Raw genomic sequence first — 72089 nt, 5'->3', positions numbered from 1 at the left:
ACCTAGAAAAGATTTTGTGGAGATTTTTGGAGGTTGGTGTATGATGCAAAAAAGAGAAGTGTACTTTCCAAGTGACCGAAGTCACTTATTTGGGTCAACTAGTGGATGCCAAAGGGTTACATCCAGTAGGGGAGAAAGTCAGGGCAATCAAGGAAGTGTCCTGTCCTATCAGTGTCACTGAACTCAAGTCTTTTTTGGGCATGATAAATTATTACAGTCGCTTCTTGCCTAATTTGTCTGCAGTGTTAGCCCCTTTACACTTATTATTGAAGAAGAACCATAGATGGCCTTGGAAGGCACAAGAAGAAGAAGCCTTCATAAAAATCAAGAAGCTATTACACTCATCATGTCTGCTGGTACATTATGACCCATCAAAGGAATTAATATTAACCTGTGATGCAACTCCCTACAGCGTGGAAGCTGTGTTGTCACACAAGATAGAAGATGGTTCCAAAAGGCCAATAGGCTATGTCAGCAGGACCGTCTCTGTAGCCGAGAAGGGTTAGTCACAACTTGAAAAAGAAGGCTTATCGGTAATATTTGGAGTAAAGAAATTCCATCAATATTTGCACGGTCGACATTTCACCATAGTATCAGGTCACAAGCCACTAATGGATGTTTTAGTGAAGATAAAGCAATTCTGCCGATAGCCTCTGCTAGAATTTAAAGATGGTTTTGATTTTGTCAGCATATGAGTATGCTTTAATGTAGATTTAGCAAATGCAGGCACCCTCAGTCATCTTCCTTTGCCAGGTAGCATTACACATGCTCCAGTGCCTCAAGAAGTTGTACTTGTGCTGAATTTCCTGGACTCCTCACTGGTCTGTGCGAATCAGATAAAGAATTGGACAAATCGGGATCCAATTTCATCAAGAGTCCGAGAACAGGTATTGCAAGGATGGTCAAATGCACAAGTCTCTGAAGAGTTAAAACCATTCTATGCCCATAAATTAAATTGTCAAGATGGTATCTTGTTGAGGGGAGCAAGAGTCGTCGTCCCTTTGCAAAGAAGAGAACCCCTCTTGACAGCTTCACATGCGCATCCAGGCATTTTGAAAATGAAGATGCTTGTGCAAAGCTATGTCTGGTGGCCAGGTATAGACAGTGATATAGGAAAATTGGTTTAACACTGCCTCCAGTGTCAGCAACAGTAGAAGTTGCCTGTTTCAACTCCACTGCATCCGTGGGAGTGGCCCAGTTGACCCTGGGTTAGACTACACATAAACTATGTAGGTCCATTTTTAGTGATCACTGACAAGCATTCTAGGTGGGTGGATGTGTATGAAGTTAGATCACCTACATCGTGTGCAACTATTGAAAAGCTGTGCCAATGTTTTAGTTACATGGCCTACCAGAATCATTGTTTCGGATAGTCGCACTGCTTTCACTAGTACAGAATTCCAGAGATTCATGAACCTAAATGGGATTAAACATGTCAAAACAGCACCATGTCATCCCTCATCCAATGGGTTAGCAGAAACAGAAGTACAAACTTTTAAAACAGGAATGAAGAAGTTAACCGAATTTCTGATTTGTCACAAATTTAGAAACACAAATTTCAAGATTTCTTCTTAAATATTGCATGACTCCTCATGTAACTATGGGTTCAACACTGTCAGAATTACTAACGAAACGCTGCCTTTGTACAAGATTGAGTCAGGTACTCCCTAACTTAGAGGGGAAAGTAGAGAAGAACCAGATAGCCAGAAAGTGAATCATGATATTGACAGTAAAGATCAAAAATTTACTACGGAAGAGACAGTGTCTGTGTGAAATTTTGGAACTGGATCTAGATGGGTTCCTGGCATCATTGTCTCTGAAACATACACCAAGTGGATGTGGAAAACAGGATTGTTAGGAAACATGTGGATCATCTAAGAAGTAGAGAGACACTCCAACAGTTACTCTGCCTGAAATTGAAGTTGAACTTTTGATCCCTGAGGTGTCAGATCAACATAGAATAGACAAAACAAAAACAGAATTACCTGGAAAAACTCAGCAGGTCTGGCAGCATCGGTGGAGAAGAAAAGAGTTGACGTTTCGAGTCCTCATGATCCTTCCACAGAACTAATAGAATAGACAAACCTGATGTCTCTGTTGAAGTAAATAATTCTGAACTGCCATTGTCTAAGGATGCTGTAGTTCCTGGTCAAGTTGATCCAGTGGTAGAATCTCAAGCTGTAGAGCTATGTCACTCTACCTGAATCAGAAAACCACCTCAAAGACTTAATCTATAATTGCATGAACTGAATATATTTGCATGTTATGGATTAAGATATATTTGTAAATAAGGGATTTAAAACAAAGTTAAAGGGGGAGGAATGTTGTGATTGTAAGTAAAACCTTTCACACTGTTTTATAAGACCATAACCATAAGACCATAAGACATGGGAGCAGAAATTAGGCCATTTGGCCCATTGAATCTGCTCCACCATTCAATCACAGCTGATAAGTTTCTTAACCCCATTCTCCCGCCTTCTCCCCGTAACCTTTGGGGATCACATGACTGTACAGATGAATCAGCCCTATGCATAGGTAATCTTGGGGGTGGAACTTTCTAGTCATGGTCTTGGTTCAAGCATGTGGCTTCATCAGGAGCTCTGTAAATAAAGTTTACGGATTCTAACAAGAAACCTGTTGGGTACACCAGGGGCTGAGTTTTCCGGTTAGCGTGTGGGTGGCGGAGCCTGCAAGTCAGCGCTTAAAATGTCACGCGAGCATCCCGATGTCAGCGCGTGGCATAGCGATGTTTAGGTTGGCAGGCGTGCTATGCAGTGAGACACGCACCCGCCATTAATTAAAGGCCTTGCTAAGGCCATTAAGTCAGTAACTGACGACGATTTTGAGGGGCCCGTGCAAACTTCGGCTCAGCGCACCGGCCCAACGGACAGGCAGGTAAGTGATTTTTTAACAAACGTCATTCACTGGCGGGATGAGGTTTGAGTTCGGATTTTAAAAAGTTTAATAAAGTTTTTGTGTACTTTATTAACATGTCCCATCTCGTGTGACATTTTAAATTTTTCTATTTTTCAACTTTTACAACCTTTCAGCGATCTCCCTGAAGCAGCACTTAGCCTCAGGGAGATGTGCGCTCTTTTGTGTGCATGTGCGACAGAGCGCACTCTGACATTTGGGGAATCCCCCCCGCCTGCACAGGAAGCGCATAGCGATTCCCGCCGGCCATCATGCTGGGCAGGCCTTAATTGGCCCGCCCTCATAAAATGGCGGCAGGGCCCATTTCGGCGGCGGTGATCGGCTGCCTGCCCACTGCCAAGTCGGTTGGGCCCGCCCGCCCATCAAGGGCAAAATTCAGCCCATGTTTGTTACAGAACCTTAGCCGTGCATCAGTCTGTTCTTTCAGGTCAACAAAAACTGGGCAGAACAACTGCAACAAAATGCTACCTCAAAAAAGCATCTTCAAATAGTGATTGTGCTGTAATATACTGCAGGAAGGGAGTCACATGGCAGGATTGGGAAGGGAGAGTGTGATGTTATTGAAATGGAAAGATGCCTGGCTATCAACATGATAGTATGATATGAGCCTTGAATTTCAGGGAGGCATTTAGCTTCACTGTCCTGTACCCTCATGAAATTCCTGCCCAGTGATGTCTAGGGTGGCCTCCTAAAATGGTGTCAAGGGTATATAGTTCCTGGGACCTCCTTCTGGTTTGCTCTGTGCCACCTTATCTGCAAGCAGGTAAGTCATCTTGAGGGGTTGCTAGGTTAGGTAGCGCAGACATTTATACACAACTGTCCATTCTCTAGCTCATCTTGTCTAAATGATTGAAAAAATAGGCATAGTTGGTTGGCACACAAGGATTTCCTGTGTGAAATTTAAGATTTTTGGGTGTGCATAGTCTGATTTATACTGTATGGTAAGCCTCTGGTGGCCTGTTTCTTTGTGGCAGCACCTCGAAGATAAACCTCTATCAATGACTCTGATGATACAGCACAAAATGATTTACACTTTGTTGCATGGTGACGTGGAGCAGGTGTTCCACGTTCTAACTGTACTTGAGATTTACCCTAGCTGCTTTCTTGAGGTCAGCCATCTGTTTCCTCATATCACACAAGGTTAACTTTGTTCTGCAGACTGTGTTCACTCTGCTATTTTTTTCCAATCCTACTTGGATAAATGCTCCTGGGGATGGTGCCCTCCAGTAGACTGTCCTCCTGTTTCTTACATCTTGTTGAATCAGATTTCCTGTGTTTGTTCTTTATAATAACTTTCCAACCTTGGATGCCTGGATTTTACAGAAGTGTCATTAAGTAAACATCAGGCATCCTCATCCCTGAGCAAGCATTGAATTTAAATGCCTGTCTGCAAGTTGATCAGTCTTGTCATTACTTCTGCCATTCCATTGGTCAACCCATTGTACATGTTATTGCATGTGATAAATACCAGTGATATTGGGATTATTAAACAGACACAAACTCACCTAGAAACTTTAAGCAATTTACAGTGAACCCCTGAATAGAGTTAACATCAATTTTTAGACCCTACTCTCTGCATCTGATGCACTACAGGACTCATATAGCTAACATCTAGAATTTACAAGCCCAAGTATTGGTCATAGTCAGAGAGTCATAGAGGTCTACAGCACAGAAAAAGACCCTGTGGCCCATCGAATCTGCGCTGGTCAAACAAGTACCTAACTATTCTAATCCCATTTTCCAGTACTAATAGCACTAATAGAGCTCAGGTCATTGTCACCTGAGATAATTCTTCATATATTGTAACAGTCTTTAATTTGTATCTTGATTTAATCATATTGAATGATTTCCAATTAATTCCTGGAATGAATTATGATTAAAATGTAACGCAGTGTATATGTAATAAGACCTATAATAGATCAACATTTCAACAGATTGCCACTGGGACAAAAATTAGACAACTGTCATGACTGTCCAAGATTAAGGTACCATCCCCCACTCCACCTGTCACTCAAAACCAAAGACAAAAGGACAATGTTACAGCTACAGTCTTCCATATATGTCTTTGTACTGTAAGTTTTGAGTTTTCCAATGTTTGCTGATAATGGTTGTCCATTGTTGTCAATGATGACAGCTATGATTACCCTCCAGGTTACTAGAGGTTGAGTTCATGATTGGAACACATGTCCATCCTACATAAAAGTAACAGGAAGCTATTTGTCATCTACTGTTCTGTTCAATTCATGATATAAAATGGCATGTCTGCAGAAACAGTGAGTAATAATTAGTGTGTTGTGAAACCATGCTTTATATATAAAAAACGGTGCCTTCCAGCCTGGCCCCATCTAGAACCCCTCAACTTACCTTCCCAACCAGCTTCAGCAATGGTTTTCATTGGGACTGGATGCAGTGGCTACTGATCCCGGTGGTGCTGCTATGACCAGAGGGCTCTGGCCCTTTGATTGTTTGCCAGCTCTTGCAGGCATGATTTCTTCCCTAGTTGGGGCGGAAGCCTTGCCCTGAGCTACTTAACACTCCTCCAAGTGCTAAATGGCTGTGGGGCAGCCTACTGGAGTGGGGGTGGTGGGGTGGGGGTGGTGGGGTGGGGGGGGGGGAGGTGTTGGATTCTCCCTCAATGCTTTCAGCAGGGTGGCAGGACCCTGGTGATCCATAAAATGCTGCCCTAGGATTTAAACTACTACTGTCATAAGTTAAAAGTTCTGTAAGAGTTAAAAAAATTCAAAAGCAATTTAAAATAATGCCATCAATATTAAATGCTACCTAGTTCGAAAGTGTTTCTGTCTTTCACCAAGTAATTCACACAATTTATCTTAACATAACCACTAACTACCAACACCACAACAACAGAGGAACCTCAAATCCAGTCCAGGCATCGGGCCCATTTTCTGTCACAGCTTGTCCGATATCCTGACAGCCTAAGGGTCACACACAACTGACAATATGACAACCAAATCACAGCATACAAATCCAATTTCAATCAATTTTGCAAATCTTTAAATCTTTTTCTGAAACCATAAAATCAATTTGTGTAACCATGCTACTAGACCATTGCTGGTGCCATGCAATGATTTTCCTTCTGAAAATAGAAAAGAATTGATGAAATATTTAAACAACTTGTAGACCCAACTAATTGTAACAAATTTGTGAATCTGCTGCTCATTTTAGGTCATTGGGTCTATGTAAGGTTTGGAAAATAAATTGCACTAGTAATGGCAACCCTTTTCTCTTGATGCTTCTCTAAAAAAGGTTCCAAGCAAAAATTCTGTAGCTTCAAGTGAATCAGTTTAAGTGGAAAGTGTCTGAAATATAAAAAGCTCCCACATCTTTCAGCACTGATATTGTCAAAAAATTTAGATTGACCATTATTTTAAGCTACTGGCATGCTAGAAAATATTGTAACACACGTGTAACTGTTTTCTTCTTCTTAGGCAGTCCCTCAGGATCGAGGATGATTTGCTTCCACACTGGTTCAATGAGTCCTGGGATGGCTGGTGAGGCCAATGTGCGATCTGCAAACTCTGCCATATACAGGGCAGGTGGTGCTTTGAGGGGTTGGAGATGGGTTGTTTGGAGGTTTGTATGCCTCCTCATGCATCTTGACTTCACCACTACACATTCCCGATGAAGTCTCTCCAGGTGTTTGGTACCTTCCCAAATGAGCCTTCTCCATTTTGCTCGGTCACAAGCCAGGGTCTTCCATGAGTCAGCGGGGATGTTTGACCTCTTCAGGGATGCTTTGAGGACATCCCTAAAATTTTTCCACTGTCCTCCTGCGAGTCTCCTGCTGCAACTATGTATGTGTAACCATACAATTATGTGGTCAATTGATGTAACTTCACAATGGCTCATTTATAAATTTAATTTAAATGCAAGAACCCAGGGATATTTACCTTCCACTTTAATACTTTTACAGTCTCCACCCTCCACCAGAGTCAAGCACTCCAGTAAATTTATTTTTGACATAGAACTCATTTAAATATTTCTTTGCACTCTCAAAAATTCACACAACAATTAAGGAACTGGGATGAATTTGATGACAGGGTTTTCAACTGTACTATTTAGGGACTTGAACTTGTCTGTAATTTCTAACTTCAGCCTCTGCTTAGGGAATTTCCAATATGGCTACCAAGGAAAATACTGCTTCATTAGAATTCACACAGCAGCGAGTATGTGGAAAGGAAGTAATGGCCGAAATCCAATCTCAGAGGTAATGACCGAATGGAATATTGTCCAGATTGATATGCAGGGACCAGTTAATTGCTGAAACCACAGGAACAGAGTGGAAAATGACTGTCAGCATTAAACGTGTGAAGCATACAATGGTGCCAAATTAAAGGAAGAGGAAATTGCCATTCCTGCAGAGATTAGCTGACAAGCACTGAGAGCAACCAAAGTGCAGAAAAGCTGTATTAATCCCGACTTGTTTCAGTCAATGCCTCAAAAGGGTTAAACTGTATCCATGGACACCTGCTAAAGTTTGTCTCAGTGTTGTGGGTTACCATGGGTTTGCTGCAGGGAGTGCAATCCTGTGGAGGAAAAACAATTGGAAGGGTCATGGAGAATTCACTAGGTTTGGTAAGAGCATGGAGAGGAGATTTGCAGAGAAATATATTGTCTATATATATATATAATATAGTACGTATATATAGTACATATATCGTACGTATATATTGTACATATATAGTACATATATATTGTCCATGTATGTGGCACCATTAAAGAAGAAAAATACTGCAGGCTTCCTTCTTGCTTGTATGTGGCCAGGACACGAGAGACTGAATTTTCACCTGAGCTAAGGAAAACCTGAATTGCACACTTCCACAGCTGGCAAAATGCACACCTGACCCATTTGTGACTTCAGAAGGGATTTTAGCTTTTCAACACAGGGATCAGATTTGCAGTGTATTTAGTGAGCCGCAATGGAGTGTGTGAGTATTGTAGATATGGACAATTAGATGTCTTGCCTCAGTTCACCAACATAGCAGCCCAGCTCCCAACATCGTTTAAAGGCCGCCTAAACATCACACCTCACCCATCTCACCTCTCACCCACCCTAAACCACCCCATGCCACCTCACATTCCCACATGTCACCCGATATCCCCTCATATTTCCCATCCCACCGTGCATGCTCACATTCCCCATGTTATTCTATGCTACCTCCATGCCCCCCATGTATCCTCCATAGTCACGCACCCACTATGCCCAATATACAGTTATCAGGAGCCATGTAAAAGCAATGGGGGATATTTTGACATTATTGGAAAGCCATTAATCCTCTAAAAATCTAAATAAAAACCCTAAATTCAAACTCATCGTTATGTACACTGGACCAAAAAACCCAAGGAAGAAAGTTGTAACACTTTAAGTGCCTATTAGGTTTTTTAAATAAACAAATAACCATATCAAAGAAATAATCTGTTATTAAAAGCTTATAAAAATTTCAATAGTCCTTGGATCATTAAGACCACCTGGTGAGCTGAAGCTTTTGAAACCCAGCCAAGCATTCTTAATGAAAGCTTCTAGCTCCACTGCCAGAACACATACCATTTCCATTTCAATGCAGAGTGCCTGGGGACACAGTTGCAGAGCATTTTTTTCTAAAGTCAGAAGCAGAGTTTTTTTTTAAACAACCAGATTTGCCAGTCCAATTAAATCAGAGCACAAGAACATGACAGTGGAGGACATTTTTGTTTTGCATTTTTTATACATTATGGTGCTTTCTCCATTGGAAAAGTACTGTTATGCATGTGAACAAATACACAATGTTGATCAATGTGAGGGTCAACTTTTGCAGGACAGATCCCTATGATGAATCACTGTATTATAAACACATCTACATAATGATATAGCACCTAATAGTGAGATTTGAAGGTATCAAAGCATTTTACATTTACTTTTCAGTAGGCTTTCCATTTTCTTCACATATCTCAAACCTGGTGTGCTTTGAATGGGCTTCCAAAATCTTGCATCCCCAGATGAAAATGATGTGCAGAGGAAATCCAATTTTTGTCCCTCATTTAAAATGAGGAATCCAACCTCAGCGGGGTGGGGTTGGCATTTTGCACTCTAGGCATTCCTGACCTGAAAAAAAGGCCAGAGGAAAATGGCTCAGCATTGGGAATGTGGAGGAAAATCAGATTTCCTCCAGAAAAAATTGAAGTATTGTCATTCATGTACCGAAACAGACCAGACCACTGACTAGATGTGGTTAGCCAGTTGAGCCAACTAAAAGGTTTATCCAGGGCCACCTTTCTGGGCTGTTGATATTTTGCTGGTGGTCAGGTGGGGGCCCCTCACAATATGGGGAGGCTGCCAGTTGCATGGACACAGCCTCATAGCAGCTTCCAGCAGATGGCCCATTGCATCCAGAGGCTCTATGGTCCAAGGAGGGGGCAGCAAATCGCAAAGGCTGTCCCTGTGGCCCCAAAGCCACCACTGGAGAGGTTCCCCTCTGATCTCCAGGCCTGCTTGCTTATCCCCAGCGCAGGAACAAATGTTTTACTTCCCGTGCAGGGGTGTCTCAAAATGGAGGTGGCCTCTCATCCTTCTTATAGACTCATCAGCGACTATCCTTCCTGTGGCACTGCTGAAGCTGCAGAGCTGCCAGTCCTCTGTTTGGGCCTGCAGCATAGTGAGCTAACCTGCCAGCTTTAATTGGACAGTGCGCCCCACACTGTCCTCTTAATTAGCTGCTGCTGGGAAGATTGCCGCTGCTGTCCTGCTGGTGCAGGCACAGGACACACATTCAATCGTTGTGTTGTGGCTTATTTTGTGCTGGGAAAACCCTGGCCAATATCCTCTCCATTACAAAAACTGCCTACTTCCACCTTCATATCAGCACCCATCTATATCCTAGTTCAACCCATTGACCACTGAGATGATCATTCATACCTTTACCATTAGCAGATTTGATTGCTGCAATACTCTGCTTGCTGGTCAAGTCTTTCCATCTCTGTATTTTCCTGTATTATTATAAAATTATAAACCCATGCACCCCCCCCACACGCCGACACCCCCCCCCACCCGCCCCCTGCCCCCCCCCCCCTCGCCCCACCCCATCAAGACTCTGGCCTCCTGCATTCTCCTGTCATTCCTCCCCCTCCTCCCACATCCCGTTGCTCACCTGTGGTGCCTTCAGCCACCTAGGTCCAACCCTGTGGAATTCCTGCTCTAAACCTCACTGCCTCTTCATCCTTTTAAGACTCTTCTTCAAGCCCATGCCTTTGACAAAGCTTTTAATCATGTCCCCTAATCTCTCTTTCTTTGGATCAACAGCTGTGAAGCTGGATGTTTTTCTACAATGAAGGTGTGATATAAATGCAAGTTGTTGTTACTATGGACATGCTATCCATTGCAATTGAATTTGCAACCAATGCTGATTTATCAGCAGCACATGAGAGAATTTCTGTGCTGATTCTCCTGATTGCCGAAAATTTGGTGAAGAACTGCAGAAACACTGGAAGGACAGTGCAAATGTTACCATTTCCCCACAGATTGTATGGATTATTTGCTGATTGTAGATGAGCTGGAGAAGACCTTACAAAAACCCATCCTTGAGGTTTACTTGAGGAGTCGTTCCTAACAGGATGTTCTTCGCATGATTAGAAAAAAGTTTCCTGTTAAAAAATACATTTTATATTAATAGTCGTTTGGTAGTACAGAATTTGAGTATTGCTCAAAAAAGAGACATGCTGTCAAAGCTTTTCATCTTGCACTCATCAGGACAGATTCACAATAATAAAAAATGTAAAGGGAACAACAATTTTTACTGCATGAGTGCTGATTGATTGGCAAGTGGACTCTGATTGGCTGAGGCATTGCCATGGGGAATGAACCAGGGAATTGTTGTCCCCCAAGCCTCTGTTTAGTTGAAAAAGATGCAACGCATGGACATGTTCCTTTTGCCTGCAAAGGTCAGGGCCCTGTGCATGAATATAAATATCTTCAAGCACACGCAAGTGAGCCACATTGCCAGCCTGTCTAATAAGATTCAATTGGTTGTCAATGTAATTCTTAGCACAATCAGAATTGTTTAGCAAGTGCTGTCCAATCACAGAATCACACCTAATGTTGGACACTATGTTTTAAGTTTTGCAAGCATGTGCTGGTTGGGTACTGTTAGTAATTTGCCTGTTGCAAACAGCCAAAGGGATGTGCTGTTTGATACAATCTGCCAGTTGTTCAGACATACAGCCCACATACCTGGAATCACACCGGCAGTGAAATTCATATACCATATTACTCAATTGTGTAATAGGCAGAACGTCTTTTTGGCTTGATGGCAGCATCCAGTTTGTGGACAATACCACTTGTGTTGCAGCATGAAATGGCTACCTTCACCTGTTGCTCAAGTTTTTAAGACACTTTAACCTTCCAGGGTAATCTGAGGTAGAGTGGGCACTTTTCAGGACAGAAAGTGGCGGCCTGAGGCCCATTCCCGAGTTTGTGCGATATACAGTAAGCAATGAGCTGATCAGGGTAGCCATCCTATAGGATGGCTTTGATGAACTTTATTTCAGCATCAAGATTGCACCGTGAGCAACTGGCTCGGGCTCTATTTATGATGTTGCCTATAAGGACAATCTTATAGTGCGTGGAATTGTAGGAATCTCAATGCGTATATTGACGAGGGAGGGTAGGCTTGCGATAGACAGTAGTAGAGAACCCATTGGCAGATTTCTCAAACTAGCAAATCAAGGAAAGGTGCCATCTTCTCCATGGCACACAACTTGTGCATTTTGCCTGGGACCGGGACAGCCAGGATGCAAGGGCCATTGGATTCGCCCTGATCTCGGGGTTCCCACAGGTGCAGGGTGTGATTGACTGCACTCATGTGGCACTCAGGTCTCCTTGGCTACACTTGGTGGACTTCATCAATCGCAAGGGCTTCCACTCACTGAATGCGCAGCTGGTATGCGACCACCAGAAATGCATCCTGCAGGTACGCGCAAGGTTTCCAGGGAGTGTGCACAACAGCTACATCCTGAATCGTTCGCAGATCCCTGCCATCTTCCAGGGTCCGCAGAGATGGCTCCTTGGGAACGAGAACTACCCGCAGAGGCTGTGGCTGATGATGCTTGTGTGGCGGCCTCAGACTGCAGCAGAGCGATGCTATAATGAGGCTCATGCAGCAGCTCACAATTTGGTGGAGCAGACAAAAACAGAAATACCTGGAAAAACTCAGCAGGTCTGGCAGCATCGGCGGAGAAGAACAAAGTTGACGTTTCGAGTCCTCATGACCCTTCAACAGAACTGAGTAAAAATAGGAGAGGGGTGAAATATAAGCTGGTTTAAGGTGGGGGTGGGGGTGGGGGCAGGGGGGGCGGGGTGGGGGGACAGAAGTGGTGGGGTGCTGGTTGTAGGGACAAGCAAGCAGTGATAGGAGCAGATAATCAAAAGATGTCACGGACAAAAGAACAAAGAGGTGTTGAAGGTGGTGATATTATCTAAAAGAATGTGCTAATTAAGAATGGATGGCAGGACTTATATTTCACCCCGCTCCTATTTTTGCTTAGTTCTGTTGAAGGGTCATGAGAACTCGAAACGTCAACTTTGTTCTTCTCCGCCGATGCTGCCAGACCTGCTGAGTTTTTCCAGGTATTTCTGTTTTTGTTTTGGTGGGACCAGACCATCAGGCTGCTGAAGATGCAGTTTCAGTGCCTGGACCAGTCTGGTGGAGCCCTGCAATGCAGTCTGCATCGTCGTCGCCTACTGCACCCTTTATAACCTGGGTAAACAGGGTGCAACGGGGTGAGGAGCTGGCTGAGGAGGAGATGGACAAGCTGCACGTCTCCTCCAACGAGGAGAACGCTGAGGGGGATGAGGGTGAGGGGGTCCTTGGTGGTGACAATGACAGGATGAGGCTCTTGCACTAGCTAAATGAGGCAGGCCCTTGGGAGCCCCTCATGGCTGCCAGATTTGTAGAGGATGATGACGACATGCAGTGAGGTGTCCCCATATATCCTCACATCGCAGTTGTGAACGTTTGACTCACTCTGGATTATGGCAGCGCCATTACCCTCTGTGAGAATGCCCCTGTCATAGATATGCAGTGGAGGCCCTAATAGTCGCTCGGTCACAGGAGGATGATGACAACATGCAGTGAGGACATTCTTTAGATCTTCACATAGCCTCTGAGAATGTCTGACTCCTGTCTGGCCGAGGGCAGCTCACTTGCGCTCCATGATCAGGGCCATCTCAGAGACGAAGCCATGAAACTTTAGAGGCATCTGATGCTGTGCCCGCCTTCAGCACCTCAGCACTTCAGGAGCTGGTGCACAGCATCAGTGGTCACAGGTGTTGGTGTGATGGGGCCCAGCCCCACCTTAAAGGTGCTGAGAGCACACAGAGAGAATGAGAGAATTCTGTGGCACCTGCCCACTACATTCTGGGAAGGTGCCGTGGGCACCCTGGTCCGCTCCTCCATCATCCCCTACGCCTCAAACCCCTCCCACGGCACCTTCCCATGCAACTGTAGAAGGTGTAACACCTGCCCCTTTACTTCCCCTCTCCTCACCGTCCAAGGGCCCAAACACTCCTTTCAAATGAAGCAGCATTTCACTTGCACTTCCCTCAATTTAGTCTACTGCATTGGCTGCTCCCAATGCGATTTCCACTACATTGGAGAGACCAAACGCAGACTGGGTGACTGCTTTGCAGAACACCTTCGGTCTGTCCGCAAGCATGACCCAGACCTCCCTGTCGCTTGCCATTTCAACATTCCACCCTGCTCTCATGCCCACATGTCCGTCCTTGACCTGCTGCATTGTTCCAGTGAAGCTCAACACAAACTGGAGGAACAGCACCTCATCTTCCGACTAGGCACTTTACAGCCTTCCAGACTGAATATTGAGTTCAACAATTTTAGATAATGAACTCTCTCCTCCATCCCCACCCCATTTCCGATCCCCCTTTTTTCCAATAATTTATATAGATTTTTCTTTCCCCACCTATTTCTATTATCTTTAAATGTATTTCCATCCATTGTTTTATCTCTACCTTTTAGCCTATTTCGATCCCTTCCCCCCACCCCACCTCCACTATGGCTATCTGTACCTTGCTCATCCTGCTTTCTACCCTTAATGTCACCTATTATCACATTCCTTAGTTAACATCACCACCTTCAACACCTCTTTGTCCTTTTGTCTATAACATCTTTTGGTTATCTCCACCTATCACTGGCCCTCTATCCAGCTCTACCTGTCCCACCCCCCCTTAAACCAGCTTATATTGCACCTCTTCTATTTTTCCTTAGTTCTGTTGAAAAGTCATACGGACTCGAAACATTAACTGTGTTCCTCTCTGCAGATGCTGTCAGACCTGCTGAGTTTTTCCAGGTATTTTTATTTTTGTTTTGGATTTCCAGCATCCGCATTTTTTTGCTTTTATATTGGAGCTGATTAAGGTGTGTAAGGAAATTCTTACATGCAGCTGCAGATTCAAATATTGCAAACGTATGCAAAAGCTTTAACATCATGTCTCGTTTTTCATTAATACACTTTATATTGATAAAACATTGTAAGATCACAGGGTGTAGTTTACTGCAATGGTGAAAAAAATAAAATTATATTTCCTATTCATTGCAGCTGGAAGAAATTCCAACTGCAGCTCTCAGTCTCTGATGTTTCATGTGCAAAATGGGTGTTTTGTTTACAAAAGCTCCCTGATTGTAATTGTGTTAAGACTACATTTTGTGCATGTGCATATGTGCCCGAAAATCCCTGGTTCAGAATACATTAAGTTGACTGTATCCAAGCAAGGGTGCGTGTGGAATAGCAGAGAGCGACTGACTTCACCGTTGAGTTGAACTGATAGTTATTCAACCAAAGCAATTTGTTTTTATTTAAGCTTTCAAATCAGGGTGTACTGCTCTCTTTGTGAATGTCCTGTGCTAAACCATTAACATTTTCACATGTTCTTTCATATGTATTATAGTGACATCATATTGCTAAGGCAGAATACAGTAATGTAGAATTAAGGAAATAAAATTTTGGAAAGCTGAAACAAAAGCAGAATTCAGAGTGCGCCAAGCAGTACCTGCAACAAAAAGGGATGTTTGAACCGAGAGTCCCACTGACAATTTCAAACTGTCAGGATGCTACATCTCCTTGACTTTCCGGCCTCCTTTTAATTGGGCTGCATCTATGGCTGCGTGCAAGTTCTGCCTGCCGCAGATGTGCACCCCTGGCACTGCTGAAGTTTCAGCCTTGGAAACATTTAAACACAGAAGCTGGCTCCCTCGCCTCTGTTGGGTATCTTGCCAAAATGGGAATGGAATGTTTCAGTGGCGGGCATTAAATATATTTTAGCAGCCTCAGCAGGGTGAAAGAACATTTTTAAAATCAGTGTGGCTCCTTGTCCCAGCAGCTTGTGCAAAGCATTGCCTTGACAGTGATTGCATGTGTCTCGTGATGAAGAAGGTTTTTGGGTTTTCCCCTTCACTAACCTTTAGGACAGATACATCATGAAACCATAAGGCGTAGGAGCAGAAGTAAGTCATTCGGCCCATCAAGTCTGCTACACCATTCAATGAGACCATGGCCAATCTGATAATCCTCAATTCCACTTTCCTGCCTTTTCCACATAACCTTTGAATCCCTTACTGATTAAAAATCTGTCTATCTCATCCTTGAATATACTTAACAACACAGCCTCTACAGCCCCCTGCGGTAAAGAATTCCACAGATTCACTAACCTCTGAGAGAAGAAATTCCTCCTCATCTCTGTCTTAAATGGGCAACCCCTTACTCTGAGATTATGCCCTCTGGTCCTAGACTCTCCCACAAGAGGAAACAACCTCTCAGCATCTAACCCGTCAAGCCCCCTAAGAATTTTATATGTTTCAATAAGGTCGCCTCTCATTCTTCTAAAATCCAATGAGTACAGGCCCAACTGACTCAACCTCTCCTCATAAGAAAATCCCTCCATACCCGGGATCAACCTAGTGAACCTTCTCTGGACTTTGCACTCAACATTTAAATAATGCAAGTGCAATAAATTAGGCCAGAGGAAGCACGTCCCTCATTTGCATGTTCTTTCCATCCACTCACTAGCATACCAGCGGGCTCATTCTGTGTCGCCCGGCCTGAGCTTTGCTAAATGACGATGTACTGGTAAAAGGTGCCAGGTGTATGTCAGTTCTTTCTCACATGGCGATCCGATGGGAAAGTTATCAGCTTGTGGTTAATCACCACTCAGGAGCAACTTATAGGGATGTATTGGCAAAAGAACCAGAAAACAAATGAACAGAATTCTTCTTATGTAGCATGCTGTTGTGATCTGGAATGCACTGCCTGAAAGGATGAAGGAAGCAGATTGAATGGTAACTTTCAAAAGGACTTTGGATATATATTTGAAAAGTTTAAAAATCTGCAGCTCTATGCGAAAAGAATAGTGGAATAGAACTAATTGAATGGCTCTTTCAAAGAGCTGTTGAAGAGGGTCGAAAAGCCTTCTTCTATGCTGTATGGTGCTTTGATTTGCCAATAGGTTACTTGGCTATCTTTTTGATCGGGAATAGTATGTTCCATGGGGAGGCCACAGAAAACATAGACATGCTTTTAGCACCACCTCACTTCTCCCACTTCACACACCATGAATTAATTTGAAGTGCAATGATTATCATGAAGGAAAAGGAAAAGAAAGACAAAACAAATAATTGATGTGCATGCATTAAGCAACAATGATAAGAGCAGCTCCTTCAATGACTCAATGGCTAAATGCATCTTCCACTATGGCGCTGAGCCATACAGTTTAAAAAGGACCCATCCTTGATCCCTGTCTCTTCTGAGTTAGCTGACCTAGCCATGAAAATAGAGGCTGTGTGATAATATGTTTCAGTACTTCTGGGCAAGCGCGTGAAAAATCAGTCAGGCTTCTTGCTCCCGATCCCTATCTTCTGACTGCTGCTGAAAAGAGTACATGTGCAGCTTATCTCATCTTGGTTTATTCTTTCTTTGTACCAAGTGGGTCACAGTTAAACACAGAGAACCATTCTAATTCAATTAACCAATACAATTCACAATCATTTTGCTGAAGCACATCACTAGAATCTAGGTTCTGTGTAGGTCTTAGCTGTTACTGTCATATTAAAAGTTCAGTGGTAAAGCACATTTTACTTTCATACTTAACCTTAATTTGCTTAGGACACCAGCTGGGTCTGTCATATTTCTTATCTGGAATCATTAGCCAAATTTGACCACAGTGACCTATTTCACACAGGATAAAGATATTGCAAATATTCACAAAAAATGCAAAACCACAAGTGGCTACTTCTTTGGAAAAGGTTTTAAATTAATGTAAGAGGCACATGGCTATGAAATCCAATGAAGGCATTTTGATTAAATGAGGAACCATGAGCCACCTAAGTGTTGGGAGTTGGGGAAAAATTTTAGAAAATAATCTATTACTTAATGCAATAAATATTTTTGTTATATTTTTGAAAGCAATTTCCTAGATCTGTGGCCAGGCACACTTGTCTGCCTGCTGTAGCAGCTATCAGGAAATCGCTCAGGTCAGAGCATACCCTTATAAAGGAGTCCACCTGATTTCTCTCCAATTAATTTAGTTCTGTGGTCAAATTAGGCTAGGCTCCTTTACAGGTTTATATTCTGATTTTATTTTCTGATCTCCACTGGCAGTTCACTGCCTGGTTGCAGACTCAACACATCTGTCACCACCATTACAAGTTCTTTTGTATTCAAAACAGCAATGTAATTGGGAGATAAAAACATAGATAAAAACAAAAAAACTGCGGTTGCTGGAAATCCAAAACAAAAACAGAATTACCTGGAAAAACTCAGCAGGTCTGGCAGCATCAGCAGAGAAGAACAAAGTTGATGTTTCGAGTCCTCATGACCCTTCAACAGAACTGAGTAAAATTAGGAGAGGGGTGAAATATAAGCTGGTTTAAGGTGGGTGGGTGGGGGGGGTGAGGGGAGAGAAGTGGGGGTGTGATTGTAGGGACAAGCAAGCAGTGATAGGAGCAGATAATCAAAAGATGTCACAGACAAAAGAACAAAGAGGTGTTGAAGGTGGTGATATTATCTAAAAGAATGTGCTAATTAAGAATGGATGGCAGGACACACAAGGTACAGCTCTAGTGGGGGTGGGGTGAAATAAGACTAACAGGGCATAAAAGGTATAGATTTAAAAATAATGGAAATAGGTGGGATAAGAAAAATCTATATAAATTATTGGAAAAAACAAAAGAGAGCGGGAAGAAACAGAAAGGGGGTGGGGATGGAGGAAGGAGTTCAAGATCTAAAGTTGTTGAATTCAATATTCAGTCCAGAAGGCTGTAAAGTGCCTAGTCGGAAGATGAGGTGCTGTTCCTCCAGTTTGCATTGAGCTTCACTAGAACAATGCAGCAAGCCAAGGACAGATATATGGGCAAGAGAGCAATGCGGAGTGTTAAAATGGCAAGTGACAGGGCAGTTTGGGTCATTCTTGCAGACAGACCGCAGGTGTTCTGCAAAGCGGTCGCCCAGTTTGTGTTTGATCTCTCCAATGTAGAGGAGACCGCATTGGGAGCAACGAATGCAGTAGACTAAGTTGGGGGAAACGCAAGTGAAATGCTGCTTCACTTGAAAGGAGTGTTTGGGCCCTTGACGGTGAGGAGAGAGGAAGTGAAGGGGCAGGTGTTGCATCTTTTGTGTATGCATGGGGAGGTGCTGTAGGTGGGGGTTGAGGAGTAGGGGGTGACGGAGGAGTGGACCAGGGTGTCCCAGAGGGAACGATCCCTATGGAATGCCGCCGGGGTTGGCGGGGGGGGGGGGGTGAAGGGAAAGGGAAGATGTGTTTGGTGGTGGCTGCCAGGGCGGGGTGAAGGGAAGATGTGTTTGCCGGGGTGGGGGGGAAGGGAAGATGTGTTTGCCGGCGGGGGGGGGGGGGGGGGTGGGGGGTGGGGGGGGGGGTGGCGGGGTGCGGGGGGGTGGAGGGAAGATGTGTTAGAGTGGTTTAAGAAAGTCTCTCCGTAGAGCTACTCAGTGGTCAGAGCCTACAACTGCATCATGATGACTGACAGCAAAGTGACATGTGAAATGTTGACATAGCAAATAACAATGGGAATTGTTGAGCAATAGTTCTAGCCAAAGGTTGTGACAATGAAAAATAAGACTTGTGTGGGAATTCTGTGCCCTAGACAATATTTTCAATAATATATTTCCTGAAACATCGCACATGGTGTAAAGCCTAAGCATAGTATTCAGGTAAAGTGGAGTTGGAGAGTTGTTATATAGATAAGGATGATAAAAATCACAGCTAAGCAAGTAAGGTTTGTGCGGAATAATTATTCACCCTGTGCAAGGTCCTTAATATAGACTAGTAAGGAAGATGAGTGGCAATCTAGGCAACTTGATTCAAAGATAATTTTACTGACTATTTTTCACCATCTTTGTGCGGGGTGCGATGATACCTGGTTATAGAGTTTATTTATATTACATGCATAGGGTAAACCACAGACTCACTCACGCATGCATGTTTTTATTACAGGGCAAATAAATATTGAAATTTTGTAAATCATTTGCTGGGCCGCAGCTCTTATCTGGACTCCTGTCTCTACAGAGATGAGACACAGTCAAGATAGCAGAATAATTTAAAATGCGAGTGTGCTTATAATTAGATGAAATGGAAAATTTTATTCTGCCCTTCTCCTTCATACTTGGTGGCTTAAGAGCAGCATTGCACATTGTGCAGAGGCTGCACTGTTGTTATAATTGGACTTAATGTCCTGGGTAAGGGAAGAGGGGAAATCAGCCAAGGCTCCCACTCAAAGTAGGCATCCAGTATTCTTCTTGTATTCATTAAGGGCTGTCGGTGTCACTGGCAAGCTCATAATTTATTGTTCACCCTAAATGCATTTGAGAAGGTGCTGGTGGGCCAGTTTCTGAACTACTGTGGTTTGTGTGGTAGAGGTAGATCAATCATGTTGTTAAGTTAGAAGTTCCAGGATTTTGATCTAGTGACGATGCAATCTATTTGCAAGCCAGGACAATGTGTGACTTGGAGGGGAACTTGCAGGTGGTGGTGTTCCTAGACAGCAGTTGCCCTTGTCCTTTTAGATGGTAGAGGTCATGAGTTTGGGAGGTGCTGTTGAAAAAGCTTTGGCAAGATGCTGCAGCGCAGCTTGTAGATAGCACACACACGCCTCAAAGGCTTTGAGGAGTCAGGGGATGAATCTTTTGATGCAGAATATCTAGTCTCTCACCTGCCATTGTTGCTGTAGATATTTGTGTGACTGGTTCAGTCAGGTGAATAAATTCAATAGTGACCACTAGGTGTTAATGGTGGAGGATTTGGTGTTAGTGATGCCACTGAATGTCAAGCAGAGGTGGTCAGACTCTCTCTTGTTGGAGCTGGTCATTGCCAGGTGTTTGTGTGGTGCCAGTTATCAGCCCAAGCCTATATGTTATCCAGGACTTGCTGCAAGCAGGCATAGACTGTGTCATTAGCTGAGGAATTGTGAATGAAGTTAAACACAGTGAACATTTTTAAAAATGTATTCATAGGATGTAGGCTTTACTGGTTGGGCCAACTTTTATTGCCCATCCCCAGTTGCCCTTGAGAAAGTGGTGGTGAGCTGCCTTCTTGAACCGCTGCAGTCCATGTGGTGTAGGTACACCCACAGTGCTGTTAGGATGGGAGTTGTAGGATTTTGACCCAATGACAGTGAAGAAATGGTGATATATTTCCAAGTCAGTGATTTGGACAGGAATTTCCAGGTGGTGGTGTTCCCATGTCCTTCTATATGGTAATAGTTGTGCTGTCCTTGTCCTTCTATATGGTAATGGTTGTGGGTTTGGAAGGTGCTGTCGAAGGAGCCTTGGTGAATTCCTGCAGTGCCAATCAAGCGGGCTGCTTTGTCTTGGATGATGTCAAGCTTCTTGAGTGTTGTGGGAGCTGCACTCATCCAGGCAGGTGGGGAGTATTCCATCACATTTCTGACTTGTGCCTTGTAGATGATGCGGAGTCAGGAGATGAGTTACTCATCACATGATTCCTGGCCTCTGACCTGCTCTTATAACCACAGTATTTAATGGCTAATCCAGTTCAGTTTCTGGTCAATGGTAACCCCTAGGATGTTGATAGTCAGGGATTCAGTGATGATAATGTCATTGAACATCAAGGGGTGATGATAGGATTCTCTCTTGTTGGAGATGGTCATTGCCTGACACTTGTGTGGCACGAATGTTACTTGCCACTTGTCAGCCCAAGACTGGACATTGTCCAGGCCTTGCTGCATTTTGACATGGATTACTTCGGTATCTGAGGAGTCATGAATGGTGCTGAACATTTTGCAATCATCAGCGAACATCCCCACTTCTGACCTTATGATGGAAGGAAGGTCATTGATGGAGCAGCTGAAGATGGTTGGGCCTAGGACACTACCCTGAGGAGCTCCTGCAGTGATGTCCTGGAGCTGAGATGACCTGCAACTACCACATTTTCCTTTGTGGTAGATATGACTCCAACCAGTGGAGAGTTTTCCCCGATTCCCATTAACTCCAGTTTTTCTAGAGCTCCTTGATGCCACACTCGGTCAAATACTGCCTTGATGTCAAGGACTGTCACTCTCACCTCACCTTGGGAGTTCAGCTCTTTTGTCCATATTTGCACCAAGGCTGTAATGAGGTCAGGAACTGAGTGGTCCTGGCGGAACCCAAACTGGGTGTCAGTGAGCAGGTTATTGCTAAGCAAGTGCCACTTGAAAGCACTGTTGATGACCCCTTGCATTAGTTTACTGATGATCAAGAGTAGACTGATGGGGCGGTAATTGGTTGGGTTTGATCTGTCCTGGTTTTTGTGTACAAGACATACTTAGACAATTTTCCACATAGCTGGGTAGATGTCAGTGTTGTAGCTGTACTGGAACAGCTTGGCTAGGGGCGCAGCAAGTTCTGGAGCACAAGTGTTCGGTACTATTGCTGGAATATTGTCAGGGACCATAGCCTTTGCAGTATCCAGTGCCATCTGTCGTTTCTTGATATCATGTAGAGTGAACTGAATTGGCTGAAGATTGGCATCTGTGATGCTGGGGGCCTCTGGGGGAGGCTGAGATGGATCATTCACTCAGCACTTCTGGCTGAAGATTGTAGCAAATGCTTGTCTCATCTTTTGCACTGATGTGCAGGGCTCCTCCATCATTGAGGATGGGATTTTTGTGGAGCTTCCTTCTCTAGCGAGTGGTTTACCACCATTCACGACTGGATGTGGCAGGTCTGCAGAGCTTAGATCTGATCCATTTGTTGTGGGGTTGCTTAGCTCTGTCTATCACTTGCTGCTTATGTTGTTTGGCATGCAAGTTGTCCTGTGTTATAGCTTCACCAGGTTGATGCCTCATTTTTAGGTATGCCTGGTGCTGCCCCTGGCATGCCTCCTGCACTCTTCATTGAACCAGGGTTGATCCCCTGACTTGATGGTAATGGAAGAGTGGGATATAGGCCAGGCAACAAGGTTACAAATTGTGTTAAAATACAATCCTGCTGCTGATGATGGCCCACAGTGCTGCCTCAAGGATGCCCAGTCTTGAGTTGCTAGATCTGTTCAAAACCCATCCCATTTAGCATGGTGGTAGTGCCACACAACATGATGGAGTTTATCCTCAATGTGACTTCGTCTCCACGACTGTGTGGTGGTCAATCCTATAGATACTGTCATGGACAGATGCATCTGCGGCAGGCAGGGTGGTGAGATCAAGTATATTTTCCCCTCTTGTTGGTTCCCTCACCACCTGCTGCAGACTCAGTCTAGCAGCTATGTCATTTAGGATTTGGCCAGCTCGGTCAGTAGTGGTGTCACCGAGCCACTCTTGGTGATGGACATTGAAGTCCCCCACTCAGAGTACATTCTGCGCCCTTGCCACCCTCAGTGCTTTCTCCAAGTGGTGCTCAACATGGAGGAGCACTGATTCATCAGCTGAGGGAGGGCGGTACGTGGTAATCAGCAGGGGGTTTCCTTGCCCATGTTTGACCTGATGCCATGAGAATTCATGGGGTCTGGAGTCAATGTTGGGGACTCCCTCCCAACCGCATACCACTGTGCTGCTACCTCTATGGGTCTGTCCTGCTGGTGGGACAGGACATACCCAAGGATGGTGATGGTGGTGTCTGGGACGTTAGCTGTAAGATTTGATTTCATGTCAGGCTGTTGCTTGAATAGTCTGTGACTAGTCTCCCAATTTTGGCACTAGCCCCCAGATGTTAGCAAGAAGAACTTCGCCAGGTCGACAGGGCTGAGATTGCCATTGTCGTTTCCGGTGCCTAGGTCGATGCTGGGTAGTCCGTCCGGTTTCATTTCATTTTTGTGACTTTGTAGTGGTTTGTTACAACTGAGCGGCTTGATAGGCCACTTCAGAGTCAACCATATTGTCGTGGGTCTGGAGTCACATGTAGGCCAGACAAGGTATGGATGACAGATTTCCTTCCCTAAAGGACATTAGTGAACCAGATGTGTTTTTGCAACCATCAACAATGTTTTCATGGTCATCATTAGACTTTTCATTCCAGATTTTTATTGAATTCAAATTCCACCGTCTGCTGAGGTGGGATTCAAATCTGAGCATTACCCTGGGTCTCTGGATTTCTAGTCCAACGACAATACCACTATGCCATCACCTCCCCCCAATCAGCAAACATCCCCACTTCTGACTTTAAGATGGAGAGAAGGTCATTGATGAAGCAGCTATAAATGTTTAGGTTTAGGTCATTGCCCTGAGGAGCTCTTTGTGATATTCTGGGGACGAGATTATTGGCCTCCAACAACTACAATCAAATCTCTCTTTAAGCCAGTTATGACTCCAGCAAATGCAGGTTTTTCCCCCTGCTTCACATTGACTTTACTAGGGCACCTTGATGCCACACTTGGTCAAATGCTGCCTTGATATCAAGGCCAGTCACTCTCACCTCACTGCTGGGATTCAGTTCTTTTTTCCATGTTTGAACTAAGGCTATAATGGATTCTGGACCTGAGTGGCCCTGGCAGAACCCAAACTGAGTGTTGGTAAGAATGTTACTGATGAATAAGTGCTGCTTGACAACACTGTTAATGGCAACTTGCACCACTTTGTTGATAATTGAGGCGTGGATTGCATTTGTCCTGTTTTTTGTGGACAGAACATACCTTGGTAATTTTCAACTTTGTTGAATAGTTGCCAGTTTTGTAGCTGTACTGGAACAGCCTGTCTAGAGGTATAGCTAGTTCTGGAGTACAAAAGCTTAACACTACAGCTGGGATGATGTCAGGGTCCATAGCCTTTGCTGTATCCAGTGCGCTCAGCATTCCTTGGTAACACGCACATTGAATAAAATTGATTGAAGACTGACATCTGTGATGCTGGGTACCTCAGGAGGAGGCCGAGATGGATAATCCACTCAGCACTTCTGTTTGAAAGTGGTTGCAAGTGTTTCAGCCTTGTCTTTTGCACTGACCTGTTGGGTTCTTCCATCATTGAAGATGGGCTGCTCATGGAACCTCCTCTTCCATTGCAAAAACAGAATTACCTGGAAAAACTCAACAGGTCTGGCAGCATCGGCGGAGAAAAAAAGAGTTGACGTTTCGAGTCCTCATGACCCTTCGACAGAACTAGGTGAATCCCAGGCAGGGTTGAAATATAAGCTGGTTTAAGGTGGTTGGGGGGGGGGTGTTGGGTGGGGGGAGAGAAGTGGAGGGGGGTGGTGTGGTTGTAGGCAAAAGCAGTGATAGAAGCAGATCATCAAAAGATGTCACAGACAGCAGAACAAAAGAACACATAGGTGTCGAAGTTGATGATATTATCTAAACGAATGTGCTAATTAAGAATGGATGGTAGGGTACTCAAGATATAGCTCTAGTGGGGGTGGGGGGAGCATAAAAGATTTAAAATAGGAGGGGAAAAAAAACATCTATATAATTCATTGGAAAAAAACAAAAGGAAGGGGGAAGAAACAGAAGGGGGGTGGGGATGGAGGAAGGAGGTCAAGACCTAAAGTTGTTGAATTCAATATTCAGTCCAGAAGGCTGTAAAGTGCCTAGTCGGAAGATGAGGTGCTGTTCCTCCAGTTTGCGTTGGGCTTCACTGGAACAATGCAGCAAGCCAAGGACAGACATGTGGGCAAGAGAGCAGGGTGGAGTGTTGAAATGGCAAGCGACAGGGAGGTTTGGGTCATTCTTGCGGACAGACCGCAGGTGTTCTGCAAAGCGGTCGCCTAGTTTACGTTTGGTCTCTCCAATGTAGAGGAGACCGCATTGGGAGCAACGAATGCAGTAGAATAAGTTGGGGGAAATGCAAGTGAAATGTTGCTTCACTTGAAAGGAATGTTTGGGCCCTTGGACGGTGAGGAGAGAGGAAGTGAAGGGGCAGGTATAACATCTTTTGCGTGGGCATGGGTAAGTGCCATAGGTGGGGGTTGGGGAGTAGGGGGTGATGGAGGAGTGGACCAGGGTGTCCCGGAGGGAATGATCCCTACGGAATGCCGACAGTGGGGGTGAAGGGAAGATGTGTTTGGTAGTGGCATCATGCTGGAGTTGGTGGAAATGGCGGAGGATGATCCTTTGAATGCGGAGGCTGGTGGGGTGATAAGTGAGGACAAGGGGGACCCTATCATGTTTCTGGGAGGGAGGAGAAGGCGTGAGGGCGGATGCGCGGGAGATAGGCCGGACATGGTTGAGGGCCCTGTCAACGACCCTGGGTGGAAAACCTCGGTTAAGGAAGAAGGAGGACATGTCAGAGGAACTGTTTTTGAAGGTAGCATCATCGGAACAGATGCGACGGAGGCGAAGGAACTGAGAGAATGGGATGGAGTCCTTACAGGAAGCGGGGTGTGAGGAGCTGTAGTCAAGGTAGCTGTGGGAGTCGGTAGGCTTGTAATGGATATTGGTGGACAGTCTATCACCAGAGATTGAGACAGCAAGGTCAAGGAAGAGAAGGGAAGTGTCAGAGATGGACCATGTGAAAATGATGGAGGGGTGGAGATGTTTTTTTCTCCTCTTCCATTGGTTGTTTAATTGTTCACCGCCATTCATGACTGGATGTGGCTGGACAGCAGAGCTTTGATCTTATATGTTGGTTGTGGGAACACATAGCTCTGTTTCTGGCAAGCCGCTCCGCTGTTAATTACACATGCTGCTTCACCAGATTGCATCTCATTTTTTTGGTATGCCTCGTGCTATTCCTGCCATGTTCTTATGTACTTTTCATTGAACAAGTCCTCTACGTTGGGGAGGTCAAATGCAGATTGGGCGACCACTTTGCAGAGCACCTCCTCCAAGTCTGCAAATGTGACCTTGAGCTTTCAGTCATCTGTCATTTTAATTTCCCTTGCTCCCACTCTGACTTTTCTGCCCTCAGTCTCCAGTAGTGGTCCAAAGAAACTCAACAAAAGCTAGAGGAACAGCATGTCACCTTGCAACTGGGCACTTTACAGTCTTCAAACTCAACATTGAGTTCAACAATTTTAGATTGTAACCTCTGCCCCCACCTTGTTTCCCCTTTCTTTGCTGGTTTTCATTTTTCTCTCTTTCCTATTTATTGCTTTCGGGTGATAGTTGTTCATGATTCTGCCATTCAAACCTCCTCGAGTTTCATCTTTTATTTCTTTTCTCGTTCCAATATCATTCCTTTTGGCCTTGCACCATGAACGCTTTTGTTATTTAATTTCTTCTGCCTTCCACTTTATCACAGAGCTTCTTGTTTGTTCTTTTCTCCCCCATTTCCCCTTTGCTTAAAACCTACTGCATCTTGTACTTTTCCCACTTCTGACGAAAGGTCATCAGCCTGAAATGTTATCTCTGTTTCCTTTTCCACAGAGGCTGCCAGACCTGCTGAGCATTTCCAGCATTTCCTGTTTTTATTTCAGTTATCCAGCATCCACAGCATTTTGTTTTTATAATTATCTTGGAGTTCATTCAAATGCTTATTCTGGCTTGGAATTTGAAGCTGAATGGAAGGAAATGTCCGAAAGAAGTTCTTTACTCAGAAGTTGATTAGGTGGTGGATTCTTTGCCAGAAACCATTGTTGATGTCGAGTCTATGGGCAGGATTTTACGTCCCGCAGGCGGGCACACGCCTGACCTGATTGGGTGTAAAATTGCGCCCAATATTTAGCTTGGCGGATGCCATTAATTAAGTGTCCACTTAAAGCCCTTAACAGTAAAATTGACTGTGACCTTTCTGTGCCCATGCAATTTTCTGCTCGTCACAGGCAAAACAGGCAGGTGGCCAGCCAACATTTTTACAAACCTCATCCAAGGGTGGGGTGAAAAAGGTCACCAACATTGCCAGTGTCACTAGTGAGCAGTTTTCGAGATAGTTTGCAGCTGGTTGCTTATTGGTACTTGGCAGCTTCATCTCTGTTCGGGGTTTCATTGTTAGCATTTCCAGGCTTTATTTCAGCACTCATCGCTGTCTGCCGGGCACCCAGAGGATTCAGACTGTGTGGGCCCTTCCAGGTATCAGACAGTCTCCCCTTACTCTGATGCCCTAGGGATTGTGCTGGAGGCACCTCCTCCTCTGAGGAAGAGGGGGCAGAAGGGAAAGGAGGCAAGGTGTCCCTATGCAGCTTCCAGGGCAGGGACCTGTGGGAAGAGAAGTGCAGGCACAAGGAGTGCAGGGTCAGCAGGTATTCTAAGGCAGAAGGGGCCGCAGAAGATGCCACTATCCTGCTGCCAGTGTTTACAGGCAGCGATGCAGCTACTTCAACATGTCTGAGGTACAATGCAGAAGGAGGCTCCACCTCTCAAGGGAGAGCTTGTCCTCCATTTGCCAGGTGATTGGGCCTGAGATCAGCTCCAACTGTATGGGTGGACACCCCATACCAGTGGCTCTGAAGATCATGGTGGCTCTCAACATTTACACCTCCGGCTCTTTCTAGGGGTCACTGGGGGATCTGTGTGGAGTGTCCCAGTCAGCTGTCTGTCCACAGTTGTGTCAAGCTGGTGATCGAAGCTCTGTTCAGGCATTGACCTTTATTCCAGTTCTGTTGAAGGGTCATGAGGACTCGAAACGTCAACTCTTTTCTTCTCCACCGATGCTGCCAGACCTGTTGAGTTTTTCCAGGTAATTCTGTTTTTGCATTATATACTAGTGTTCCCCACACCAATGAAATTAAATGGTGAAGCATACTCAGGCCATGATGACAAAAGCACAATTTATGTCATTCTGATAGTTCAATAATCTTAACAGAAATGATCCTGGTATTCAACATCAGACCAGTATACATAAACAAAAATGAACATAAAATCGCTCATGACCCGTCCCTCTTGTGCTCATGGTACCTTTAACTTATGCTTGCGAGTGCTATGTCTAGGTGCTCCCCCCTCACTGCACTGTCATCGGAGACAGCCTGCTGATCCTGTTGTCTTGTTGGCCTTGATGACTTTGCAGTCATCCTCTGGCCAGTGAAGCCTGTGCTGGCCCCATTTGGGAGGGAGCAGCCATGGCTGGCATCTCCCCAGTTGCTGCAGCCTCATCAGATGCCATGGTCACTGGTGGAGGAGTGGAGGAGCTGCTGCCCTCATCCAGAGCACCCTGAGAGGAGCCCGCAGGGATGACAGGCAGCTCGTGCGCCAACGTGAGGACGCTCTGGACCTCCCTGCTCACCATTGATTGATGGGCACCTAGTTGGGATACTGGGTGCCTCATGCATCTACCACACTGACATTGACTACCTGAGGTCATTGCCTGTGTGAGGGCTTGCAGGTCTGAGCACAACCCCAAGAATCCCTGATTCTGTCCCTGGAGCTGCCTCTCCATGAGAGTCGCTGCTCTCTCAATGGAGGAGGCAGTGTGCTCGGCTATGAGGGTCAACGCAGTGCTCATGTTCTGTATGGGCTCCTCCATCACAGAGGCCCTGGCACATAGACCCTCATGGATCTCCGCCAGATCCTCCCGCATGTCTTGTTGGGCATCCAGCATCTGCAGCCTAATGGATGACTCCAGAGGCTCATCATCAGCCTTCAGCTGAGCATCGTCCTGGTCTCCAGCAGTCCTCTGACTGCTGGCGCTCTGGGCACTCTTTGCCTCCACCTGCACTTCAAGCGATATGAAGTACACTCACCAATGTGCATTGAGATACAAGCCACCGCTCTAATGCCCACCAAGATGCTGGCATCTGTGCTGGTGCCTGCTTCAGAGAGGGGTCTGTTGCAGGTGCAAATGTTGCCCGATGGTCCTCCGGTGTCAGGGGTGGCCCTTCGGGGTCCAGAAATCGAACACTTGCTGGTGAAACTAAAAGAGAGAAGAAGGACATGTCATTAGTTAAAGTCATCACACTGTCACTGTGCATGCCAGGCATGCTGGCGAGACAACAGAGATCTGCATCATGGTGCCCTTGTCTTCTAATGATCAATGGGGACTCCAGGTTTGAGGCTCACATCAATGAAGAGAATACACTAGAATAGTTGCATAAGCTGAAATTCTCACTTCTTCTGGCACCCCGGCCTCTCCATGCCCGGTTGCATGCTGGGCGTGCTGGCTCTTGAGATCCAGGGCATCTTGCTAAGATCTCGAGAGGATTAGTAGGATAGCGGGGCCTCCGCCGGTCCCCGACCTTTCCATGATATTGTGAGCATCAGAGGAGCATTGATTAGTCCACTCTGTACATGCAGCGCCATTGCAGCCTGGCCAACCCCAAATGAGGAGCACCTGACAAAGTATATCCAAGTATCAGTTTAGGGAACATCTCCGTGGCATTCTTCCAGAGGCTACCTGGGCCACTTTTAAACTGGCAGCTGGGTCACCATAGGACCATGTGGCTGACAGGCCCATGCCCCCGCTCAGCCCTTCCCGTCCAGTGCAGACCCGCATTTCATGCTCGGGTGGGCTTTAATTGGCCCGCCAGTGTGAAATCGTGGTCGGGGCCCAATCGCAGGTGGTGGTCCATTTTGCAGCCATTCCCAGGCCCGCGTGCCATGCCCACCCAACGGCCAGAAAGTCCTGCCCTATGTGTTATTTGAAAAAGCAATTAGATAGTTGCTTTAAAAAGAGGAATATTAATAGGAACAAGCAATGCGCAGCAGAGTATCTAATTTCCCTGTAGTCCTGCAAAGCTTTTATCTTCAGGTGCGTGTACAATTCCCCTTCTGCCTCCATCACACTCTCAGGCAGTGCAATCCAGATCCTACCACTCACTTTGCAAACAAATTCTTCCTCATCCCACCATTGCTCTTTTTGTCAATCACCTTAAATTGGTGTCCTCTGGTTCTTGGCCCTTTCGCAAATGGGGACATTTTTTTCCTATCTGCTTTGGCTGGGCCCCTGATGATTTTGAACACTTCTGTCAAATCTCCCCTCAATCTTCTCTATTCCGTGGAGAACATCCCCAGCTTCTCCAAGCTATCCACATTGACAGATCCCCATAGAAACCAATAGCTTTTAGAAAAATATTTCCATTCAATTTCCATTCAAGTTAAGACTTTCACCGGAACAGCAAACTAAAAGCAACATTGGCTAAACACTATTTCAGTAGGCAACTTATACTCTTAAGTACAGAAAAGCTTCCCCATTTAAATTTCAAAATGACTGAAATACCCTGCCAGTCCAATGCAATTCTCAGCTCCTGATGGCTTGCTTCCTTTTCTCTTTTCCAGCTGGGTAACTTCTAATCCCCAAACTGACTTTCACAGTGAGGGTTAGCCTGGACATTTCTCCCTCTAGCCAAAGTTAGGCAAATTTTCCAACCTCGCTTAAATCCTTATGAACTTTGACTCTTCAATCCGAATGTGAGCTCCCACCCACATTCTGGGTGGTGAACAATAGAGGCTAGCTGCCTCTATTTCTCAGCTTTCTTCTTCCTTCTTTTAGATTCTTGCAGATTGACCTGTTTCTGTCAGCCTCAATGATATCTTCAAAAACCCTGTAAGCTGATACTACAATGACTTGCTATAGCCTCTCCCCTCTCAACACCCATCTCCATGGCAACATGAATCACATGGGCCTGGTATATAAGCAGAAATGCTATTTAGCTATCATCTAGATCCCAACAACACTTTACCTTGGAATTAAATAGACAGTTTAAAGTATGACCATTTACAAAACTTGACATTCCTAACACTTCCCTGGTGTCAGAGGATTTCCTGGAATGTATGAGTGATGGTAAATATCAATGCTTGCTAGTCATCTTGGATGTTGCTTCATGGTGTCACCATCCATTTCTATTTGATTCGTTCTTGAAATTCCTTGAACTTGGTGTCATTTGACAGGCCAGAAACCTTGAACTTTCTCCACATCTGTCACAACTGTGGGCTCCTTTGGCGGGCTGCCAATACTGAGTGACTGAATTGGTGATCAGTTCAGCATTCGTTGGTCCAAACTATACACATATAATGTGCAAATTCTTTTGATTCCTGGTCCTGGCTATCACATAGTCTGTTAGGTGTCAGGGTTTCCAGGTTGTCTTGAAACCTTTTTTTGGCAGGAAAGGGTGTTATTAGCCACAAGATCATGTACAGTGCACAGGGTAAGGAGGCGTACACAGTTGGGATACGATTTTCCAACTCCATGCTTTCCAATGGTGTTTGGCCAAAGGGCATGGTTGCTCCCCACCTTGGCATTGAAATCATTGAGAAGTATGATCTTTGACTCCATCTACCTTACTGCTTTGCAAAGTTTAAGTAGTCTAACTGACAGATACTTTGGCTTTAACTGACTGAAAAAATTCCCTTTAATTTTTAGTCAGTCGATAATGTAACTGCATGAAGAGTAAAATTGAGCTAATCAACTTCAAGGCAAGTTAACTGATCTGCTTAAGATTGATTCCAACTTTGTGTTTACCAGTTTAAAAACTTTAACAAAGTACCGTCTATGGAAATGGTGGAACAAGGATTGTAGGAAGAGCTGCAAAGTGACAAGAGATGGAAAAGGATTATATTTTAGTGCAATCCCTGATGACTAAAGTGTAGCACGAACAACAAAGAGCACATATGTGTGAAAAGTGTGATTCTTTGCGAAGTATCAATGTTTGAACTCTTCACTATGTTTACCACTTTACATCCAGTGGCAGTACTCTGGACAAATATGAATCAACTTGGGGAAGAGCTAGCAGATGCACTATTGCGCACAATTGGCTGAATGTTGTTGGTAGAAAAGATAATGAAATCCTTATTCAAAGATGGGAAAACATCTAGAAACTGAAAATGTAACAAGGTTTCATCAGAACAGGTTTCTAAAGGGAAGGCCATGCTCAATCAGCCTTATTGAATTCTTTGAAGAATCAATAGAGAGGACAAATAAGGGTAATGTAGTAGATGTAGTAGATCCATAAATACATTTCCAAAAGGCTTTTGATAAATTATCGCATAGTATACTCATAACTAACTTCAGAACATATGGGGCTGAATTTTCACCTCGGCATGCGGGTGCGTACTTGACACGCATGAGTGTGACATATCACGCGATAATGTCTGGCAAGCGTCCCGACGGCATTGCGCACGTGTGATATTTTGGTCAGCAGGCGTGTGCGTGGGTCAGTAGCATGCCCACCAACAATTAAGAAGGCTGTTAAGCCCATTAATTAAATGGAAATTTTCCTAACCTTATAGATGGCAGGCGGGCAAAAAGGCCAAGCGGCTTTTGGATTTTTGAGGAAACATCATCCACGGGCAGGATGAGTTTCCAATGTTAATTAAAAACAAAAACAAATGTTTAAATCGCATTTCTAACATGTCCTCACTCATGTGACACATGAGGGGACATGTTTTCCTTAATTTTACCATCTTTATTTGTAAAGTTAAAAATCTTCAGCCCCCTGAGGCAACTCTGTACCTTCAGGGAGCTTTCTGTGAGCTTGCATGCACTGATTTCCGTGCTTGCCCTTCTCCCCCCACCCAGGTAGCGCTGAGCGTTTCAGCACACGATTCACGCTGGCTGGTCAATCATCGGTCAGGACCCGATCGTGGGTGGTGGACCATTGCGTGGCTACTCCTGGGCCTGCTCGACAAGGGGAAAATCCTCCCCATGGAGTTGGGCACAAGTAGTAGAATGGATAGTAAGCTGGCTACAAAACAGAAACCAGAACGTAAGGGTTAAAGATAATTACTTGGATTGACAAATGGTGCAAAGTGGTACTCCACAAGGAATGGTGCACCACCATTTACATGAATGATTTGTACTTGTGAATTGGAATTACAATTTCAATATGTGCAGATGAGACCGAATTGGGCAGTGTAGTGAATACAGAGAACTATGGCAAAATAGAGGAAAACATTAAAAAGCTTGCATGTAGTTGGCAAATGAACCTCAGTATAAATCAGTGAAAGAAACTGCTGGTAGATTCCTCATTGTTCGAGTATGTAAGTGATTTCATCATCTTCCGTGGGTCCCTTCATGACTGAAGAATCTAATGCAGGATCAACCTGGACGTCCACAGAATTGGCCGTTCATTTTGTTGATGGTGGTGAGGGGATCTTCAGCAGATGCACCACCTCAGGTTTTCCTCTGGGCATGTTGGATGTTGCAAGCTTGGTGTAGATGGCTCTCGAAACATGCTGAACCAAATTTCAATGCTGGCATCCAAATCGGCCAGCCAGCTGTAGTGTTTTCCCAAGAGAAGTTGTCTGCAATGCAGAAGTTTGTAAGGCTATTTTTTAGGGTGTCCTTGATGTTGTTTGTCCTGCAGTTCCCAATAGAAGAGCTGCTTGGGGATTCTGTAGACATCCATGTAGGATTACATTTTAGGAGAAGGCCTCCCCATCTAAGTTGAATTTTCTGGATGGTGGTCTCTATGCTGCTAAGCCCAGCACAATGGAGGGCCTCATTGGGTGTGATTTTGTTCTGCCATTGAACCCTCATGGTGGACCTCAGGGGTCTTTGTTGGAAGCATTCCAGAGCTTTGATATGGTGACTATAACAGACCCAGGATTCTGTGCCAAACAGAAGGACTTAAAAAATTCTTTCTCAGGATTGGACACCACTTGTAAGAGCAGCATCTGTTGCCCATCCCTAATTGCTCTTGAGAAGGTGATGGTGAGCCACATCCTTGAACTGCTGCAGTTCATATGGTGTAGGTACTCCCAGAGTGCCGCTAGGGAAGGAGTTCCAGGATTTTGACTCAGCGGCAGTGAAGTGACAGCGACATATTTCCAAGTCAGAGTGGGGAGTGGCTTGGAGGGGAACTTCCAGTTGACAGTGTTCCCATTCATCTGCTGCCCTTGTCCTTCTAGTGGTAGTGGTCACAGGTTTGGAAGGAGCCTTGGTGAGTTGCTGTAGTGCATCTTTTAGATGGTACACACTGCTGCCTCTGTGCATCGGTGATGGATGGTGTGCCAGGAGTTCTTGTGGTGCTGTGAGTAGCGATCCTACCTATGGGCCAGAAGCTCTGGGTTTGAGTCCCATCCCAGGACCTGATAATGACCGTGAAAGGTGCATTTGTTGTGTGGACAAGCAGGTTGATTTTCAACCTGTAAACCCTTCTGATATGCCTCTTGAAGATGTTAAGAGTGGGAGAGTTTCTTACGAACATACAAACATATGAAATAGGAGCAGAAGCAGGCCATTTGGCCCCTCGAGCCTGCTCTGCCATTCAATAAGATCATGGCTGATCTGCTGTGTTTTGAGTTCCACATTCCCATATACTCCTGATAACCTTTTATTCCCTTGCCTAACAAGAATCTATCTACCTCTGCCTTAAAAGTATTCAGTGACCCCGCCTCCACCACTTTCTGAGGCAGAGTTCTAAAATGTTGCAATCCTCTGAGGAAAAAATTTTCCACATCTCTGGTCCTAACAGGATGACCCCTAATTTTAAAACTGTGCCCCCTAGTTTTGGACTCGCTCACAAGAGGAAACATCCTTTCCACAACCACCTTGTCAAGGCCATCCAGGATCTGATATACTTCAACTAAATCCTCACTCTTCTAAACTCCAGTGGAAACAAGCCCAGTCGGTCAAATCTTTCCTCATGAGACAATCCGTTAATTCCAGGTATCAACCCAGTAAACCTCCTCTGAACTGCCTCCAATGTATTTACCTCCTTCCTTAAATAAGGAGACCAAAACTGCACACATTATTCAAGATGCAGTCTCATCAATGTTGAATAACTGAAGCACAACATCCTTACTTATATGTTCAATTCCTCTTGTAATAAAGGATAGCATTCCATTAGCCTTCTTGATTACATGCTGTACCTGCATACTAACGTTTTGTGACTCGTGACGAGAACACCTAGATCCCTCTGCACCTCGGTCACCTTGGTCAGCCAGAACCATATGGTAGCTGAAGCAGAAAGGCCTCCCCATGTCAAAAGACTCCATGTGAAAGCTTTTGCCAGAGGATCTGTGGCAAGTGTCCTCCTCCTGGCTTTGAAGGACAGCTAGAGAGAGAGAGGATGGGGTGCCAATCAAGCATGCTGCTTTGTCTTGGATGGTGTCAAGCTTCTGGAATGTGGTTGGAGCTGCACTCACCCAGGTAAGTGGAGAGTATTCCAGCACATTCCTGAATTGTGCTTTGTAGATGGTGGACAGGCTTTGGGGGAGTCTGGAGGCATCTCAATTCCCAGCCAATGACCTGCTCTTGTAGCTATAGTGTTGATATGGCTGATCCAGTTCAATTTCTGGTCAATGGTAACCTCCAGGATGTTGACAGTGGGAGATTCAGCAATGATAATGCCATTGAACATCAAGGGTCGATGGTTAGATTCTCCCTTGTTGGAGATGGTCATTACCTGACACTTGTGTTGCACAAATGTTACTTGCCACTTATCAGCTCAAGCCTGGATATTGTTCAGGTCTTGCTGCATTTGGACATGGACTGCTTCAGTCTCTGAAGAGTTGGGAATGGTGCTGAACATTGTGCAATCATCCCCACTTCTGACCTTATGATGGAAGGAAGGTCATTGATGAAGCAGCTGAAGATGGCTGGGCCAAGGATGCTACCCTGAGGAACTCCTGCAGGGATGTCCTGGAACTGAAATTATTGACCTTCAGTAATCACAACCATCTTCTTTTGTGCTAGGTATGACTCCAATTTTCCTCCTGATTCCCATTGACTTCAGTTCCTTGATGCCACACTCAGCCAAATGATGCCTTGATGTCAAGGGCAGTCACTCTCACCTCACCTCTGGAGTTTAGTTTTGAGCTGCTAGATCTGTTCGCAATCTGGTATCCTCAATGTGAAGTTGGGATTTCGTCTCCACAAGGACTGTGCAGTAGTCACTCCTACAGATGCATCCACAGATGCATCTGCAACAGATAGTTGGTGAGGGCAAGGTCAAGTAGGTTTTTCCCTTTTGTTGGTTCTCTCACCACCTGCCACAGGCCCAAACTAGCAGCAATGTCCTTGAAGACTTGGCCAGCTCAATCTGTAATGATGCTACCCGGCCACTCTTGGTGATGGACATTGAATTCTGCCACCCAGAGTATATTCTGTGTCCTGCCACCCTCGGTGCTTCTTCCATTTGGTGTTCAACATGGAGGTGTACTGATTCAAGGGCAGTGGGTGGTAATCAGCAAGAGATTTTCTTGCCTATGTTTGACCTGAGGAGAATTCATGGGGTCCAGAGTCGATGTTGAGGGCTCCCAGGGTAACTCCCTCCTGACTCCTATACCATTGACTGCCCCCTCTGGTGGGTCTGTAATAACAGTAGGAGAGGACATACCCAGGGATGGTGATGGTGATGCTGGTGTCTGGGACTTTGACTGTATGGTATAATTCAGTGAGTATGGCTGTGCCAGGCTGTTGCTTGATTAGTCTATGGGACAACATTCCCAATTCTGGCACAAGCCCCCAGATGTAATTAAGGAGGACTTTGCAAGGTCGATAGGGCTGGATGTGCTGTTGTTACTTCTAGTGCCGAAGTCGATGTTAGGTGGTCGGTCTGGTTTAATTCCTTTTTGACCTGGTTGGAGTTTGATACAACTGAATGGCTTGCTAGGCCATTTGAGAAGGCATTTAAGAGTCAAGCACATTGCTGTGGGTCTGCAGTCACATGTAGGCCAGAACAGTTAAGGACAGCAGATTTCCTTCCCTAAAAGACATTAGTGAACCAGATGGACTTTTACAAAAATCGATGATGGCTTTTTGGTCACCATTACAAAGATTAACTTTTTGATTCCAGATCTATTAATTGAATTTAAATTTCACCAGCTGCCATGACCCCATAGCATTAACCTGGGCCTCTTGGTTACTGGTCAGTGACATTACCACTACCCCACCAGTTTCCCTGAAGGACAATGGCAATGAACAATGGACAATAGTAAAGACAATGACCTGGTAAAGTTTGATTTTAGTCAGCTTAATGTAATGTTGCTTCAAGGCACAATTATGGAGTTGGCCATAGGCAGAGCTTGCTTTCTGGATGTGTGCGCAGTTATCTTCATTAATAGTGGCATCTCTGGACAATTTTTCTACAACCTAGAGGCTGGTGCATTAATCGTTACATCTGATGCTTCATAGTGTGCACCTGGCACCGGCTGAAACATAACCTTGGCCTTGGAGACACTGATATGGAGATGAAAGCTTTTGGTAGCGCTTGAGAATTTTCCATAGTCTGGATGTCTTTCTTAATATGGGCAGTTAGGGCAGAAGCACAGTCATCTGCACACTGAAGCTCTTTGATTACAACCTTTCTGACTGTGGTGGAGGAATGCTGTCAGGAGTTGTTGATGCCTGGAGGCATGTCACCAGTGTGAGGGTGGTACATTTTGGTAGGAAAGGTAAGGAGGCCATATAGTCCTTGGAAAATAAGTGTGGGGTAGAGGAACAGGTGTATCTGGGAGTACATTTACACAAATCACTAGAAGTGGCATCACAGGTTAACAAAGTCATAAAAATAACTGCCTTTCTCAACCTGCCCCACCACCTTCAATGATTTGTGCACATATATACCCACAGGTCCCTTTGATGAAGCCAATATTTTCCCCTCACTGCATTCATTGCATTTTTGGTATGGTGGACAACAATTGTGTCATAAATGTACAGGGTCAGCAACATTATGCATACCAGCATGCTGGTATGCATAATGTTGCTGACCCTGTACATATAATTATGTGAAAATTATATTTGAGGAACATAAATTTAAAAAAAATCAAAATAGTTTATATACAAGTGAAAATGCATCCAAACATTTGTCCCTCATCTGCTCCTGGATTGAAGTATTGACATTAGTCAGGGTACATGTAGTTATGGGTAGTCCAAATTGCACTGAGTTAGGGAGGGAAAGAATCAGCTAGCTTCAGCTCTCTATTCAGCTGCCTTTTCCAGAAAGTGACCGTTGCAGACATCAGATGTAGACAGGAAAAGTCTTGGCTACAATACCCTCCACCATCAAATAACCCTTCTAAAACACACTATCTTGGTTTGAAGCAACACCATGTGTGGGAAGTATTGGGGGTGGGTGGTGGTTTCCAGTGTCAAAGGAATCAGCCATTTCAGAAGAGAAGGCCGGGGGTTACAGGGCGAAACAGTTTATAACAGGAAGATTCAGTTGTCGCTTATGCTCATTTAGCAAGCCTCTTCATACTTACTCGTTCTAGTCTTGGGATGAGGTGTAATTGTCTACTTTTGTTTTTGTCTTTTCTTTCAAATTAGGGAAACTACCCAGTGTATATAGAGTGTACTAAATGTGAGGCAAAAGTCAATGACATTCTAACACTGGCAATGACTGGGGCTCTTCATTACAACTATCATTATAACTTATGAAATTAGCCTCATAATACAAGGCTATTGTCCGCAGCAGATTATACTGCTATTTTGGTAAGTAATTCAGAAGCTGAGCTTTTCCCCCTCAAAGCGGACCAGTTAGCAAATCATTCGAACCAGTTTCTTTCTGTTAATCTGAGTGTGTGCCATTACGAACATATTTCCCCTCATGAGCACTTTTCAGATGTTTTGGAAGATTTTGCATTTTTCAGCTTGCTCGATCGTATCAGGCTTGCCTTCAGCTTATTCTGTGCACCTTCGACCCACAACAAAGTTTGCTCATTGCGATAAGAAACAGCTGACGATATGCATCGGTGGGAAAGGAGGCAGGCTTTTTTTTCTAGAACTTGAGGCAAGAAGTTGGTAGCTGACGCAGGTTGTGTGCTGAAAGTATTGACTGTAGGGTTGGTGGGTACCGCCATGGTTGGCTTGTGGCTCAATGTTCCATCAGACACCTCTTGTGAGGATGCAGTGATAAAACCTGCTAAAGGAAATGTTCCGTTCGAAATTGAGAGCAGTGCAATCAGTGAGGTTTTATTATAATATTCCACTTTATCTTTTCTTTACACTCACCTGAGACAACTTGCAAAACAGAAAGCACTTTGTGCAGGTGGACGACAATAATGCTGAGAGCCATTTTATTACATTTTAGAAATAAGAAAAGTTTAAATGCAGGAAATTTGAAATTTAAAAAAAGAGTCTGCGTCTAAAAGGAGATAGATTATTGTTTTGATGGGGGAAGCTTTCAACAGAATCGGCTGCCACCTTGGATTGCATGTCCCCGCTGAGTGAATAGTTAATTAGGTTATTATTTGCACTGTGCATCCTGACATAAGAAGTTTAAGCAATGTAACATTAAGTGAATTTAATGATCTTTACACCAAACCTATGATAGGGGCAGGATTTTCCAGCCCCTCCCACTGGTGGGATCGTCCGGTCCCGCTGAAACTCGATGGACTTTTGGCTGGGCCGCCTCATCCCTGGCATCGGGTCCTACCACAACGGGGCCGGAAAATCCCAGCCAATGATTCTACCATATTTGATATAGATTCAAATTTAGGTATCTGCAACATGACACACTTTCTGATTCCAGGCTTAATATTTAGGTGGCAAACATGGGCCTGAATTTTTCCCTCGTCAGGCGCGTGTGATTAACGGGCTCGGAAGCGGACATGAAGTGTGCTTCCGACTTGGATCGGCTCCCAACCGCGGTCTAATGCTGGCTGGCCAGCCAGCATGAAACACGCCCAGAGAAAGGCTCAGCACTGTTGTTGGGGGGGGGGGGGGGGGGCGCGCCAACATCACCCCGTGTGCTGGTGAGCGCTTCCAGTGAACTCCCTGAAGGCAGGCAGATGGCTCAGGGAGCTGCAGACCTCCAAATAATAAAAGAAAGCACAAAAATGTCCATACAGCACAATCAAGCACTTGAAAGCTGGCCTCATAAAAAAAAATAGTCCCCAGATATTTCTTTTTATCTTACATCCTAATGGAAATTTCACCCCGCCCTTGGATGAGGTTTCATAAAATGTGTAAAATCCGCCTGGCCGATTGGCCCACCCGCCAACCATAAGGTTGGATTGGCCACGAAAAATCACTGACAATTGGGCCGTTAATGGCCTTAATTGTCTGCTTAATTGTCGGCGGGCAATCTTCTGACTTCTGCGCGCGCCCACTGAGCGAAACATCGTGCGAGCGCGCAACGACATCAGGGCCCGACGTCATCTTACGTGATTTCATGCACGTTTGGGTCGGGGGAATGACCGGCCATGGGACATGAAATTCTGGCTTGTTTGTCGTGTGATCTGAAATTGATCTTACGGTTGCTGAATGCAGTACAACTACTTTGAATGTAAGCTGTCCTATTTCAACATCAAGTCGGTGTTCTTTCATTTTGTTTTACATTCTCTTCTTCACAAACATATTTTGCTTGACAAAATAAAATGTGATTTTGTATGAAAAAAGATTTTTATGAATAAAGATTCATATTCAAGTCTTTTTTCATTATATGTACAGGATGTATGAGGTACCTGTTGGAAATGTTGCTTATCTCACATATCTGATGCAGTGGAACGTGAAACTGTGGCATTACAGAGCTAATGTGGCAAGTGTCGCTGAATGAGCTAAATCGTGCAACACTAGGTGCAAATCTAATAACATTGTAATAGGATGCAGCGGAGATGGGGACAAGTAGAGCACCATAACCAACAACATTTGGAGTGAAACTGAACTGGGAAAGTTCAGTTCAATTGAAGAAACCACCCATAGATCTGCACAAACACACATTATGAAGTACCTAATGAAATCCCAGATGGGGATTGCATTTAAAACAAATGCAAATAGCTTTGCAATTTGGAGGTGCCATTGCTGGTGATTCAAGCGCAGAGCCTGGTTTCGTAAAGGAAAAAATGATCTGCATTCATATACTTTTCATGACCTCAGGGTGCCCCCGGGGTGACTTACAGACAATGAAGTACTTTCAAAGTACAATTGCTGCCTTAATGTAGGGAACATGGCAGCCAAATCTCATGCAGTTAGGTCCCAGAAACACAAATAAAGACCAGGACAATGAACCATACTTTGCCCTCACTATTTTGTTTCCTTTGCTCCCAATCTAACAGAGTGTACTCAATATTAAAAACTAAAAGCACTTGTTACCAAATTAACTTAGAAATCAAAGATGCTTAAGAAACACATTTAATTTCAATGTTTAGAACACTTGGATGGTAGATTTTCATCTTCATCACCTGGGTGGCATCTGACATAGTGGATCATCACTGATTATAGGATCCACAGGTTTTCATCTTATTGACTGAGTGAGGTCTGTAATGGACTGGTGGGCAAACTGCTCTGCCAATGCAAAGAATTCAGAAAATTTGGCCCCTTCATTACAACTCACTGATTTTGTTACTGCTTCTGAGTCTCTTTGCTGTGAGTTTCATTTTACTGCATGTTTGAGTTATCATTTTGAGTTTCTTTTAATTTTATTTTTTTTCTAATTCTTTCCTTCAAGAGCTGGTTCCTACTGGGTTAAATTTCAACAAGTGTTTATCAGTTGGTTCTTCATTCAAATGACCATTCCTTGCGTGTGTGTGTGTGTGTCTGTGTGTGAGAGTATGTCTAGATTATCTGAACATGGAGGATATCAGAGGCATGGTCAATCCATCCCTGCACAGGTATTTTTGAATGGTAATCACTGAAGGACAATCCAAAGCAGAAATCCAGGCTGATAGTTTCCCCTTCCAGACACCAGGATACTGTGGTCAACTGGAGCACCTTAACTATTGCTCTGGTGAGATCAGCTAGTTCAATACTCAATAGACCAGGGATTGGACCTAGAACCCCCTGGACTTACAGCAAGGTATTACACCCTGAGGCATATTTACTCACCAAGTAATTAGGAGATCTTTAAATTAATCAGCGTGAGAAAAATTAGCCTTCTAGGAAGAACAAAGCTACTAATCAAGACTCCATGATTGGAGTGATTGCGTTGTATATTGGTAGGGTTGCCAACTGTGATTGAATGTATTCCTGGAGGTTTCATTACATGACTTTCCCACACGCTTCAGCAATTAGTTGGCCAACATATCCATCCTTTTGACACACTGTCTTCCTACGTCAACTGGAAACCAAAAAGACTCATTACCCAATTGGGTGCTTCTTGATTGCCAGCCAAAAAGCTTTTCTTCCCCCATTTTCAATATTTTTATATCTGGTAAAGAGAAATAGTCAAAGAAAATGACAAAAAAATTCCTTTTTTAATATCCCAATGATTTTTCTCCAGGGGATTGCACACAGCAGTGTCCTGGAAATTCAACTTCAATTCCTGGAGACTCCAGGTGGGGTTGACAATCCTACATATTGACTGGAATATAAAGTCATAATCTACTTTTGTTCCCTGTTAAATATCTGGGTGAAAGTAACTGAACAGTTGATAAACATGACATTACTCCAATCATGTGTTACTAATTCTTATTTGTGGCTAGCTTGTGATTACATCATCCAGTGTGATTTATATTTATGGCTAAATTTTGTTAAGGTTCACTGATTTACAGAGGGATAGTACAAGTCATGCTGACCCAAAGGTAAAAATAAAGTGCTGTACTGTTCCAATGACACTTTTTAACAAATGCTGGAAATAAATGAGATGGCTCCTCTTCAGTCATTTGGCAAATGCTCTGCCTGGTGTAAAACTAAGCCATACAGACCAAGGCAGTACCAGGATAAATCTCTAATCTGTGCTAAATTAGCAGATATGATGTGAAGTTGTATGGATTTACAATTGTTCTCGCTTGTGGTTCACACATAACGTCCTCAAGCTCTTGCGGGAAAAGGATGGTTCCTTGAGCAGACTGTCAAAGTCATTTGGCGGAATGCCTCATTGCCAGAACTTTCAAACAAGCACCAAGACATAGCTTGGCTTGTGATAAGAAGGGCCCTCCCTGCCAGATGTTTACTGCAAGCCTGGTATCTCAGCACCACCACATGCTGCCCTCAAAGCGGCTGCAGCGGGGAAGAGATCATTGCCCGCCTTCTTCTGGAATGTGCCTTTGCAAAGAAGGCCCGGAAAGAAATACAGAACTTTTCTGTTGAGCTTCATCCCGAGCAGCTCCATAACCAAGACCTCTGTACTCCATGGCAGTTCTCAGGGATGCACACCAAGACAAATATTAACTGCTGCTGGAGGACCATCAACCTGGTGAAAGATGCTCTTTTGTCCTCCAGAAACTTGGTCTTCCAGGGCAAAATGCTGTCAATGACTGAGTGTTGCAGGCCGACACATTCCCAGGTCCAGGATGAGGGACGCACTAAAGCTTTGGGCAGTTGCCACAAAGGCTCAATGGGGAAGGCCACTGTAAACTGAGGCCATAGTACACCGAGGGGCTGGATACCATGTAAAACCCCTTGGCCTGTATATGTGACATGAAATAAATATTGTAAATATAACTTCTAATTGTAAGTGTGGTGAGGCGCCTCAGAGTGCCACATACTGACTGGTTTTGAACTTATATAATGTGAACTTTGAACTGTGATGCAATTTACTTTTATAAATTTTATGGATAAACTATATTTCGTTAAAAAAAATCCAGGAAAAGGTGATGGAGGTGGGTGGGAAGGTGGGCTGGTGGGGGGGGGGGGTGGGTGGGTGGTGGGCATGAGGGCTTGGTGGTGGCACAGAACAAATTAGCCAGTCTTCCACTCTTTGCCATTCCAATTAGAAAGTGTGAGTTTTTAATACTTTCACAATCAAACAATCTGCAGACATTCACTGCCTAGGCCAACATATGAAGAATGACCTTTTGTACCAAGGTATCAGAGGGTGGCCATTGCCCATGGAATCATTTCTCTTTATGACTCAGGGAAAAAAAGGGGGAAACTGGAAGATTAAAAAAAATGAATGGTATTTTTAAATCCTTTTTAAACTGGTGCATTAAAAGTTATTAAATATGGTTGGCTGACTGGAAAAGTCACATGAGCTTTCATGAGGACAGAGAGTGGCCGCAGGCTTTAGCCATACCAGTTGTGCTGGGTTCTGAATCTGAGTGCCTATTGGTCACAAGACGGCAAAATTGATGGTGTGAACTTGATTCTGCAGATCCTGAATTTCTCAGCAGCTGGCTGTCTCAGGGCCTGAGGACCAGTGGTCCAAGCTTGCATGTTGGATAATCTGCCTGAAATGGAGACCGGTATGTAAACAGGAAAGGTTGAGAAGTTATTGATGATGCCACCGATTCCAAGCAATGTTGACTTCTGTTTAACCCTCAAACATTAGCACTGACTTTGGATTTTGCTGTGATCACAATCATCAGTCTCAGCTCCTTTGAGATAATCATCAGAGGTTCCAAGTAAGCATGATGCATATGCAGCAACCCATCATTTTAGAAGACCACCCCTAAGACCTGAACCCACAGGCCCTAGAAGCAGAGCTGAGTTCTACAGCCTTCCTGCTGTCAGATTCCATTTTCACCTCTAACACTCCATGGGTTGTGTCTCACCCAGTGCTCATCAGAAATAATTACATTCACTGAATAACTTTCCCTGGGCTGGTGAATGAGAAAGAAAGGGTGATAACAGCATAGCTGGGGATGTGGTTCATTGAACAAAGGGAAAAGGTTGTTCACCTTATTTTTTTCTCCTCCTCGTTTGTATTGGCATCTTGCATTGGGTTAGCTATAATGTCATGTGGCTGCATAACAGTTCCTCTGAAGATGCCAGATCATCGACCAGGAGACAGGATGGTGATGTGGATCAGAGTCAATGAAAGTATGGGAGAGTCTGAAATTATTCCACTTTGAGGAGCACTAGGTATTGGGAGTGAGGAAGGTCGAATTGCTGCTCAGTGGGAGAAAGGGGTTTATTGGACTCAAAATGGTACTCAATGGCAGGCAGTCCCAAATTGTTGGTCAGTGGGGACAAGGGGAGCAAAATCCTGCTCAAGGGTGGGTTGAATGGCAATTGGCTGTTTGCGAGGGTGGGCAAGGGATAACTGAATATTTATGCAGATGAGCAGGTAGCCAAGCAATCTACAATGCCATGGGTCACTGCATTAGATGATTGGTGGATGACTTCAACAATGTCAACCACAATGGGATCAAGTGAACAAGGGTGGTGATTGGGTGCACAGTCTTGGCTTTTCTGGATGATTGCAGGAGCAGGGGCTAGGGAAGGAGCAACCCTGAAATAGAAAGTTGTGATGCACTTTGTAATTTAAATTATAGATATGTGTGAATTTTAAACATTTTCTTTAATTTGAGAAAGAATGGGAGAAAAATTGCTCTTGTCACCAAACCTAACATTGTCAATGCATTGAAAAATAAATTGTTTGTCAGGTTATTGCCATTGGCAACTAAACTTTTCCCTCACTATGATCTGAAAGTAAATTTATGAAAGGCATAATGATTAATATATTGTGCATGGATCCTTACTTCATTTCCCTGTTATTGATCAGATCTCCTTCAGGAATGCACCTGGGGTGAAATCCACTTCTGAGTGAATCTAACAATGTGTGCAGCTATAATGTGGCAGTATAAGCACAGACCCAGCCTGACACTGGAGGGAGCCTTCGATTTTCTCCCCATAGCTCCAGACAGCCCTGAGTGGTGTGATGATTTAAAGTTGCATTGCTGCTGACTTCTCTTGCTCGAATAGCAAGATTTCTGTGATTTTCAGTACAATTGATTGTAAACTGATTGTAACCATGCCTTATAGCCTCTCTGGGCGCCAATATAAATTCACTTCTGCGTTAGACCAAGATTAGATCTGACCTTATGTTATATGCCCTTAGCTGATTGCTGAAGAGTTTGTAACTTGCAGCTTTAAATTCTCACAGCAGCATCATGCATCACTTATACTGTACAGTTTACCAGATCACAAAAATTAAAGGACTGAAAATTGGTTCTTCAGCTGTTTTACTTTTTGATCCTATTATCCTCATTAAGATACAAATTACTATTTTCCTCTTCACCTCTCCAATCTGGGTCAGAGACAGGGCTACAATACTATGACCCCAATTTTTTGCCATGTGCTTCAACCTAGAAAGGCTTTACACAGGTAGCAAAGGTTGCATTCTTTGCCTTAATTTATGTGTAGCAGCTCGTGATTGGGTCTGTGATAGCCACAAACCACCGGATAAGAATAACCACTGAGACAGGTCACTGCCATGAAGCAGCAAATTCAAGAATACGTACATACTGTTCATTAGATTTCTGAACCTCTGAAGATTGTAGCACTACGAACTGGCATTCTGCCATAAAACATGCCTGCGATGTGTATCGAGTTTTGTAGATAGCACTGAAACTGAAAAGAAATGGAAAACAAACCCGATTCATCAACTTTATGCATGAGTCTAGAGCCTAGAATGTGTCACATTTTGTTGCCGATACAAAAAAATCTTTATATTAAAAAAATTAATCATTTTAAGCTGGGGTTTTCTTATTTTAAGTCAGAAGTTTACAAACAGCTACAATTGTCTAAAAATTGAGTTCAGGAGTACAAGATTGTGTCGGAAATATTGCAGTTTTTCAGCTCCATACACATTTCCTTCACCCTTTCATATGTATTATCAGCAAACTTACCAGATTATGATTTGGGCCTGTGAATTAATAGAACATTTAAGTGCTGATAATTTATGTCACCAGAACTAGTTGGGCAGATTAAAGATTCTACCATCATCAAGTGTTTAATTGCTATGGAGACACAGTTCAACCAATCACTTAAAGCTAAACCATATTAATGCTATGGTAGTATATTGAATATTCAAGAGAGCATGTTCACAATGTAGACAGCTTCGACATCAAATAAAATGCCAGCGATGGCTTGGAGACTGAAAAGATCAGCACCTGATGGTGCTGTGAGTTGGCATGTACAGCCCTGTCTCATGGAGTGGTAAGAAGGTGTGCACATCTGTAACTCACTTATCGTAATTTCTGGATTACAGGCAGCTAAGAGCAAAGTGAATGGGGAGGAGGGGGAGGACAGAAAATGCTCAGGAAGAGGCTGTTGACTGGCCTTCTCAGTTAGGGAGCGGCTTGTGTCATGCAGGAGAATCTGAAGAAGGTAAAAATAACAAAAGTGTGAGGGAGGATGACTTCCAAAAAGTACTAGTGTGTGATAAAATCATTATATTCGGGCCTGAGGGTAAGCAATAAACACAATACTTGCCAATTTATGTTACTGCTGTTTTGTGGAGAACAGATGTTCTGCAAGGCAATTGGATATCAGTGATTCAAGTTTGTACCTGTGAGGTGGTTTCAGTTCATCTCAGCCAGACCTGCTGAGTATTTCCAGCACTTTCTATTTTTATTTCAGACTTCCAGCAGTACTTTCCATTTCTATCAGTTCATTTTACCCAAGCTAGGTACTCCTATGCCGAAAGTCCAGTTAAAATTCATAATTTACTGGATTATCCAATTGAGTTCTCCCGCCTAAGGTGATTTCTCTTCTCTTCCCTACCATTTTGGCTAAAATTCATTGAATGATCACAAGGAAGATCATATTTGCTATTCCAGGTTGCCTTTTCCAGTGCACAAATGTGTTGTCTTCATTCACAATCTATACATTATTTAATCTTCTGGTCCCAATTTTAAAGTTTAAGTATCTCCCCCCCTACTCCTATGCCACTCCTAAAAGTTATTTTGACAACTCACAAGGATGAGAGCACTGACATGGGTGATGTTGCCTCAAATTTTCTTTCCCCTAGCGGGCCTGCACTCTGGATATACTTAGAATTGAACAGCCAGCTGGAAACTCATCACATGGAGGGTCACATCCTCAATTCTTCTATGTTGCAGCAGCACACTTGGAGCTGCAATGTGCTGTGCCTCTGCACAGTCCTTCACACTGTTTCCATCTAACTCGTGAGGCCTTTCAATATCCGAAAAGGTGAATGGAAATGGAGCAGAGGAGGCACTTCTACCATCATGTGGCATGAAAAAAATGCATTCACTGTATGGGACAGAGCACAACCTATCCACTGACCAAGATAGAGCATTTCCTCTCAGAGCATCATGATAGCACTGTTTATTAGAACAGTTGTAGGAAGTGGAAACTATGGTCAAAATGTGACCGAGACAAATTAGTTAATCTTGCAAATGTGAAAGTCCCATTTTATACACGCCCACCAGTTCAGCAGAGGAATAAATGTCACAGGTTGCTTTCAGCCACAATTTTATCCTGTCCTTATCAAGTTTTCACTTTTCTTTCACTGTAACTTGTTGTCTAAGTCTCAATTTAACTCCAGCAACACGTGGACTCAAATTCCTTGAGTGCCTTTTTTGTTTTATTCTGAAGAGCATTTTTTTGTAGAGAATTTAAAGTAGACGAATGTTTAATTTCTTCTCTCAACTAAAGAAGAGTGTTAGCCCAACAGGACTTACGCTCTCATATTGAAAGAATTGTGGAACGAAACGTCACTTTCTTCTCAGGATTTACATTCTCTTTAACAAATGACAATAACTGTCTGAGTCTGCAGGGCCCACTTTATCCACACCCACAATGTACAATAGGGGAATAATGGAGGGCCTCATTGGGCCTCATGCAGCACCATATATTGGAAATTTGGGTACTCAAGATCTACCTTCCATGGCTGGAAAATTGGGCATTGTGGAAGTCCAAATTTCCAAAATACAGCAAGACTCCCTGACAGGAACATGAAGGTGGAAAATTAGTTCTTGCTAGTTCTACCAATATGTGCCATTACTGTCTCACATAACAACAATGTATATTTATATAACATGTTTAATGTAATAAAAGATCCTGAAGCACTTCACAAGTTATCAAACAAAATTTGTCACTGAACTACATAAGGAGGTATTAGGACAGATGACCAAAGGCTTGGGAAAGAAGTAGGTTTAGAAAGCACCTTAAAGGAGGAGAGAGAAATAGAGAGGCAGAGAGGCTTAGGGAGGGAAGTACCAATCTTAGATCCTAAGCAGTTGAAGGCATGGAGGAGTGATTGAAATCTGGCATGTGCAGGAGGCCAGAATTGGAAGAGTACAAAGATCTCACAAGATTAACCAATGTGGTAATTCTTTTGTATTTAACTTGTTTCCAATCTTATTTTACAATATTTCAGTGTCATAAAGCCTTTTTTCTTTTTCTATGTAAATGTTGTATTCATTAAGTGGGAGTATGTTTACGCTGGTGGAAGGAACACTTCCCCATTTTGTGAACCCAGCAATAGCAATAACACCAGGTCAGGTAAAGCTTCCTCAGCCTAAGTTCAGACATGCACCTCTATTACCACAGCACCAAAGACTATTTTTTCCCCCTTCCTCCACGTCAACCACCCTGTCGAGTGAGGCTTCCAATTTCACACCAAATTAGGGATAGATTTGGAAGATGTTCACTAGGAACTGTAGAAACCCTGTTTCACATTGGAACAGAGGAGTCTTTAGCTATTCTTATACCAATGCTAATTAATTTCTGTTTCCAGGAGGCCAGCAGCCATGTGCTGGCTCCCAGTGTTTGTATTTTTTCCACTGAACTCAGCATTCTCCTATGTTGACAGTGGCCTCATTGACCCAGATTTTCTGGATCTTCCTTCCACATAAAGGTGTCAGATTTATCAATTCAAATGCTGGGATTATGTTTCTCATTGCTAACCTCCTGAAACATGAACAATAATGGGCCAGCTTTTGCTGGTTATTAGTTCCTGCATTCTTCAGCTCAAGTTGTTTTGCCCTACATGTTTTTGGGCATGTGAGCTGATAACAGTGTGATGAGGGCAACAGAGCATCTGAGACCTTGGTGAACGAATGGGACAACAGCGTATCTCCTTAATCAATCAGATTTAAAGGTTTAAAAAATAGGCAGAAAGGACAGTGAGTCAGGGTGAATTAGAATGGATAATCCCAATGTCAAATCAGGCACAGTCAGAGAAATAGAGGGAGAAAAGAGACAGAATATAAAAGTAAGAGAAAAAATCAAAATGTATTTTTTTAACTCTAAAACAATATTTCACAGTGAAGGTTGAGAGGGGACCTGAAAGAGGTGTATAAGATAATGGGGGGCATAGATAGGGTGGATAGGAAGACACTTTTTCCATTAGTAGAGAGGTCAATAACCAAGGGGTATAGATTTAAGGTAAGAGTTGAGAGGCTAAGAGGGGAGTTGAGGAGAAATTTTTTCACCCGGGGGTGGTGGGAGTCAGGAACTCACTGCCTGAAAGGGTGGTTGACTCAGAAACTCTCGCAACATTTAAGAAGTATTTAGATATTCACTTGCATTGCCATAACCTCCAGGTCTATGGGCCAAGCGCTGGAAAATGGAATTAGCGTAGTCAAATCTTTGTTGGCTGGTGTGGACACGATGGGCTGAATAGCTCCTTCTATGCTGTAGTTGTGTGAGTCTATGAGCCTACCTGAAGAAATGAGACTTCACACTTTTAATTGTTCACTTTCATAGCCATTGAGGTTGGTTGGCAGTAATTAACAATTATCACATTGTTAAAAATGTACTACATTATTAATTATAGTGCCATAGGACCTTTTCCATCCACCCAAGTAGGCAGATGGGGCTTGTGTTTAATATCTCATCCGAAAGGCAAACACAGACAACTGGGACACAGTTATTGATGACCGTGACCTCTGGAGGATGACTGTTTCGAGGGGCAATGGATGAGGTGAGCAGAAACAGGAAGCTCATTTGGCTGAGAAAAAGGCCCAGTGAAAACAAATGTTGGCGAATCATGCACTTTCTCAGTCCACTGTCTTCCTCTGCAGCAAATGTGGCAGAGACTGCCATGCCGTGGTAGAGCTCCTGAGCCACACCAGGCAATATTTAACACAGAGCTGACAACCATGACGCAAACCATCGTCTCATGAGACGGAAGGCTGCCAAAATTAATTACTAGACAGCTTTTTGTGATGAGTTTAAGCAACTTCATCAATCTCACAGGGAGGTTATGAGTGAGCTGCCATTTACCAATGGTGGAGTGGTGAAAATCGTTTGCACCTGTATTGTGGCAATTTGAAATTCACGCACACCTCTTTTTTACCACAAGTTGCAGGCTGATTTACACATTAATAATAATGGACATGGGCCATTCAGACATCATTACTTTTTCAGCAAATTCCTGCAAAGCAGCACCAGGGTAAATGTTCAGCTTGGTTCAGTAGTGACAGCCCTACTTCTAAATATGCTCTAGGTCTTGAATATATATAATGTATAATATATAATATATAATTTAAAATATATATGTAATTTAAACTGACACATTTACATAACATATTTAAATATCTAGAACATTGAATTAATCCTTTCTATTTCACCATCAGCTGGATAAATTTGGTATGTGGTAATAAGCAGAGGAATAAATAAATACTGGTACTGTATTTAGACAGCAATCAAATCTGGCAAAATTCTTAAGTGTATATGATAACTCTTCTCCATTTGCACATTTCTTCTCATGTTTTAACTTCTTTATAATAAAGTGCTTTGTGACATTATCCTCTGTGTGAGGGGTGCTACAAAATTGGTCTTTCGTATCTCTAGGTGAAGGTGATGGTTAAGTGGCAAGCAGTTTCAAATATTTTACCTGTCTTAATTATTGATTGGCCCTGATGTCTTCATGCTAACACACAAAAATGTATGCCTATACATATACACATAGATAAAAACATCCAAACTTAGATATACAGCTATATATCATGAAAAAACTTACATGTATTCTTATATGGTTGTGAGCACATCTATGCATACAGATGCATTGGGGTAAAATTCAAATTAAAGCCAATGGAAAGGGGAATTAAAAGTAGTTTTTAATAGGTGGCTGATTTGCTACTGCTTACTTTCTCCCCTGCTGTAGCTAAATTTTACCTTCGTTTTATATACACAGACTTCAAACTCCATGGGGTGAAGTTTACCGCCCCTTGCTGATGTATCTGAAGGCGGGTTGGGGGCACATAAAATAAAACAAGTGGCCGGACCACCCCCAGCCTGTCCCTCATATTATGGGGGACAGTTAAAGTGTCAGACAGCCCACCTGCCCTTAAGCCTATTCAGGCCCTTAAGTGGATAATTAACTGCCAGTTAAAAGCCTCACTCCACCCCCACCACAATTTTTTTACCTGGAAAGGAGGGTGAGAGGAAGGCGAGCAGCCCAGCAGCTATGACAGTCCGGGTTGCTGTCGAGCATAAAAGGAGGTACCTCCATTGGGGGGTCAACTGTGCCAACTGGGGGCAGCCCCTCAAGATGGTACCTCTCCTTTATGCCCCCCCCACCACCACTGCCCTCTGTAATATGACACCTAGCCCACTCACTGGGGTTTTGCAGCCATGCCCACCCAAAATCCCTGGAATTACCTTAAGTCTGGTATCCATCTTCACTCCTTCTTTGGGACTACCTGTAGCCCTAGCTGTGGCCAATACTCTCTTCTGGCACTGCTGGGACTACAGAGCTTCCGGCAATCTGATTGGCCAGCAGCTCCCTAGGGCAGGACTTCCTGTCCCTGAGTGGCAGAGCACCCACTCTTAAATAATTAAGGCCACCCCCAGGGTAGTATCTCTCTGGCCAGCTGGATTTAAAGACGGTGAATTTAAAATAACCAATGAGGTTAAAATAAGTTATTCATTCTTTGAACTGCTTCTTTCAATGTCTATGTTTATCTGGGCAAGATTAAGAAGTGTGAAGTGAGGTAAAGCTTCTGTATTTGATACCATAATGGCTCCGTGTGATTGACACTTCCATAGAGTTGTAGGAGCAGCAGTTTTATTCAAAGGAGATTTTTGAATGGGTGTTTTTTTTAAGTGCATTTCACGGCAATAAGCCGTTTGGCTTATTGGTACTATGGTGTATACAGGGTGAGTGGGCATGGAGGATGCAGGGAAACATGGAAGGGGCATGGAGGGGGCATTGGGGAGTGTTTGGGAAGGTGAGCAGGTGTAAGGTGTGGGGGCTCCAGAACCTAACTGCTTTTAATACAACTGGGACGATGTTCCATAGGATCAAGGAGGGCCTTCTAACCACTGTCTTGGCAATCGAGTGTCTCCATTGCCACATCCGAACTGCTTCCATGGTCGGCAGGCCCGGCTTGATCCTGTCCCTGCCTCCCCGGCGCAAAAGATAACGGGTGCGTGGGCCATTTACATGGACACGGGTTTGCTGAGTCAGGAAATTTCCCAACTCACGCTTCCAGCCTCAATGGCAAAAATCCAGCCCACATTCTTCTTGCCACTGTATACATTAACAGAGAAGAAGGCCATTTGGCTCATCGAGCTGTGCATCATAATTACTTATTCTAATTCCATTTCTCTTGTTTTCCACCATATGGTTGCATCCTTTCTCTTCTCAAGTATTTGCTTGAGAAGATGCTGTGACTGGTGTGGCTTCAACAGTCATGATGTATTCCATATGCTCATAGTCCTTTTATCCTTTCATGGGATGAGGGCAGTGCTGGCAAGGCCAACATTTGCTGCCCATCCTGAATTGTCTTGAGCCGAGTGGCTTGTTAGGCCGTTTCAAAGGGTACATTACTGTGGATATGTAGGCCAAACGGCAGATTTCCTCAAGAGCCAGATGGATTTTCACAACAATTGATAATAGTTTTGTGGTGATTATTACCAAAAGTAGCTTCAATTTCAGGTTTATTAATTGAATTGAATTGGCCAGTTGCCATGGCAGGATTTGAACCCATGTCCCACAATATTAGCCTGGGTCTCTGGATTACTAGCCCAGCAACATTACCACTACACCACTATCTCTCAGTGTTGGATAAAAATATTTCCAACCTCTTTCTTTGTGTACGTGTGTACATTTATTTGCATGTTAGACGTGCTTACTGGAGAATATCAGTGTCAACTGGGCACTTAAGCAATGCAAATTTTGGGATTAAGGGATTCTGAATTGGCCTGCTGGCAAGTCTTGGCCCCATTATAATTAATGGAGTTCCTATGAACACACTTTGCTTTATTATTGGAGCAATGCGAAGAGGGGCAGAGATGCAAAATGCCAGCCTCCTTGAGATTACTAATATCAAAGATACTTAAACAAGACAATATAAAGGATTATAAATCCATCTTTTCAGGAGACAGTTTGGCGGACTAATTTAAACTGAATGTATTCCTCTCACACCTTCCTCCCCCTCAGGCAGTGAAGCATTTGACATGAAAGCCAGGGAGCAGTGGCTTTATAGAAAAACCTAATGAGTCTTTGATGACATGTTTTATGAGCAACCTCAATGGGGAACAAATATTAAGCAGCCTAGGTACCCTTAATGAAGCACAAAGTCCATATAATTAATATCAGTTTCAGTTTATTAACAAAACATCTTTAATTTCATTATTAAATTTCACATATTGCTAGTTAAACAAGCCCGGAAAATCTTCCTGCATAATACACTTGTTAGTGCTGAGCACTAATATTTTGCAGTATTTATATGTACTTGTCTATATTTCAGATGGCTCTCCTCATTGTAAATATGAAAAAAATGTGGATTGGAGTAAAGAATCATTTTTATTGCTGGGTTTCCACCTTAATCCTGTGATTAAATAACCACTAATTACCTGTAATTATCCACAACCACAGACACTTTTGTTTCTCATTTTCGCCATTTGCATTGTCCAGATATACCACAGATACCTAACCAGAAGTAGCTGAAGTTTACACATAGCATTACCGTAATTTCAGAGAACATACTCCAACTGCTTAGTTCTGATTTCAGGATGACTGCCATTTAAAGGACTAGTAGTTTTAAAAAATTACCCTTGGTGGGCGCAGCCCCTTGGCTGTGCTGAGTCAGTTGATTGTAGACAGTAGCCCCGGGCTGAAAAGGGAGGAATCAGTCTCTGGTTACTGTTCAGAGACTGTGTTGGAAAGTGTACATATTCACAACAACAACCACCTATATTTTGCAGTATTTTGCAGATATTTTGCAGTATCCATAAGGAGGTATTAGGTCAGATGATCAAAAGCTTGGTTAAAAAGCAAGTTTTTAAGGAACACCTTAAAAGAGGAAAGTGAGATAGAGAGGCAGAAAAGTGTAGGGAGGGACTTCCTGGGGAGAGATTGGCACCTAGGACGCTGAAGACATGGCCACCAATGGTGCAGTGATTAACATTAGGGATACTCAAGAGGCCAGAATTAGATGAGTATAGATATAATCAGAAGGTTTTGGGGCTGGAGGAGATGATGGAGATAGGGAGAGGTAAGACCATTTCGGGATTTGAAATCGAGGATGAACATTTTAAAAACAAGATATTGGGCGCAATCATCCCAGCTTTGCACAAAATGAGGTAGCTGGCAGGAAAAAAAGGATGTTTTACCCACCAGCCGTCATGGCGGATGTTCGCGCTCTATCATCCCATTCCTGAAGCATCCCACCTCATTAATAATGCATATCCGGGAAATACACTGGGTCACTGGCAGGGCAGACTCTGATTTGCCTGTCTCGCTGTCACCTCAGGTCTTCAATAATCTGGCCATATTTAAAGGTGCCCCTACACAGAGCTAGCTCTCTGTAAGGTGCTGGAAAGTCAAGGCTGCCAAAGGGAGGAAACATGCTGCCCCCAAATTTAACAACACCTCCCTTGGGTGCTTACTGGACATTGTGGAGTGAAGTCCTGCCGTGAAGTCCTTTATCCCCACTCTGAGTGAAGATCAATAAGCAAGGTCACCAATACAGCATGGGAGACGGTGGCAGTGGTTGTCAGTGCCAACATCCTGCAAAAGAGGACAGCCACCCAATGCTGAAAGAGGATCAATGATCTCCTCCATTACGCCAGGGTAAGTCAATCTTCTCATCACTCTCAAAGCACACACTCACACATCCATCACATATCCACAGGGACCTCACTCACTGCCAGTTCAAAGGGCATCACCATTCACTATCTCACATACACATTTACCTGCCCTCGAAACATGTCCTCATCCCATCCATGGCACCACTCACCACACACCAGGCATACTTCTCATCTGGCCTGACAGGTGTCCAGCTTGTACTCTCTCCATCTCTATTTATGCAGGACAAGTTGGCACACAACAAAAGGGAGAGGTCGCAGGCTGGTGGAGGAATGCCTCACATCAAGGTCCTCACAGACTTTGAAAATAGAGTCATCCAGCTGGCTGGCGACTATCTGGACCATTCCTGTGCTGACGGTGAGGTCAGCGCTGCACAATCAAGTAAGGATCCAGCAGTGCAACATCCATCAGGCAACCACGCTGTGAATGAATGCCCCTGTTCTGCAGTCCCCCTGCCATGCACTAATTAGCTCCTTGTTTTTGCAGGCACATCTGGGAACCAGCTGAGGGGGTCCACGGCCCAGACCCTCAACTCAAGCCTAAAGACACCTTGGGAAGAAGAATCAGAAGGCATCCGTATTGAAGATCCATCACAGTGCTCAACCACACCCTCCACCAGTGCAGAGACACACACCTCAGTGGGACCTAGTTCTAGAGTACCCTCAGGGTCACAATCTGGTGAGCTCATCTCACTGTCTGACCCGCAGCGGGCAGCAGCAGGGACTTCCCAGGTTTCCAACACTCAGAGGATTACTGGAGGCCAGGAGTTTGCTCAGTCCGAGTCAGATGAGGAGGTTCTGGATTCGGTCATACCTCAGTTGTTGGAGCGGCAAAGACAAGGTTGGGAACATTAGGGGGGGATGTCCGTTGCACTCCTCAGATTGCAAGGGATGATGGAGGAGTCCGTCACCTTCACTCTGAGGTGACAGCACCAGTATGCAAATGCACTGAGGTCAACATTGGTAGGATGGCGGCCACCATGGAAACCTTGGTCCAGGACATTGCTCCTGCACTGCCATACTGGCTGAACTCCATCACTGATGCCATAGAAGGCCTCCAAAAGTGGCAATGAGAGAAGGGTATGGGGAAGCTTGATCTCACTCCAGCTTCCCCTTCTCTTCAAGGAGTCAGCCAGGGGCCCTTGGGCACTCATAGGGAGGAGGATCAGCAGGTGCACACCCCGGGACTGTCCACCCAGGTGACTTCAGAAGTGTCCGGCCCATCTAAACCCCCTTTTCCTTTGAGCCCAACAGCTGCAGCTCCACAAGCCAAGGAGGGTGTCACTGCTACAAAGCAGGACCCCAACAGCAGGCCTGGGCCCTCCCGGTCTCGGCCCTCCACCTCTAGATGTCAGGAAGCATCAAGACCATAAGACCATAAGACATAGCAGCAGAAATTAGGCCAATCAGCCTATCGAGTCTGCTCCGCCATTCAATCATGGCTGATAAGTTTCTCAACCCCATTCTCCCAGCTTCTTCCTTAACCTTTGATCTCCTTACCAATCAAGAACCTATCTATCTCAGTCTTAAATACACTCAATAACCTGGCCTCCACAGCCTTCTGTGCCAATGAATTCCATAGATTCACCACTCTCTGGCTAAAGAAGTTTCTCCTCATCTCTGTTCTAAAACGTCTTCCCTTTACTCTGAGGCTGTGCCCTTGGGTCTTAGTCTCTCCTACTAATGGAAACATCTTCCCCACGTCCGCTCTACCCAGGCCTTTTAGTATTCTGTAAGTTTCAATCAAATCCCCCCTCATCCTTCTAAACTCCATCGAGTATAGACCCAGAGTCCTTAAACGTTCCTCATATGTTAAGCCTTTCATTCCTGGGATCGTTCTCGTGAACCTCCTCTGGACCCTCTCCAGGGCCAGAACATCCTTCCAGAGATACGGGGCCCAAAATTGCTCACAATATTCTAAATGTGGTCTGACCAGAGCCTTATAAAGCCTCAGCAGCACATCCCTGCTTTTATATTCTAGTCCTCTCAAAATAAATGCCAACATTGCATTTGCCTTCCTAACTACCGACTCAACCTGCAAGTTAACCTTAAGAGAATCCTGGACTAGGGCTCCCAAGTCGCTTTGCACTCCAGATTTCTGAATTCTCTCCCCATTTAGAAAATAGTCCATGCCTCTATTCTTCCTACCAAAGTGCATGACCTCATAGTTCTCCACGTTGTATTCCATCTGCCACTTTTTTGCCCATTCTCCTAACCTGTCCAAATCCTTCTGCAGCCTCCCTGCCTCCTCAATACTACCTGTCCCTCCTAGCGATAGGGATAGGAAAGTTTAGAAGATGTAGTTGCAAAGCCTGAGCATGGGTGTTAATCACTTTTTCTTAATGTTCACTATTGTAAATAAATGCCCAAGAATGTCTCCTTGCCTGTGGCTCCTTGTTATGATGAGCAGTGTTCATGTCATTCAGATGTGAAACCTTGGTTTCTGCACAAGATAAAGGCAGGTTTCTCATTCTAGGGCCTCTTCCCTGTGCAGTGTGTAACCTTCAGACTAAAGTGATCGTCTGGCTTCACATTCACTGGACACTTTGGTGATACCTACACCTCAATGCTGCTTATCATTGCAGTCAGAATGTTGTGGGCAGGTATCACAGAGTTCCATCATTCTCTCTGTGTTCTCTCAGTACCTTTGAAGTAGGGCTGGCCCCCCATCTCTTCAGCGTATGTGACCAGTGATGCTGTGCTCCTTAAGGGGTCAGATGCTGAAGGCTGACGAAGGATCAGGTGCATCTAAAGTTTCACCACTGCGTCTCCGTGATATGGCCTGAACGCAGAGTGCAAGTGAGTTGCCCTCAGTAAGACAGGAGTCAAACATTCATAGAGGCAATGTGCAGATCTATGGAGTATCCTGATTGCATGTCTTCATCATCCACCTAGAATTGAGCGACTATTAGGGCCTCTGCTGCATCTCCGCGACATGAGCCTGAGCACTGAGTGTATTTGTGCTGCCATCAGTCACACAGGTGTCAAATGTTCACAGGTGCAAGGTGAGGATGTTAGGAATGTCCTTACTGCATCTTGTCATCATCCTCTGTGAATCCATGAGGGCCTCCCAAGTGCGCCTGTCTCATCTGGCCTGTTCACTGGTCTTATCACCGGCATCTTCATCTTTGTGGACCTCATCACCATCATCCCCTTCGATGTCCTCCTCATTGGAGGAAATGTGCAGCTCCTTCATCTCTTCCTCAGCCTGGTCCTCCCTGCTTTGCAGTGCCAGGTTGTGGAGCGCGCAACAAGCAACAATGATGCACGACACCCTCTGGGGACTGTATTGCAGTGTCCACTGGATCTGCCGAGGCACTGGAACCTCATTTTCAAAATGCCTATCAATTGCTCCACCGAAGCCCGGGTCGCGGCATGAGCCTCATTATTCCATTTCTCTGTTGTAGTCTGAGGCCGCCGCATGGGCATAATCAGCCATGTCCTCTGTGGGTAGCTCTTGTGCCTGAGGAGCCAACCCTGCAGTGTCTCTGGACCCTGGAAGTTGTCAGGGATCCAAGACCTGCTAAGGATGTAGGAGTTATGGATGCTCCCTGGAAATCTTGCACAGATGCGCAGGATGTATTTGTGGTGGTTGCAGATCAACTGAACTTTCAGCGACTGGAAGCCCTTGTTGACATAGTTGACTGCTTGTTGGCATGGAGATCTAAGCACCATGTGAGTGCAATGGAAAATCAGAGATCTGCGCAAATCCCAATGCTCTTGCTTCTTAGCTCTCCTGATCCCGGACAAAGTGCACAAAGTTCTGTGCATGGAGGCTTGCAAGATCCTGCACAGGTCACCTGTGGAGCCCTGGACAGAGCCACTGGTGTAAAATTTGAGTGCTGCTGTCACTTTCATGGCCACTGGCAGTGGATGCCCTCCATGTCTCTGTGGCGCCAAACCCTACAGCATGTGGCATATGTGACTGACCAATTCCCTATTTATGCACAAGTCTTCAGTGATACTGACTCTCATTCAGCTGCAGGAATGACATGCACCATCTATCGACCCTGGGACTAGCAAGGTGCCTACGAGCAACAGTTCGCTGTGGATCTTCAGCTGCATGCGCAGCTGACCCAATCATCCTTCTTCTTGAGGGAGGTGCTCCTCCTTTTGTCAAGCCAAGGCCCTCTGCTGCTCTCTTCTTCATCTTCTCTGGTTTCCGTAAGCCATGATGCATATCACCAAACCACCAGGTTCCACAATCCTGATGGACTCCTCCTGCAGGATCAAAGAGAGAGATGAGTGGGTTAGTAGGGTATATGAAGAACATCTCTTGGTTAAGTCTGAAGGTCCTTTCATGTATGCAGGTGTGTGCTGGCCACGACTTAGATGGCGAGTGTGTTGTGGGCTCATTGGCTGTCCAAAACCCAACCCACCTTTGCCCCACTCCAAATGGCCAATTGGCAGCAGCTTCGGCCATTGGACTGCATGCTGTGTTCTCAGCTCAGGCGCAGGCATTCTCCTAACCCACACTGCAAGGCTGTGCTGTTATCTTGAAGCATGAGGGAAAAGACATTGCAAGGGGCTGTGAGCGTCTCCACCAGTAACTGCACCATGGCCACCTTTTGCAAGGGGATTTTACAACTCACCCAGTCGGCCAATTATTCTGCTGCCCCCTAAAATGCACATTAATTTGCAGTCTGCGTCCGAGGGGTAAGTGGAGCATTTGGTGGCACTTTCATGCTGTCGTGTTGCTTGAGTGGGCAAAAGAACTTCAGAGGCCTGACTCCAAGCCTGTCAATGGAGCTGCAGCTGAATGATCTCAGCTGTGGAAGAATGCTCACTTTTGACAGGCTTTTCCAAGTGTGTGGCCTCTTCCCTCACTCCTCACCCCCCAAACCCCAGCATGTACTTGAGTACTTCCTTCAGTCTGTGCTGCCTTGCCCCCCACCCCCAACTGTGAAATGTTTCCGTTGGCCTCCCTGTGAACAAGCTCCCTGTCATAGCTCTGAGTACAGCACCTTTGGGCAGGCTCAGGTCGGCCATTCTGATGCCATGCTCAGTCCATCTCAGCTGATGTGAGATTATTACAGCCTCTATACTTGGCCCACCTGTGTCTTGGAAGATGCTCATGTTTTTCTTTTTGTCCTCTCATTTAATTCACCAGATCCTTCTAAGACAGTGTTGATGATGTTGTTCTAGGGCCTTAACATGGTGCCTATAAGTTGTCCAGGTTTCAGCACTGTACACAATTGTAGGGAGAACCACTGCCCAAAACACTTCAAGTTTAGTGTCAAGGCTTGATGTCATGATTCTTGAAAACCCGAGAACATGCTGCAATAGGCTGATCAGCACACTGGATTCAATGATATACCTCTTCATCATGTCAGCTTTCAGGATAGACAGATTCAAAGATATGGGAAGTGAGGGACATTTCTCAATATTTCACCATGAGTCTCAGTTGAAGTGATTGGATTTGATACATTTGGTGTGAGTTGATAGAGGACTTTGGCCTTCATGGTATTCAGAGCAAGTCCCATAGTCCCATAGGCTTTGGTGAATACATCAACTATCTTTTGTAGTTCTTCTTCAGAGTAAACACTGATGCGTGCATCGTCAGCATTCTATAGTCCTATTACAGGAGTGGTTGATGGCTTGGTTGTGACCTTCAGCCGTTTGATGTTGAAGAGTTTGCCATTGCTGCAATAAGTTAATACCACACCTGAGGGGAGCCTGTCAGTACTAAGCTGCCACATTGCTGTAAGAAAGATTAAGGATACTGTTGGTGCAATGACACACCGCTATTAAACACACTGGGTTGAATCTTGCCTATGTCGGGCTGGCTGGGCGGGAGTGAGCACAGAGCCGATTGCCGCCCGCTGCGCACCGCCATTTTGTGCGGGCGGGTCAATTAAGCCTCGCCTAGTGTAATACGTAGCCAGTGGCACTACCTGTGCGGGTGGGGGGGAGGAGGGAGTGTTGGGGCCTGTGCTCTTTTGCGCATGCGCAGGAAAAAGCGCAGCAATCTCCCTGAGGCAGCTTCGTGTCACATGAGCTGGGACATGTTTGTGCACTTTTCAAAATTTATTTAATTATTTTATTAAACCTTCAGGAAACCTCATCCCACCCGTGGATGAGGTTTTCTGAAAAATGCAAAGGCTGCTTGGGCTCTTCGCCTGCCTGCCAACCTTAAGGTTGGACTGGTAGCACTGTTAACAACATCAATTACTTTTTTAATGACCTTAATAGGCCTCCGACGTGCGCACACTGAACGCAATATTGAAATGACGTGATGACGTCGGGATGCACGCCCGACATCATCAGGTGTCATTTTACGCGTTGGCGTGTTGGGACCGCCCCCATACGTCGACGGTAATATTCTGGCCACTGTCTATTGTGACTGTGAAAGGTGCTGTGGTGGAGCTATTGCAGAGTATTGTTATTTGCATATTGTCATGTAGGAGACAGATGATGATTGTAAACTCAGCTGGACATCTATGTTATTGTAGCTCCTTCCATTCAATTCACTGAGTCAAAAGCTTTTATGAGATTATGCAGTTTGGAAGCCACACTGGAACTCTGGAGGAACCTCCTCTGTGATTGGTGAGAAGTGATTAAGGAGTAACCTAGCTAGGATTTTGTCAGGGTTGGGAGCAATGCTATTCCCCTGTAGTTACTAGAGTTTGATTATCCCCCTTTCTTGAAGATTAGGATCATCATGACATCTCTAAGTTCATTTGGAATTGCTTCATAAATAGGGCAAGTATTTGAGAGATCAGTATGTCTCCTTCATATTTCAGTACTTCTGTGGGGCTACTGTCAGCACCAAAATCATTGTTGGTTTTCATCTGGCTGGCAGCAGTTGGATCATTCGCCAAGCATTGGATCATTGTCTAGTTTACTTCTGATCGTATGTTGTGGGAGGTTTTCTAGCAGTTGCATGTCCACCATGGTGTTCTGATTGAATAGTTCTACAAAGTGCTCTTTCCAGCAGGTGTTGAGACTGCCTGTGTCCTTGAGGAAAGTCTCATTATCTTTGGATCTTACTGGTGTTGGTTCATGTGTTGAGGGTCCATAGACCTCTTTTTTGCCTTGAAAAAGATACACGTGTCATGCATGACAGTGAGAAGGTGAATTTCCTCAGCTTTCTCTGTCCATCATTTGTTCTTCAAATTGAGGGTTCTTCTTTGAACTTCAGCTTTGGTTGGCTGTTGGATGGGCTTCTTTTCTGTGGCATTTGGATCCTGTTCTCAGACTTGGAATACTGACCTCAAGGTTATGGAGGGTAGAATACAGGAGATCAGCCAGGGCTGAATTGGAATAGTCAAGTCTAGAGGTAACAAAGGAATGAATGTTTCAGCAGCAGATGACCTGAGACGGGGGCGAAGTTGGGCAATGTTTTAGAGGTGGAAATAGGCCATCTTAGTGATGACACAATATGTTGTTGGAAGTTCATCTCGGGGTAAAATATGACACCAAGGTTGAAAACTTGTCTTGGATTGTTATCAGAGAAAGCGATGGAGTCAGTAACTAGGGAATGGTGTTTGGAGTGCAGACTGAAAACAATGGTTTCAGTCTCCCCGCTATTTAATTGGAGGAAGTTTTTGCTCATCCAGTACCTGTCAGATAAGCAGTCTGATAATTTAGCAACAGTGGAGGAGCTGAGAGAGCGGCAGTAGTGAGGTAGAGCTGGGTGCCATCAGTATATACATGAAAACTAACGGTGTCACTTCAGATGATGTCACTGAGGGACAGTTATGTAGGTGAGAAATAGGAGGGGCCAAGGATAGATATCAGGGAGGACAGGAGTCTTAGACTGTAACACCCCCAAAAGTTAAATAACATGCAAGCACTGGCAAGACTCACACACAAATAATGATTAATTTGATAAGGTACCAGAAGGGTGTAGTGCCAAGGTAGAAAGAGGCAGTGCCTATTAGGATAAAAAGGGGAGAAACGAAAAAGGAGGAGAAAACAATTTTGGAAGTCCTCATATTGTAGGGGAAAGATGAAGAACTGAGAAGAACCCCAAGTTATTTCCTCTTGATATTATTGGCCCAGATTTTGCAGTCAGTGAAGTTAAATCCATTGGGTAAAGCGAAAGGCAGGCTCAATCCATTTTTCTTGCCTGGCCTTTATCTTGGTGCAATAAGTGAATATAGTCAAGCCTAGGCTCAAACTCTTCAGACAGTAACATATCTTTATCAAATCATCCCTTTTTTACATTCAAATCTCCTGCTTATTTCACTTAACTCCATGATTGGTCATAAGTTTATGCATTGCCTTATAGGGTTTATTCTCTTTGTGCTATCCTCAGCAGTCTCAGCTGCTCCCTTCGGCCTGTGGTGAATTTCAAGCTGTTAATTTAAACTATTGCTGAGGTGATCAGAGTCATTACCTTCTGCTAATTTAATCACTCACACATTATTTATATCCCAACTGTCGTTTCTGCTCATTTCCAACATAACTCCTTTTTTGCCTTTTTTTTAAACAGTCAGTGGCTATTGAATAGAGCTCACTGTTCATTAGACTCACAGCTACCCACAGGCTTTTTATGGGCTTTTGTATGGCTACTCACTGTCATCGAGCGAGGCGCCCTCTAGAGGGGTTCTAGAATCTCTACGAAGAGGGCAACACCGTGTGTCCTCAGCCAATCATTCATGGATTGGTTATATAATGCATAAATAATGCATGCTTACTGGGGCAGGCAGAGTCTGAACTGGGGAGATTAAATTAGAATATTTAATTCAACGTAAAATTATGTATCAAGAGCAAAACAAAGATAATGAATTTTAAAGTGATTTAAGTATCATATTTCTGAATGAATGAATAAAATCAAACATTTCTAATCACGAGGTCTGCTCCCCTTTAGTAAATTTTTAAAATTCTAAACTTACACTGCTTTTTTTTCTGTAACAGTACTGAAATATTGAAAACAGTCAGCTTAGCGATGTGATGTAAATCAGGCTGAACAATTCAGCATGATTTATCACCTCTTTCTTTTGGCGAAATATAAACAATTTGAAATAGTACTGTCTGTACAGAGACAAATAAGTTTTAAAATAATTTAACATGCTGACTTCCAAGTTCCTTGGGCAAATAATTTGATATTGGCTTCATTCTGCACTGGTTCTGGGTCAGCTTGTTTCAGTCTCAACTTTTAAAAAAAGTTTGACCTTTCTGTTTGATCATTGGTAACTTTCAGCAGCCTACAGTTTCCCTAGTTTTGGGAACTGCTTCTCAACTCAAGATGTTTATGTTGTTGTTAAATTGACTCATTCATATCGATGTTGTAATACTCCTGAACAGTTATTCACTCATGGAAAATATTATGCAGCCTGCCAACACAATGACTGTAGGCAGACCTGTGGCTGTGAAACACTCTGAGATCTATTTTCAATGCCTAGAAGGTAAGTAAAAATAGCCACACTCGTTTTCTTGACAAAAATGGTAATACTCGAAGAAATTCAGCTCATCATGATTGTTGTCCAAGTTCATGCAAGGATAAAGTTTTTAATTATGCTTTATGGACGAGGTAAGGGAAAAGTTAAAGGCAGCTGTATATGCAGCCAATCATAAATACTCAGCCATGGTCTGTGACTCACAGGGTTATATATGTACATGCACTCATTCTCCCACTTCCCTTTTCTCCTGAAAGATCTCAGAGTCTTCTACCTTCATATTGCCACTTATGCAGTCAAACAGTGCCTTTAGAATTAAAGGAAAACATGAAGGGTATTATAACCGTACTATAAAGAAATAAGCCACACATGTACAAGTAAAATACGAATAAAATCTTTAGGAAGAGTCAGATGTGTAACCCATTTTCTATTTGAAGTAACAAATATTCTAGTTTTCAAGCAAGCCAAACTCTACGTTATTGAAAATTATTTAATAAATGTTGACTTCAATGTTTTTTGTTGTTGTAAGCTTTCTTGTGCTTTTATAATTTAATAATATGACTACAGTAATTGCTTTTCTCCAAACCTTTGTGCTCTTCCTAGGTGCTGGATCAATTGTACAGCACACTCTACCTTGGTTCCCCATATGTTGACATTAATGCTCAATTCGCATTGTACTTACTACTCCAGCAGCTTTTTTAGGACTAAATTGGGCTCACACAGTACAATTAGGAGTCTGATTAAAATTTTAGATGCCGCACAGGTTTCCCAAGGGAGATGTGCCAGTGAACTGGATGTTGGATTTGTCAATTCTGTTGCAGCGCTCACTGTGGACCACGAAACGCGAAGCAGGAGTGACACCCTGACTCCTCAAGGAAGCTTTTTTCCCCCCCTCTGCTGATCATGGCCTCTCTCTTCTCCAGAGCTGATGGCTTCTCTTTCCATCGAGCTAATCGTGCCCAATCTCACCCACCCCAAGCCCAGCTTTCTAACCTTTCCTCTACTCTCCGGAAAGCCAAACGTTGACCTTCCTTTCCGGGAATTGTCTCCTCAGGTCCTTGGCTGTGGCATCCTGCTGCCTGATTTCCTGCCTGACAGGTTAATTTGACCGGCTGTCAGGTGGGAACCGGAAGAGAAAAGTGATTATGAGGTCCTGCTGTAGAATTTGGCAAGAATCGCTGCATTCCTGGTCTTGCTGGGTTTTCCCCAATGCTACATCGGCATTCCCTCACGTCCTTCCCACTTCCCATCAATATTGGGGCTGCTCTTGACATATGGGAAAGCATTGCAAGATCCCAGAAGCATCTTTTTAATTCTGATGAAAGCTCAATGGCCTAAAACATCAACTGTGTTTCTTTCTCCATAGATGCTGCTTGACCCACTGAAAGGCTCCAGCATTTTCAGTTCTAATTTATTAAATTACCAGAAACTGTTTTAGTGACACTGGTAGAAGGATAAATGTAAGCCAGGTCACAGAAGAGAACTCATTTACACTTCTTCAAAAAATTCCATGGGAGCTTTTACATCCACCAGACAGAACAGATGAGGCCTCAGATTAATGTCTCACATGATATTCCAATAATATTGCACTGCCAGCTTGGCTGATATGCTTGTTTCTGGAGTGGGGTTTGAACCCATGACCTCCTGACTCAGCTTCATTTTAAATGGGATAGCAAGTTTCAGTTCACAAATCAGCATTGCGTATCTCAGTTAGAGTTTGATAGGAGGAACTGAACTTTTTATTGTATCCAAGGCTGTAGAAATATCTTCACTTTTATTTTTAAAACATCTGCAAATCTTCCAGGGTACCTTTGCTTTGGCTTGAAAGGCAGAATTGCGGTCAGGTCAAATGCTGAAATTCACACCAATTACAGTGCCAAAGATCAAAATTGTCCAGGGGAAATACAAGAGACCATCACTAGGAAATTAATCTTATAATCTCACCCTTCAATAGTTTCAGATATTTACACTGCTCCACTTTTGTGCTCCTTCTACAATAAAATTGAACGTTTGATATACCTGTCGCTTTAGTTATAACAAGCCCATTTCCAGTTACATTTTCAGTCTAATGGCCCTCCCATTCCATAACATCGTAGTTGGGAGCTACTTTGAAGCTCACCATTTTTTTTCTGAGCTGCATCAGCTTCATGAAGCCATCAGTCAGCTTTTGTTAGGGTGTGTCGTCCTAAGAACCTTTGAGATCACTGTTCTTCTCCAATTCTGATCGCTTAAAGCATCACCGATTTCCAGCACTCCATCACTGGTAGCATTGACTTCAGCTGCCTAGGTCTTCAATACTTGAATTCCATCCTTAAACGCATACGCTTCTCTCCTCCTATCAGATGCTCTTTGAAATCTACCCCTTTGAACAAACTTTTGGTCACCTGTCCCAATATCTTCTTATGTTGCTTGGTGTCCAATTTTGTTTGATAATGCTCCTGTGAAGCATCTTGGTATGCTTTACTATGTTAAAGACACTATGGGCGGAACTGTCCCAGGTTTGCACTAAGTGCGCAACCATGCAGGAAAAAGAACGTTTTTCCTGCAGGCTGCAATGACCGCTTATCACGCCCTATCTTCCCAATCCAGCCTCATTAATCACGCATTCCTGGGAAACACGTCATTTTGATGGCGGGCAGGCTATCAATCACCAGCCATGCCACCACCTCGCCACCTACTCACACTGGGCGCCATATTTAAAGTGCAGCTGCGTGCACACCTCTCAGTGCTTTGAGCCCAGGACTGCTGCATGGAAGACATGGCCTGGAAAGGCAAGCAAACTGCAGCCCCACGCCCGGCCCTGGTTTATTAAGGCATCCCTCAATTGCTTTTGGTTGCCGTGGAGGCCTGCCATGATGATCTCTACCACAGCTCTGTCTGCAGGAGGGGCAGCAACATCACTAATCCAGATTGGGAGGTGCTGGCAGTGGTGGTCAGAGCCAATGCCCTGCAAATGAGGACAGCCACCCAGTGCCACAAGAACATGAATGATCTCCTCTGTCCTACCAGGGTAAGTCACTCTTCTCATCACTCTCAACTCATGCGCTCACAAACCCATCACACATCCACAGGGATCTCACTCAGTACCAGTTCAAGAGACATCACTATTCACTCTCTCACACACACTGTCATTGTCCTCATGCTGCCCATGGGACCACTCACCATCCACAGATGTCAGGCATACTTATTACCTGGCATGCAGGCATCCTGCTTAAACTCTCCCCATCTGTATTCATGCAGGACAAACTGGCACACAGCAACAGGGAAAGGTGGTGGAATGGTTGAAATCAAGGTCCTCGTGGACTTTGAAAATCAAGTCATCCAGCTGGCCGGGTGAGGATCTGGACCGTTCCTGCACTGACGCTGAGGTCAGCGGTGCTCTTCTGAGTGAGGGTCCAGCAGTGCAACATCCATCAGACAACCATGCTGTCAGTAATGTATCCTGTTTCACAGGCCACTGCCATGCACTAATTATCTCTCCTTGCTTTTGCAGGCCCATCTGCCAAACAACTGACAGAGTCCATGACCCAGGGCCTCCAATTAAGCCCCAAAGACATCTTGGAGAAAAAATTGAAGACCTGTCACACCACTCACCCACACCCTGCAACAGTGCATACACCTCGGTGGGTCCAAGTTCTAGAGTAGCCTTGGGATCACAATCTGGTGGGAATGTTGCACTGTCTGATCCACAGCAGGTGGATGCAGGGACTTCCCAGGTTTCTGGCACTCAAAGGACTGCTGGAGGCCAGAAATCTGCTGAGCCCGAGTTAGATGATGAGCCTCTGAACTCCGTCATACTTCAATTACTGTAGCTGCAAAGGCAAGCTTGGGAACATCAGGAAGGGATGTTCTCTGTGCTCCTCAGGTTGCAAGGCACGATGGAGGAGACTGTCTGCCTTCAGCCTGAGATGATAGCGCTGGCATGCCGACATACTGAGGTCAATACTGGCTGGATGGTGGCTGCCAGGGAGATCTTAGTTCAGGAAATCAGTCCTGCACTGATGCACGAGCTGAACTCCATCGTTAATGCCATGATTGGCCTCCAGCAGTGTTAATGTGAGAAGGGTGAGGGGCAGCTCGATCTCACTCCAGCTTCCCCTTCTCCTCAAGAAGTCAGCGAGGGGCCTGCGGGCACCCATATGGAGGAGGATCAGCAGGTACACACCCCAGGGCCAACCACCCAGGTGACTCTGGGAGTGTCCGGCCCATCCGAAACCCCTGTTCCTGTGACCCCAGCAGTTCCAGCTCCACAGGCTGAGGAGGGTGCCACTGCCACACAGCAGCACCCCAAAAGCAGGCCGGGACCCTCCAGTTCTTGGCCCTCCTGATGGCGCCCATCAAGGTCATCACAGACAGGGTGTAGCAGTCAGCAGGCTGCCTCCACCTCTGTAGTGGATGTTGGGGGAGCACCAAAACGCAGCGGCAGGGTTAAGAAGGTTAAGAAAGCATAGTTGCACAGCCTGGGCACAGGTATTAATCACTTATACATAGTATTCACTATTTTAAATAAACTCCCTAGAACGTCTCCCTGCCTATAGCTCCTTGTTGTGATGAACACTGTTCGTGTCACTCAGATCTGAAACCTTGGTTCCTGCACAAGATAAAGGCAGGTGTCTCAGTCCAGGGCCTCTTCCCTGTGCAGTGTGTAACCTTCAGACCAAAGTGATGGTCCGGCCTCACACTCCCTGGAAACGTTAGTGATAGTTGCACCTCGGCGGTGCTTGTCATTGCTGCCAGAATGCCGTGGGCAGGATGCACAGAGTTCCGTCATTCTCTCTGTTTGCTCTCACAGAGGCTTTGTGAAAATCTATGGAGTGTCCTCACTGTATGTATTCATCATCCTCCTGGAATTGAGTGAATTGAGACTGGAGACAAACGTTCATGGATGCAACATGAAGATTTATTGTATCTCCTCACTGCATGTCATCATCATCCTCCACAAATACAGCAGCTATGAGGGCCTCCCAGGTATGCCTGCCTTGTCTGGCCAGAGCGATGACCTCATTGCCATCATCCTCGCCTTCATGGACCTCCTCACCCTCATGCCCATCGAGGTCCACCTCAATGGAGGAGACCTCCAGCTCCTCCATTTCCTCCTCAGCCAGCTCCCCTCCCTGTTGCAGTGCCAGGGTGTAATGGGCACAGCAGGCGACGACGATGCGAGACACCCTCTGTGGACTGTGTTGCAGGGCTCCGCCAGACTGTTCCAGGCACCGGAACATCATTTTCAGCATCCTGATGGTTTGCTCCACCAAGGGGCGAGTTGCAGCATAAGCCCCATTGTACCTTCTCCCTGCTGCAGTCTGAGGCTGCCACATGGGTGTCATCAGCCACATCCTCTGTGGGCAGCCCTTGTCTCCAAGGAGCCATCCCTGCAGCCTCTGTGGACCCTGGAATGTGTCAGGGAGCTGAGGCTGACTGAGAATCTAGGAGTCGTGAAGACTCCCTGGAAACCATGTGCAGACCTGCAGGATGCATTTGTGGTTGTTGCATACTAGCTGCACGTACAGTGAATGGAAGCCCTTGCGGTTGACATAGCTGACCACTTGTTGCCAGAGATCTGAGTGCCATGTGAGCACAGTCAATGGCACCCTGCACCAATGAGAAACCTGGGATCTGGGCAAATTCCAGTGCTCTTGCATCCTGGCTCTCCTGGACCCAGGCAAAATGCACAAAATTGTGTGCCTTCAGTAAGATGGCACCTGTGACCTAATGAATGCATCTGTGAGTGGAGGCTTGCGATATCCCACAGAGGTCACCTGCGGAGCGCTGAAAGGAGCCCTGGCACCAGTGGGATGGAAAATTCTGCCCTATATAAAGGCTACATTAAAGACAAGCTTGTTGTTTTAGGTCAGCTGCTGCTGCTAATGGTAACCTCAACTTTGGCAACAGCAGTACAATCTCTACTGTAGTTTGGTTCTTCCCTACACTGTCCCACTGGTGACAAACAAATATGGCCAACCTTGTTGAGGTAAGCTGCCACAAGTCACCTTTCCCCCGGAGGTGATGGCACTAGCTCCACACTGCTGGTTTTAACACTTTTTTGGAGTCAACTAATTAACCAAAATTAACAAAATGAGGGACAAAGTAAACACGGCCCCAAAATTAGGGAACTGCAAAACCAAAGACAAATTTAAAGGAAACTTACAAACATCAAATCAAAATGTGATTAAGGGTGTCAATAAAACACCCAAGTCCCCACGGTACCCACTGAACATGGAAAGCCTCGACGGTGCCAGCAGACACTGTGTGCTCCCTCTCCAGGGACACCCGGCCACAAATGTAACCACGGAAGACGGGCAGACAGTCGGGTCGGACGACCCTCTCAATTGCCCGCTCTCTGGACCTGTTAATGGCTAACTTGGCCAGGGCGTGTCCGGGTGGCGGGCGAGGGCAAGGAAGTGAAGGGTGTGCAGCAGCAACTTGTACAGGAAACCCCTCCGCACTATGCTAAAGGACACGGAGGGCATTTCTGTGGGGCGACTCAGGTTTGGGGGCATCGGGTCCCAAGGGAGGGTTCAGGGCTTGGGGCCAATGCAGAATTCCGTCCAACAGGGGTACGCTCCATCTTGAATATGACATCCCGGCCGAGCACGACCGTCCTAAGGTCTTGAATAGCATTGGCTGTGAGCCAGACGTCCACGGACATGCGACGCCCCAGCTCTTGAGGAAGCATCCAGCCCACTCCTCTGCCACCCAGCATGTCCCTGATCCTGGTCACCTCAGCAGCCACAGCCCTCATCTCCGCCAGTCACTGAAAAGGACAGAGGAGCGGATTCCTGAGCAGCTGACGATAGCCGCTACTCCTGATGGGGGAGAACTGCGTCACGAGGCAATCATGTTCCAGACTTTGATCAGGTCCTGGTAAAAGACGGGCAACGCCTGCAAGGAGCCACGGAGGCCCCTCAGGTCTATAAACAGGGGCTGCAGGTCATAATTCAGGCTGTGCACC

This window comes from Carcharodon carcharias, chromosome 2, assembly GCF_017639515.1.
Source record: "Carcharodon carcharias isolate sCarCar2 chromosome 2, sCarCar2.pri, whole genome shotgun sequence".
NCBI lineage: Eukaryota > Metazoa > Chordata > Chondrichthyes > Lamniformes > Lamnidae > Carcharodon > Carcharodon carcharias.
Note: the sequence above shows the minus strand (reverse complement) of the source record.